The sequence below is a fragment of the Pristiophorus japonicus genome, chromosome 1 (assembly GCF_044704955.1).
Source record: "Pristiophorus japonicus isolate sPriJap1 chromosome 1, sPriJap1.hap1, whole genome shotgun sequence".
Classification (NCBI taxonomy): Eukaryota; Metazoa; Chordata; class Chondrichthyes; family Pristiophoridae; genus Pristiophorus; species Pristiophorus japonicus.
The window spans coordinates 366429069-366501157 of NC_091977.1; the positions used below are offsets into that span (position 1 = coordinate 366429069).

General features: G+C 44.7%; 1 long non-coding RNA gene across 1 annotated transcript; it reads left to right on the plus strand.

Moving 5' to 3' along the window:
• The first annotated feature begins 485 nt into the window (after positions 1–485).
• Positions 486–60094, plus strand: LOC139259500 (uncharacterized). Its single transcript, XR_011592580.1, has 3 exons — positions 486–602; positions 47320–47469; positions 59884–60094. It is a non-coding gene; the product is annotated as an uncharacterized lncRNA (long non-coding RNA).
• Positions 60095–72089: the final 11995 nt, after the last annotated feature.

Here is a 72089-nt window from a genome sequence, read left to right on the forward strand (position 1 = left end):
TCTTGAAGGGATATCCACAATCATTAATCATCACAAAATGGAACACAATGGAAAAAAAAATCATTAGTCACACACCTGTCATGAAGGAGTATAAGTTAATTTGGTTGTCACTTTTTCTGTAGAATTTGGCACATGCTTCCAATTTTATAATGCAGAAAGTTTAGAAAAGGGAACATTTCATAATCAAAGAATAATAAATGTAGATGTGCGGCTGAGTGAACTAACAAGAAAAGTCTTGAGTAAAATGAAACTTTCCTATGTTTACTGCTGGATAAACATTTGCTAGGATTTCTCTGTCAAGCTCAAACACATAACAAGATTAGAATAAATTAGTTCGGGGATGAAATTGGGTGCCTTTGTGGTCGCAAATGGTTTTGCGACCGGTAGCGACGATGACATCGACTCCCACCTTATTTGGCGGGAGTTTTGCAGCGGTGCGACAGCGTTGCACCCCGATCTCCTTCACTCAGAGATCATGACCTCATCACCTCGGAAGCGCCGCTGAACCAAAATTAACTTCCGCCCCCTTCAGCAGCACCGGGCAAAAACAGTCGGAGGTGTGGATTTGGAAGCTGCCGATGAGTAACGGTTAGGTGGCCAAGGTATATAAAAAAAAAAATTACCTTTCTCGTCGCCGTTTTTTCTGCAGGTTCCTGCCCGCGATCGTTCAGCCCGGCATTGTGCTTGAGTGCCAGGCTGATTGCGTGGGATCGCCGCTCCCTTGATGGTCCAGGTCGGTACCTTTTAAATTGCAGAGCCTGCAGCGATGGCCCTTCCCTTTAACGTGGTAGCACTGCACAGCCCAGTTTGCAGCGCTGCTGAAGTCTCCACCCTGCCTGCCGCCAATATGCGCTCCAAGAAGAAAGGGGAGGGCTTGATTTAGCGCTCCACTTCCTTCTTGGCATGCAAGTGGTAATTTTTTTGAAAGATTGACATTTTTAGGACCTGGCGCTAAATTTTCAAACTTTTAAAAATTAACGTCCCATAGTGAATTTCTCCCCCCATTTAGTTTGGATGAGTACATTTGCAGATATTTAGTTTTGTAATTGTTTGCAGATTTTGAAAGTTTACTTAATCTGCCAGTAAAAGAGATAAAACACTGAACATTTCTCCTGACCCCACAAAAGTCTGCTCAGCCACTGTGGGGCATCCCTGAGATGAAGGGGTTGACTTATGAAGAAAGGTTGAGTAGGTTGGGCCTATACTCATCGCAGTTTCGAAGAATGAGAGGAGATCTTATTGAAATATATAAGATAATGAGGAGGCTCGACAAAGTAGATACAGAGAGGATGTTTCCACTCACGGGGAATTCTAGAACTAGGGGGCCTATTTTCAGAATAAGGGGCCGCCCATTTAAAATGGAAATGAGTTGGAATTTCTTCTCTCAGAGTGTTGTAAATCTGTTGAATTCTCTGCCCCAGAGAGCTGTGGAATATATTTAAAGCGGAGATAGACAGACTTTTGAGTGATAAAGGAGTAAAGGGTTATGGGGAGCGGGCAGGGAAGTGGAGCTGAGCCCATGATCAGATCAGTCATGATTTTATTGAATAATGGAACAGGCTCATCAAATGGCCTATTCCTGCTCCTATTTCTTATGTTCTTATGTCCAGTAGCCCTCCCCTGGATTGCCTCTTCCTCCTTTATTTGTAGTTCTGGAGGAGCCGCCGGATTTCATGACCCTGACCCACCTCAATCGTCATGCTGTCTTGTCAGTATTAAACGCACACTCAGAATATTCCCGAATATATTATGATGAAGCTTGATTATGAAAATTGAATGGGCCTCTCGCTGGTGCCATCGGGTGAATGGTGTGATCGCGTTCCCCGCTGCCTGCCCAATCGGCACCTGAATTGAAAATTGCTCAATTAGTAAAAGGTTGGGAAGCAGGGAGAGAAGATCTTTATTCAGCTGTGGAACTGCCATTTGAAATGTTCTGCCTGTTGAAAGTATGGCAATAGCACATGAATGCTCTGATTTCTTTTAGTATTGAACCTAAAGAAAAAACGGAATAAAAAAATAGCTAGAGTAGAACTTTAGATAAATAATTACTGACAGGTTTTCTCTTTGAGATTAAAATTACCCCCACTGTCTTTTGGATGAAATGTTAAAGTGAGGCCCATTCTTCTCTTTCATGTGGACATAAAAGATCCCATGACACTATTCTAAAGATGAGCAGGGGAGTTTTCAACCAACATCATGAAAACAGATTATCTGGTTGTTAAGTATGGAAGAACTCCACAAGACTGAGTACTGTGAGCTAAAACTGATGTGAACTTAGTCTATTTAATACAACTCCAGAGTGCTGAAGCAGCATGGCAGACAACCTTTTATACTCCCTTGCACGAGGTGTGCAGGTGACCCTTGGGCCTCCAACAGTTGCACCCTCTGGTGATAAGTCTTACACAGTTACAATGTTTACATACATAACGCTATTCATTTCTCATTTTTAGGGCCTTACTGTGCATAAACTGGCTGCCTCGTTTGCTACATAATAACAGTGACTACACCTCAAAAGTTTTTTATTGGTTGTAAATCACTTTGAACATAACATAAGAACATAAGAATTAAGAGCAGGATTAGGCCATTCAGCCCCTCGAGCCTGTTCCGCCATTCAATGAGATCATGGCTGATCTTCTACCTCAACTCCACTTCGCTGCACTATTTCCATATCCCTTGATTCCCTTAATATCAAAAATCTATCAATCTCTGTCTTGGATCAGGATGAGGTTGTGAAAGGTGCTATATAAATGCAATTTCTTTCTTTCTCTTCAAGGAGCACTAATTTGACCAGTCCAAGTTAACGACAAAATATTTGGGGCAAATCAATGATAGCCCCTTTTGAAATTAGTAGTATTTCTGAAATCGAGATTGCCTAAATGTGGGACATAGATTAATCCACGAATAAAATAGACACCTATATTGGGCTCAATTTTGCCCAAACCCTTTTTCTGGCATATTGCCAGAGTTACGCCCGTTTTTCTAGGCCAGAAATACGCTGGAAATATTTTGCCAAAGTTTCCCCGATCTATAATTCAAATTTGGCGCCGCGCATGTCCCGTCACCTCGGGTGTGGAGCCTGCTGTCTGCGCCGAAAAAACGATATTGCGGCTTCTGCGCACGCACGACAAAAAAAGTGAGGTTTTTGACATTGTTGCAATGGACATGCATGCGCATGACAGCTCCAAGTTGGCAATCAGCCATTTTTAAAGAGCCATTTGTATGTATGAGAAGGAGTGCTGTGTGAGAGCATTGGAAAAATCGCAGCTGCAGCAATACAAGTTGCAACGTGGTGCAAGGACCAAAAATTTATTGCAGGATGAAGTGGAGGCACTAGTTACTGTGACTGAGAATAGAAGGCAGGAGCTGGATACCAGCAGAGGTCACATAAAAGTTCCACTCAAAGAAATGAAGAAAGGCTGGAATCAAATTGCAGAAGATTACGGTGCAATGGTGACCACCACGAGATCTGGAGGCCAGTGTAAAAATAACTGGCAGGACCTTGGTCAAGTAGTTAGTGTAAGGAATATTTTCATTTATTCAATGCTGTTGTTGTGTTATTATTATTGTTACTGTTGTAACTGTTTTCAAATTAAAAGTTTTTTTAAGTTATGTAAATTTACACATTTATTCGCAAGTGATCTTAAAGTTTTTAAGTGATCTTAAAGTTTGTAAGTGATCATAACTGAAAACTTTAAAGTTTGATACAAGAATAATTTTATTAAAGTTAAGTTTGTTAAACCTTTGAATAAAATATATTCTACATCAAAACCGAATCATTTACAGTATTTGTTCCATTATTAACACATCTTTTGGAACTCAAGAAGAATCTTTCCATCATTTGTTCCATTAACACAACACAAGAGTATGGAACAGGTCCAAACAGTAAACATGACCCATGTGGAATAGTTGTCGCTGAGCCTTCAAGTAGAAAAGCGTTCACGGATGAATTGCTGACGTAAGGCTCGAGCAATCATTAAAGGGGCACGACAGCCCACCCTCCTCCGCAGTTATGCTTCGGGTTCAGGTACTTGCATGGCTTCCTCATGCTCATCATCGTCCTCCTGCTCGTCATCTGCATCTTCGTCATCATTATCGTCAGCCACTCTCACCGCAGGTGGGTCTTCTCCTACCAGCTGCTGCTGCCTCATGATGGCTAAGTTATGCAGCACACAACAGTGAACTGACCGACAATCTCAGGGGAGTACAGCAAGTAGCCTCCGGAATGGTCCTGACATCAGAAACGCTGATGCAAGGTGCCAATGGTCCTCTCTATGATGCTGCACGTCACAATGTGTGACATGTTGCATTCCCGGTCAGCTTCCATCAGGGTTACGTGTCGGGACGTCATGAGGCAGTTGGTGAGGCTGTACCCTTTGTCTCCCAGTAGCCCGCTCTGCCCTTCTGGCTGCTGCTGAAACTTGGCAGATATAACACTCTCGCGTAGGATGAACACATCATGGATGCTCCCAGGGTATCTTGCATCAATTGACATGATGCGATGCATGTCGTCACACACAAGCTGCACATTAACAGAGTTGAAGCCTTTTCTGTTCCTGTACATCTCGGTTTCCTCCAAAGCTGCTCGCAAAGCGATGTGGGTTCAATCAATGCAGCCCTGTACCTTTGGGAAGCCAGCAATCCTGGAGAAGCCCATAGCCCTGTCACACATTCCCTGGGTGGTCATGGGGAACTTTATAAATTCATTCTTCCGCGCATACAGTGTAGCCATCACCTGGCGAATACAGCTACTTGCTGTACTTCCCTGTGATTGTCGGTCAGTTCACTGTTGTGTGCTGCATAACTTAGCCATCATGAGGCAGCAGCAGCTGATAGGAGACTTGTGTTGCATGTTGAGAGATGGCACACACATCCCCATTTGTAGCTTGAAATGATCCGGAGGCATAGAATGAAAATGAAGCTGTAACCTTCACTTCAACTGACGAAGCAGTCCTCCTGATGCTTCTAGGTTGCAGGTCTGCTTTCACTAACTCACAAATCTCACTTACAACTGCTTCGCAGAAACGCAGCCTTCTGACACAATCGGCATCACTCAGCTGCAGGTATGAACGCCTGCATCCATATACCCGACATGGATAAGGCCTCCTGCCCAGCACCCTATGGGCTTTGATGTTCTTCATGAAATGATATCGAATCAATTGTCTCCTACGTAGCACCATCATGCAGAAGGCTTGCACAAGGTATGGCATTGTCAGTATTGCTCCCATAGTTAAATTTTACCTTTGCAAGAAGCTCAAAATGGCAGGAAGGTAGGCAAGAAAGGTTTTTTGTTCTCTCTCACCAAGGTCTGTATGGATGGACCACACCCAGGTCTTGTGACTTCTCCTCCCCTCCCCCAATCCATTGTAGTCTTTTGACTTCCTCCCTCCCCCCCCGCCCCCCGCCACAGCCCCCACCTTCAAACTCATTGCAGTCTTCAGAAGCTTTCCGATTGGCACCTCACCGCCCCCCCCACCCACCCCCCAAGCTCATTGCAGAAGGTTTCCAATCGGTGGGCACTGCCCTCTCAAACCCCAACCCCCACCCCCGAGCTTGTTTTCCAGCCGAGCCCCGAGCCTCTGTGTCCGGGCACGAAGTCGATTCTGCTGGCTACAACCCTCCAGCATTGCTTGAAGACGTTTGGTGGTGGCGTGTAAGTAAGAAAAAAAATGAAAACTTCGGAAATGCAAAAAGATTCCATTTACTACATTGACAGGTAAAAAAAAGTTGAACTTTATTATGGATTTTTAGAGTGTTCTTGACTCCCTCCAAAATCTTCGATTAAAAACAATGGTGTCTTTCAGTGGCGATTTGTCAATGTGCACTGCTTTCTACTAATTCACCAGAAGGTTTTTTGGTGGTGGCCAGATATGCTGACCTCGGAGGAAAGTTTTTGGCCAAACTGCGAAAAATTATTACGTCTAAAGAAACTCACCTAGAAAAATCATAACTAACTCCATTACACCAGTGCAGATCGTGGGGGAAACTTTGAAAAAAAAAATATGCCAGAAAAAACGGCGCAAATGACCTGAGAAAATTGAGCCCTAAGTCAGTACATATGATGTTCATCCCATATTTTCAGTGCTGGCTAGGATCCAATTAGATTTTGTAACATAAATGCTTTCATTTTATAGTTACATGTCAAAACCTGGCATCCCTTTAAGCCTTTGTCATTTTCTACCATTTTCTTGATTTCTTTACTTTGTTTGCAAGGAGCTAAAAGTGGGTACATTAGAAAATAAAAATGTCCTGTCCACTGCATTATCAATTCCAATCTTTCACAATAAGTTCAGTGCATGAGAGGAAACCTTGTGCCAAATATCCAGCCAGGAATCCTATCATGTTTCAATGTTTGTTCATTATTTGGTAGTATTGAAAGCTGAGATAAACATATCAGCCGTTAACTGCACTGCTTCTGTTTTGCTGCTATTCTTGCTGTGACATATTCTTATTAGTAATGCTAAAAAATATGAAGGAAATTATCAACGGTGAGATCAGCACTGAGCCATCACTGATCTCACCGTCACAAGAAAATCTGGGCCATTAAGTTATTTTCATTCATTCGTCTGTGTCTTGCAAATGATGCCCTTGTATCTATTTTAAGTATTTGATTGAGGTTTTCTACTGTGTTATATCTTCACATTTAGACTGTGAAATTAATTTGGTTTATTATGCTGTGCTTTTATGAGCTAAACTTTTTTAAATAGCTTTTTGCTGTTTTCTGCTATTTTCCTACACATCCATGTCAGAATAAAAACAATTGTGTTTTTATAAACTATTGTTAATATATTTTCTGCAAACCCTTTATACATTTCTCTCCAATTTAATCCTTTAATTTCCACAGAATTACTTCTGTTACTACAGTAATCATTTTCAAGCTGAGTTGACAGAATTTAGATCTGGAATTTGAGTATTGGTATTCTTTTTTGTACTAATGGTCTTGTTCTCTGTTCGTGCCATTAAAACAAATACGGGGCATTAACCACAACCTAAATCTAAAATGTTACTGTTCTTTTCCTCTGCTTTTATAATTAAACTTCCTCCTCTAGATTTGGAAGAGTTCATCTGACCAGCACATACAAATGATCAGTAACCTCTAGGGATTGCTGCAAAGATTTATACCTCTTATCTTTGCTGGTTGCTAGGATGCATAGATTTGCTGCATGTTGGGTGATTCTGGAGAGGTGATACTGGTAGATTCCATTGGAAGGAAGTTTTGTATTCTTGATGTTTGCAACCTAAAGTGACTGCAAAAAGTTACATATCTTCTAATCAAGTTAGGGACGTCAGCACCATTTACATGAACACACTGTATGTCATACATTCTAAGGTGAAGAGCATAAATGTATTGAGATATTCAGGGACTCCTGGATTAGTAATATAGCCTCAATATTATATATTCAGAGGATTAGCATCTAATTGGTAATCTGAGAATTATTGTGGAATCATTGAATGGTTACAACACGGAAAAAGACCATTTGGCCCATTGAGCCTGTGCAGACTCTTAGCTAGTTTACTCCCCTGCCCTTTCTCCATAGCCCAACATTTTTTTTTCCTTCAGATATTTATCCAACTCCCTTTTGAAAGGTAAAATTGAGATTGCCTCCACCACCCTTTCAGGCAATGCATTCCAGATCTTAATCAGTCGCTGCGTAAAAATGTTTTTTCTTACGTCGCCTTTGGTTCTTTTGCCAATCACCTTAAATCTGTGTCCTCTGGTTCTCAACCCTTCTGCCAAAGGGAACAGTTGCACTCTATCTACTCAGTCCAGCCCCCTAATGATTTTGAACACCTCGATCAAATCTCTTCTCAATCTTCTCTGCTCCAAGGAGAACAACACCAGCTTCTCCAGTCTATCAATGTAAAGGAAGTCCCTCATTCCTGGAATCTTTTCTGCACATTCACTAAGGCCTTCACATCCTTCCTAAAGTGTGGTGCACAGAATTGGACACAATACTCCAGTTGGGGCCGAACCAGTATTTAACACTCATCATAATTTCCACACTTTTATACTCTATACCTCTATTTATGAAGCCCAGAATCCCGTAAGCCTTTTTAACTGCTTTCCCAACCCGCCCTGCCACCTTCAACGATTTGTGCACACATACCCCCCATGTCTCTCTGTCCGTGCACCCACTCAAGTCCAAGTCATTGATAGATATCAAGAAAAGTAGTGGTCCGAGAACCGACCACTGGGGAACACCACTGTATACCATCCTCCAATCTGAAAAACAACCATTCACCACTACTCTGTTTCCTTTCACTTAGCCAATTTAGTATCCATGCTGCCATGTCCCTTTTATTCCATGGGCTTCAACTTTCATGGCAAGCTTATCATGTGGCACTTTGTCAAATGCCTTTTGGAAATCCATGTACACTACATCAACTGCATTACCTTCATCAACTCTCTCTGTTACCTCATCAAAAGCTCAATCAAGTTGAATAAACATGATTTCCTTCAACAACTCCATGCTGGCCTTCCTTAATTAATCTACACCTATCCAATTGACAGTTAATTTTGTCGCTGATTACTGTTTCTAAAAGCTTCCCCAGTACTGAGTTTAAACTGACTGGCCCGGAGTTGCTGGGTTTATCTATACACACTTTTTTGAACAATGGTGCAACATTTGCAATTCTCCACTCCTCTGGCACCACACCCGTATCTATGGAGGATTGGAATATTATGGACAGTACCTCCACAATTTCTGCCCTCAATTCCTTCAGCATCTTAGGATGCATTCCATCTGCTCCTGGTGATTTATCTACTTTAAGTACAGCCAGCCTTTCAAATACCTCTTCTTTATCAATATTTATCCTATCAAGGGTCACCACTACCTCCTCCTTCTCTATGTCTATGGCAGCATCCTCTTGCTTGGTGAAGAAAGATGCAAAATAATTGTTTAATATCTCTGCTTCCATGCATAGGTCTTCTTTTTGGTCCCTAACTCGCCCCACCCCTCCACTTTTAGATGACTTTTGGATTACCTTTCATGTTGGCAGCCATTCTATTCTCATACCCTTTCTTTGCTCATCTTATTTACATTTTCACATCTCCTATGACCTTTCTATATATAGCCTGATTCTCAGATTTGCAACCTGACATCTGTCATATGCGCTTTTTTTCTGCTTCATCATATTCTCTATCTCTTTCATCATCCAGAGACCCCTGACTTTAGTTGCCCTGCCTGTGTCCCTAATGGGAATGTACTGTACCAGAACTATTTCCTATTTAAAGGCAGCCCATTGTTCCATTACAGTTTTGCCTGCCAATCTTTGATTCCAGTTTACCCAGGCCAGATCCGTTCTTATCCCACTGGAATTGGCCTTCACCCAGGTAAACATTTTTACTTGAGATTGTTCCTTTTCCATAGCTAATCTAAACCTTATGATACTGTGTTCACTGTTCCCTAAATGCTTAACTACTAAAACTTGCTCCACTTGACCAACCTCATTCCACAAAACCAGATCCAGCAATGCCTCCAACCTCGTTGGGCCAGAAACATACTGATCAAGAACGTTCTCCTGAACACACTTCAGAAATTCTTCCCATCATGAGCATGAGGTTGTTAAAATGTCAATAATTGGCTTTAGATAGGTTAATGGAGTTGAAATAATCTGAAATGTATTTGCATATTTTCTCATATATATGCAAAAGATCCAGGGGCTGAAGTTGATGGTCTTATCGCCCACTGTCGCCGACTGCCACCGAGATCCACCGACATTCCTCTCCGGGTTGTGCCCAATGCCAGTTTGCTCTTGGGCTGGAGCGGGTGGGAACTGTCAGCGGACGGCGAAGTGGCGCAATTGACCTCCCGCTCGCCGAGATGCCAGATTGGTGCAGGCGGGAGTCGGTGCCAGCAGGGGGAAGGACCGCCACAAGGAGGCTGGTCTAACCCCCAAGGTAGTTTAAAAAACTGAAAAAAAAGTTAGTGAACTTTAAAAAAAAAAATTTTCACAGCGACTTACCTTAATGGGTTCCCCTGAAGGTCTTCTCGGCAATTTTATTTTCCAATAATTTTTATTTGAACATCTTCGACCCTCCATGGGTCTGACTCCATCCTTGGTGGCACTTTGGTGGCAAGAGCCTTTGCTGCCGAGATTGCGAGCTTCCACCCGCTCCTACCCAGTTTGACGTCGTACGTCGTTTGTTTGCCGACAGCCCAACTTTCAAATTATTTTTCATCAATTTCCCGCCCAAAGTGCAGCGGCAATCGGCAGTCTTTTGGGTGGCATTTGGGTGAGACTTGGCCTTCACTGAGTTCGGCACCCCAGTATTTATTTAAACATGATGATATTTCTTAGAATTATAGAATTTTACAGCACAGAAGGGGGTCATTCGAACCTATTACTCTGCCAACTCCTGAGAGAATGATCATTTAATCCCACTGCCTTGTTCATTTCCCATACTTTTTGAAGTTTACATTTCCCTTTTAAAAGTGATAATGAATTTTGCTTCCACCACTCTTCGTACTAGGGCATTCCATTTCCTAACAAACCTCTGTGCAAGAAATTCTACCCTAACCTCTCGCTATGTTGTTTTGGTTATGTTTAATATATATGTATATGATTTAAGTTTAAACAAGGGATGTCCTGTGGAAAGAGGGAGCTGATCCATTGGGACATACTCCATTTAAACCAGGCTGAGACCAGTGACCTGGAGAATCGAATAAAAAGGGGGAAGGGGTCAGGTGAGGGGAAATTTAGAAATCTAAAGAGAAAAGTCAAGGCAATGGAGCAGTATAGCAATTTGGGTAAAAATAAGTAGTGTGACAGGAAGTAATGGAGAGTTTAGTGATAATAGTGTATCAGCGAATAAGTTGAAAGTGGGGAAAATCATAATAAATTAAAATTAAAAGCTTTTTATTTGAATGTGCAAAGCATTCATAACAAGAAAGACAAATTTGGGGCCTAAATAGAGATAAATCTCTGATCTAATTGCCATTACAGAGACATGGTTGCAGGGTGACCAAGGTTGGGAACTAAATATTCCAGTATACTTAATGTTTTGAAAAAACAGGCAGAATACAAAAGGAAGGGTTAGCCCTGATAATAAAGGATGACATAAGAACAGTAGTGAGAAAGTATCTTGGTTCAAAAGATCAGGAAGTAGAATCAGTATGGGCGGAGATAAAATATAACAAGGGGCAAAAGTCGCTGGAGTGAGTATTTTATAGGCTCCCAAACAGTAGCCATACCATTGGACAGAGTATTAATCAATACATAATAGGAGCTTGTAGTAAAGTTAATTACAATAATCATGGGGGCCTTTAATCTTCATATAGACTGGACAAATCAAATTGGCAAAGGAAGTCTGGAGGATGAATTCATGGAATGCATTCAAGACAGTTTCCTGGAGCAATACATCATGGAACCAATCAGGGAACAGACTATTTTATATCTTGTATTGTGTAATGAGACAGCATTAATTAGTAATCCCATAGTAAAGGATCCTCTGGGGCAGAGTGATTATAATATGACAGAATTTTACATTGAGTTGGAGAGTTAAATACTTAAATCTGAAATCAGTGTCTTAAACTTAAAAAGCCTATTACATAGGTATGAGGGGTGAGCTGGCTCAGGTAGATTGGGGAAATTAGATTAAAAAAATATGATGGTAGATAAGCAGTGGCAAATATTTAAAGAAATATTATAAAATTCTCAATGAATATACATTCAATAGGGAAATAAAAAACTCCAAGGGATAGGTGATCCATCCATGGCTAACGAAAGAAGTGGAAGATATTAATAGATTAAAAGAAAAGACCTGATAACCAGAGTGCGAGAGGAAATGACAGAATGTATAAACATAAGAGTGTATCAGAAAATGAGTCAAAGCAGGGAAAAATGGTAAAAAGACAAAATTATAAGTTTATCTGAATGCACGCAGCATTTGTAAAAAGATAGATGAATTGATGACACAAATAGATATGAATGAGTATGATCTGATAGCCATTACAGAGATGTGGTTGCAAGGTGACCAAGGCTAGGAACTGAATATTCAGGGTTGTTTGACAATTTGGAAGGAAAGATAGAAAGGAAAAGGCATTGGGGTAACTCTGTTAATAAAGGATGAAATCAGGCCAGTAGTGAGAAATTATATTGCCTCATATCAAGGTGTAGAATCAATTTGGGTGGAGATAATAAATAATAAGGGGAAGAAGTCACTGGTGTGTGTAGTCTATAAGCCCCCTCACAATAGCTATACTGTTGGACAGACTATAAATCAAGAAATAATGGAGGCTTGTAAAAAAGGTATGGGCGAAATAATGGGCAATTTTAAACTTCAAATTGGCCGAGATAGCCTTGAGTAAGAGTTCATAGAGTGTATCCAGGATGGTTTCCTTGAACAGTACCTTATGGAACCAACCAGGGAGCAGGCTATCTTAGACTTTGGAAAGAGTCCCAACTTTCTCACCCTCGAATTTCAAATTCAGTTGGAGGGTGAGAAAGTTGGGACTCAAACCAGTGTCTTGATCTTAAATAAAGGTGTTTACAAAGGTATGAAAGCAAAGTTGACTAAAGTGGACTGGGAAAATAGATTCAAGTATAAGATGGTTAATGAGCAGTGGCTGACATTTAAGGAGATATTTTATAACTCTTAAGAAAAATATATTCCCGTGAGAAGGAAAATCTTTAAGAGAAGGGAAGAAGGGAAAACCATTCATAGATAACTAAGGAAGTAAAGGATGGTATTAAATTAAAAACAATGGCATACAATGTAGCCAAGATTCATGGGAGGCCAGATGATTGGGAAATGTTTAAAAACCAGCAAAGGAAGGCTAAAAAAAGAATTAAGAGAGAGAAGATGGATTATGAGAATAAACTAGGAAGAAATATAAAAACAGATAGTAAGAGCTTCGCCAGGTATATAAAAAGGAAGAGGTTAGCTAAAGTAAACTTTTGTCCCCTAGAGTTTGAGACTGGTGGATTAATAATGGACAACAGGGGAATGACAGAGATTTGAACAAATATTTTGTATTGGTCTTCATGGTAGTAGACACTAAAAACATTCCAATAATAGATAATCAAGGGGCTATAGGGATGGGGAAACTTAATACAATCACTGTCACTAAAGAAAAAATACTTGGTAAAATAATGGAACTAAAAGTGGACAAGTCCCCTGGACCTGATGGCCTGCATCCTAGGGTCTTAAAGGAAGTGGCTGCAGAGATAGTGGATGCATTGGTTGCAATCTACCAACATTCCCTGGAGTCTGGAGAAGTCCCAGCAGATTGGAAAACTGCTAATGTAATGCCCCTATTTAAAAAATGAGGCAGACAGAAAGCAGGAAATTATAGACCAATTAGCCTAACGTCTGTCGTTATGCTGGAGTTCATTATTAAGGAAGCAGTAGCAGGACATTTGGAAAAGCATAATGTAGTCAAGCAGAGTCAAAATGGTTTTATGAAATGGAAATCATGTTTGTCAAATTTGCTGGAGTTCTTTGCGGATGTAACAAGAAGGGTGGATAAGGGGCAACCAGTGGATGTGGTGTATTTGAATTTCCAGAAAGCATTCGATAGGTGCCACATAAAAGGTTACTGCACAAGATAAGAGCTGCGGGTAACATATTAGCATGGATAGAAGATTGGCTAACTAACATAAAACAGACAGTCAGTATAAATGGTTCATTTTCCGGCTGGCAAACGGTAACTAGTGGAGTGCCACAGAGATTGGTGCTGCACCCTCAACTATTTATTATTTATATGAATGATTTGGATGAAGGGACCAAATGTAATGTAGCCAACTTTGCTGATGATGCAAAGGTGGGTTGGAAAGCAAGTTGTGCGGAGGACACAAAGAATCTGCAAAGGGATATAGACAGGCTAAGTGAGTGGGCAAACATTTGGTAGATGGAGTATAATGTGGGAAAGTGTCACTTTGGCAGGAAAAATAAAAAAACTAATTATTATCTAAATGGATAGAGTTTACAAAATGCTGCAGCAGAGAGCAACCTGGGGGTTCTTGTGCATGAAACACAAAAATATAAAATGCAGGTACAGCAAGTAATCAGGATGGCAAATGGAATATTAGCCTTTATTGCAAAGGGGATGGAGTATAAAAGCAGGGACGTACTGCTAAAACTTTCCAGGGTATTGGCGAGACCACACCTAGAGTACTGCGTATAGTTTTGATCTCCTTATTTAAGGAGGGATATACTTGCATTGGAGACAGTTCAGAGAAGGTTCACGTTTAATTCCTGAGATGAAGGAGTTGACTTATGATGAAAAGTTGAGCAGATTGGGCCTATTCTCATTGGAGTTTAGAGGAATCAGAGGTGATCTTATTGAAACATTTAAGATACTGAGGGGGCTTGAGAAGGTAAATGCAGAGAGGATGGTTCCACTCATGGGGGAATCTTGAATTAGGAGGCATAGTTTAAGATTAAGGGGTGGCCCCTTTAGAACTGAGTTGAGGAGGATTTTATTCGCTCAGGTTATAAATCTGTGGAATTCTCTGCCCCCAGAGCTGTGGAGGCTGGGTCATTGAATATATTTAAGGTGCAGACTAACAGAATTTTGAATGATAAGGGAGAGAAGCATTATGGGGACCAGGAAGGGAAGTGGAGCTGAGCCCAAGGTCTCATTAAATGGCAGAGCAGGATCGAGGAGCCAAATGGCCTACTCCTGCTCCTATTTCTTATCTTCTTATGTTCTTCTAATGTTGTGAAAAATAGTAGTGAGCCTAAACATTGGGAGAGCTTTAGAAACCAGCAAAGGATGACCAAAAAATTAATAAAAAGTGAGAAAATAGAATACGAGAATTAACTAGCAATAAACAAACAGCTTGTAAGAGCTTCGAGAAGTATGTAAAAAGAATGAAAGTAGCAAAAGTAAGTTTTGGTCCCTTAGAAGCTGAGACAGGTGAAATTATAATGAGGAATAAGGAAATGGCAGATATTTTAAACAGTAGAAAAGCATACCAAAAATAGTGGAGAACTATAGGATCCGTTCCTGCCCCGCAACAGTAAAAATTGGACTATTAAATATAAAAACCCAGAATTGCATTACAGCCCACAAAAAGAGCTGGGCAGGAAAGGGTTAATTCATACACTGCAGCCAAACCATAAAACATCATGAGGGACAAAGATACAGGACATCGGCCATCGATCTAAATCACCAGACAATGAGAGCCAAAGAGATATTCGTTATCAGAACACCAGAAGAGAGACATTCACACCGTCAATGGTTTTCTGTCTGAAAAGATACAAGAACATTCATATATTAATTTCCCCTAAGGGGTAAAAAGCGTACCTTGGACTGTGGCTTTAGAAAGGCTGATATCAGGGTAGGCCTAGACAATGGACTGGATCCTGAACCAGTTGGATATGAATGCTACTGGAAACCAACAATTAAGTCATCTTGGGAAGGTTACTTTTTAAAGGATCTCACCCGACAGACAGGCGGTGTCCAAAGTAATCATGGACAATGACTAAGGTAACTTAAGACAGCTTAAGAACAACAAGGCTTCGGGAGTGAATGGAATCCCTGCTGAGGCACTGAAGTATGGTGGAGACGAACTATTGGCACGAATACATGACCTCATCGCTCTCATCTGGAGGGAGGAGAGCATGCCGGGAGATCTCAGAGGTGCAGTCTTCATGACCATCTTTACAAAAGGGGACAAGTCCGACTGCGGCAACTACAGGGGAATCTCCCTGCTATCAACCACTGGGAAAGTCGTCGCTAGAGTCCTCCTGAACCGTCTTCTCCCTGTGGCTGAGGAGCTCCTCCCGGAGGCGCAGTGCATATTCCGTCCCCTACGGGGCACAACGGACATGATTTTTGCAGCGCAACAGCTGCAGGAAAAATTCAGGGAGCAGCACCAACCCTTATACATGGCCTTCTTCGACCTTACAAAGGCCTTTGACACTGTCAACCGCGAGCGTCTATGGAGCGTCCTCCTCCATTTCGGATGCACCCAAACGTTCGGCACCATCCTCCGCCTGCTCCACGATGACATGCAGGCTGTGATCCTTACCAACGGATACATTACAGACCCAATCTACGTCCGAACCGGGGTCAAACAGGGCTGCGTCATTGCCCCAAAACTCTTCTCAATCTTCATCGCTGCCATGCTCCACCTCACAGTAAATAAGCTCCCTGCTGGAGTGGTACTAAACTACAGAACCAGTGGGAACCTGATCAACCTTCGCTGTCTCCAGGCCAGGTCCAAAACCACCCCAACCTCTGTCGTTGAGATACAGTACGCGGACAACGTCTGCGTCTGCGCACATACAGAGGCTGAACTCCAGGATATAGTCGACATATTTACTGCATGGGCCTTATGCTAATCATCCGTAAGACAAAGGTCCTCCACCAGCCTGTCCTCACCACACAGCACTGTCCCCCAGACATCAAGATCCACGGCGTGACCCCGGACAACATGGACCATGCCCCATACCTCGGGAGCCTCTTATCAACAAGAGCAGACATTGACGACGAGATTCAACACCGCCTCCCATGTGCAAGTGCAGCCTTTGGCCGCCTGAGGAAAAGAGTGTTTGAAGACAAGGCCCTCAAAACTGCCACCAATCTCTACCATGGTCTACAGGGCTGTAGTAATACCCGTCCTTCTGTATGGCTCAGAGACAAGGACCATGTACAGTAGACACCTCAAGTCGCTGAAGAAATACCATTGATTTCTCCGCAAGATCCTACAAATTCCCTGGGAGGACAGACACACCAACATTAGCATCCTTGACCAGGCCAACATCCCCAGCATTGAAGCACTGACCACACTTAATCAACTCCACTGGGCAGGCTACATTGTTCACATGCCAGACGTGAGACTCCCAAAGCAAGCTCTCTACTCGGAACTGCTTCACGGCAAATGAGCCAAATGTGAGCAGAGGAAACATTACAGGGACACCCTCAAAGCCTCCCTGAAAAAGTGAAACATCCCCACTGACATCTGAGAGTCCCTGGCCAAAGACCGCCCTAAGTGGAGGAAGTGCATCCGGTAGGACGCTGAGCACCTCGAGTCTCATCGACGAGAGCATGCATAAATCAAGCAGAGGCAGCGGAAAGAGCGTGCGAAAAACCTGTCCCATCCACCCTTACTCTCAACGACTGTCTGTCCCACCTGTGACAAGGATTGTGGTTCTCATATTGGACTGTTCAGCCACCTAAGGACTCATTTTTAGAGTGGAAGCAAGTCTTCCTCGATTCCGAGGGACTGTCTCTGGTGAAGATGACATTTGATGCGCCCAACGTGTTAAATCTGTTCCAAGATTGCAAGTTGTTTTTTGGTATAAAGAAGACCCATTTTCGAAGGCAAAACACAGCAGTACAGGAACAGTACAGGAACAGCAACAGAAGTCAGCTAGTTTTTGGGACACAAGCTGCAACCCAAGGAAAGGGCCGACAGTCAAACTCAGAAACAAGCACAGGTGATTGTATGATGGTTCCAGCCGAATCATAAAAGGGTTTTGTGTTTGGGTCTGGATAACTTGGGGCTTAATTTTGGCCAGGAGTTGCTCTGTTTTTTTTGGAGTAACTTGATTTTTCTGGTCTATCTTAAAAATCCCCATTTTGCACATTCAATTTGCACTAGTGTAAGTGAGTTAGTTACGATATTTTAGTTTTTTTTTATCAAAAGGGGGCGTTACCAGCCACCTACATCAGTTCTGCAGATTTAGGCAACTTTGGCCAGCTAATAGTTATGCCAAATCTACTTAGGCCAGCGTATGTGGCCACTTCAGAAAACACTTACGCAGAGTTAAGAAATCAGCGCAGGTAGGTACATCGGAGGCCATTCGGACTAGGCTACGGACAGGCAGGAGAACTGATAGTTCTCCTGCCTGGATGATTTCTATCAATTCTGCTGCCCGCCCGCCCCTAGCCCTGGCCGAGTGAGTTTCAAAAGATAAAATTTAATTTGGCCACTAATAAAGAAACCTAATGACTAAAGAATGTGAATAGGATCAAACAGCTGTACAGGACATCATATGACAAACTTCGCAAAGTTAATTTACTATACAACAGAAGCATTCATGGTAGCTGAAACGACAAAAATAAAATAAGTGCAGAGGACCTGCACCTAAAGCACCAAGCCTTACAAACCACCAAACCTTGCAAACAAAAAAGTTCTAAGAATTAAATAACAAATAAAAAGTTGAAGTAAGTCCTACCTTTTTCTTAAAACTCGGTCCAGGAAGGCAGCGGGCCGACCTGTGCTGGAGATCACTCGGCCTGGGCTAGGGGCAACACGACAATGCGCATCGGGAGTCCACTCGGCCAGGGCTAGGGGAGGGAGCGATCGGCATCGGGATTCAACGCGATATCTGTATTCCACAGAGAGAGAGGTTGGGCTGCAAATGAACGGGGCGGTGGGGGGGAGGAGGAGGAGAGTGGGTGAACGCGGCATCTCTGGAGCGAGAGCGAGGCAGGGACGAATGCCAAATTTCGGCGCTACTCGCGACCCGACTCCAATGTGCATGTGCAGACGTCCCGGCACTGTTTCAGTGCAGGACGCTGGCTCCACCCCCGACTCGACTGGCCACGCTGTGCGACGACCGGGGAGAGGCCAAAGTGGGGAGGAATTTTTTCGGTGCACTTTTGAACGGAGAAAAATGGCACATCTCCAGTAAGTGCGTCGAAAAAAGAGGTGGGCCAAAATTGAGCCCTTTATGCGTAACAACCAAATTGCGAACGAGTTTAATTTTGTCAAGTTGTGCAAACGACCTTTTCGTATGGATTTGTATTATGAGTTTGTTAGTCCCACATAGATCGAAGTGATTTATACAGGGAGGTAGTTGTATGTGTATGTTCAATAAAATGAACAAATCTTGGTTGAGCAAAAACCCTGTGCCGTGTGTAATTTTGTTCTTATAGATCCTGACGCCAAGTCCTGACGGGGGACTAGGTATTTAGAAACACTTACAGAACCAAAGGGCTAATCAGAGTAAGGAACTTAAATTAATTATTATCAGTAGAAAAAAAGTACTTGTGAAACTAAAGAGACTAAAAGCCGATAAATCCTCTGGACTTCATGGCAGGGTTTTAAAAGATGTGGCTGCAGAGAGAGTGGATGAATTTGGTTGTGATCTTCCAGAATTCCCAAGATTCGAGAAAGGTCTCAGTGGATTGGAAGGTATCAAATGTAAACCCACTATTCAAGAAAGTAGGGAGAGGGAATACAGGGAACTACAGGCCAGTCGACGGGAAAATGCTGGAATCCATTATCAAGGAAGTGGTAACAGGTCACCTAGAAAATTATAATGGGGCAGAAATTCCACTAACAGCCTTTCCGTGGGCAATCGGGTAAAATAAAGGAAAAAAATGCGCACCAACCATTCTCTCCTGCGCCCTCCTGAGCTTCCGATTCTGTGAAGATAATTCCCGGGCAGCGTATGACGTCACGCAGTCCGGGAACGCAGCACATGCGAAACCGGTGGCTTCCTTCGGAGTCTGTCCCCACCCACAGGAGCTGTCAAAGGATCATATTTACATAGGCCATGCCCCCGATTTTTTTTGACCACTGCTGCAGCTGCTTTACAGATCACTACAAGGTTTTTGTCTACTGTAAGCCCTTGATTTTAGTACAAAACCTCAGGGTTAGTGACAGTCTCTGGGTAATGCAGGGGAAGGAGAACTCAATTGGGACTTAAAGTTAAAAACTGTGTTATCTATTTTCAGGGAGCGCCGATTGTTCCAAATGCGTTTTAAATGGCAGAAATGCTCACAGAATCGTAATAAAAGTGGAAATAATTATCTGGATATTTGCAACTAAAATGCCCCTTTGCAGCATGATAAATTACATACAGCCTGACACACAATCACTTTCCGACTCATTCTGTTGTCGGCGGCAGCGTCGGAGGTGCGTGGTGAGGCCTATAAAAGGCACAGCAGGGAGTCCGGGGCCCAGCATCGGCGGCAGTCGGGAGCAGCATCGAGGAGGTGCGTGGTGAGGCCTATAAAAGGCACAGCAGGGAGTCCGGGGCCCAGCGTCGGCGGCAGTCGGGAGCAGCATCGAGGAGGTGCGTGGAGAGGCCTATAAAAGGCACAGCAGGGAGTCGGGAGCAGCATCGAGAAGGTGCGTGGAGAGGCCTATAAAAGGCACAGCAGGGAGTCCGGGGCCCAGCGTCGGCGGCAGTCGGGAGCAGCATCGAGGAGGTGCGTGGAGAGGCCTATAAAAGGCACAGCAGGGAGTCGGGGGCCCAGCGTCGGCGGCAGTCGGGAGCAGCATCGAGGAGGTGCGTGGAGAGGCCTATAAAAGGCACAGCAGGGAGTCCAGGGCCCAGCGTCGGCGGCAGTCGGGAGCAGCGTTGAGGAGGTGCGTGGAGAGGCCTATAAAAGGCACAGCAGGGAGTCGGGGGCCCAGCGTCGGCGGCAGTCGGGAGCAGCATCGAGGAGGTGCGTGGAGAGGCCTATAAAAGGCACAGCAGGGAGTCCAGGGCCCAGCGTCGGCGGCAGTCGGGAGCAGCATCGAGGAGGTGCGTGGAGAGGCCTATAAAAGGCACAGCAGGGAGTCCAGGGCCCAGCGTCGGCGGCAGTCGGGAGCAGCGTCGAGGAGGTGCGTGGAGAGGCCTATAAAAGGCGGGACTTGTGCAGCTACAGGGAGAAGGCAAAAAAGAAGTAGAAAGAAATTAAAAGGTGACGTCACAGCCAAGAAGGTAAGTGATTGGCTGGTGATTGGTGAGTAGTTTTTCTTTTTTCTCTTCTATATCAGTGAGTAACTTTTAACATTGTTGTTGCCAATTTAAGTGTATATAAGGGTTAAGTCATGGCAGGAGAGCTCGGTCGGGTGTTATGCTCCTCCTGTACCATGTGGGAACTCAGGGACACTTCCGGTGTCCCTGACGATTACGTGTGCGGGAAGTGTATCCGCCTCCAGCTCCTGACAGACCGCGTTGCGGAGTTGGAGCTGAGGGTGGATTCACTCTGGAGCATCCACGATGCTGAGAATGACGTGAGTATCACGTGTAGCGAGTTGGTCGTACCGCAGGGAAAGGGTCCACAGCCAGATAGGGAATGGAAGACCAACAGGAAGAGCAGTGCAAGGAAGGTAGTGCAGGAGTCCCCTGTGGTCAACCCCCTGCAAAACAGATACACTGCTTTGGGTACTGTTGAGGGGGATGACTCATCAGGGGAGGGCAGCAGCAGCCAAGTTCATGGCACCGTGGCTGGCTCTGCTGCACAGGAGGACAGGAAAAAGAGTGGGAGAGCAATAGTGATTAGGGATTCAATGGTGAGGGGAAGAGATAGGCGTTTCTGCGGCCGCAACAGAGACTCCAGGATGGTATGTTGCCTCCCTGGTGCAAGGGTCAAGGATGTCTCGGAGCGGGTGCAGGACATTCTAAAAAGGGAGGGAGAACAGCCAGTTGTCGTGGTGCACATTGGTACCAACGACATAGGTAAAAAAAAGGGATGAGGTCCTACGAAACGAATTTAAGGAGCTAGGAGCTAAATTAAAAAGTAGGACCTCAAAAGTAGTAATCTCGGGATTGCTACCAGTGCCACGTGATAGTCAGAGTAGGAATCGCAGGATAGTGCAGTGTTGCAACAGGGAGGGATTCAAATTCCTGGGGCATTGGAACCGGTTCTGGGGGAGGTGGGACCAGTACAAACCGGACGGTCTGCACCTGGGCAGGACCGGAACCAATGTCCTAGGGGGAGTGTTTGCTAGTGCTGTTGGGGAGGATTTAAACTGATATGGCAGGGGGATGGGAACCAATGCAGGGAGCCAGAGGGAAACAAAAAGGAGGCGAAAGCAAAAGACAGAAAGGAGATGAGGAAAAGTGGAGGGCAGAGAAACCCAAGGCAAAGAACAAAAAGGGCCACTGTACAGCAAAATTCTAAAAGGACAAAGGGTGTTAAAAGAACAAGCCTGAAGGCTTTGTGTCTTAATGCAAGGAGTATCCGCAATAAAGTGGATGAATTAACTGTGCAAATAGATGTTAACAAATATGATGTGATTGGGATTACGGAGACGTGGCTCCAGGATGATCAGGGCTGGGAACTCAACATCCAGGGGTATATTCAACATTCAGGAAAGATAGAATAAAAGGAAAAGGAGGTGGGGTAGCATTGCTGGTTAAGGAGCAAATTAAGGCAATAGTTCGGAAGGACATTAGCTTGGATGATGTGGAATCTATATGGGTAGAGCTGCAGAATACCAAAGGACAAAAAACGTTAGTGGGAGTTGTGTACAGACCTCCAAACAGTAGTAGTGATGTTGGGGAGGGCATCAAACATGAAATTAGGGGTGCGTGCAATAAAGGTGCAGCAGTTATAATGGGTGACTTTAATATGCACATAGATTGGGTTAACCAAACTGGAAGCAATACGGTAGAGGAGGATTTCCTGGAGTGCATAAGGGATGGTTTTTTAGACCAATATGTCGAGGAACCAACTAGGGGGGAGGCCATCTTAGACTGGGTGTTGTGTAATGAGAGAGGATTAATTAGCAATCTCATTGTGCGAGGCTCCTTGGGGAAGAGTGACCATAATATGGTGGAATTCTGCATTAGGATGGAGAATGAAACAGTTAATTCAGAGACCATGGTCCAGAACTTAAAGAAGGGTAACTTTGAAGGTATGAGGCGTGAATTGGCTAGGATAGATTGGCGAATGATACTGAAGGGGTTGACTGTGGATGGGCAATGGCAGACATTTAGATACCGCATGGATGAACTACAACAATTGTACATTCCTGTCTGTCGTAAAAATAAAAAAGGGAAGGTGGCTCAACCGTGGCTATCAAGGGAAATCAGGGATAGCATTAAAGCCAAGGAAGTGGCATACAAATTGGCCAGAAATAGCAGAGAACCCGGGGACTGGGAGAAATTTAGAACTCAGCAGAGGAGGACAAAGGGTTTGATTAGGGCAGGGAAAATGGAGTACGAGAAGAAGCTTGCAGGGAACATTAAGACGGATTGCAAAAGTTTCTATAGATATGTAAAGAGAAAAAGGTTAGTAAAGACGAACGTATGTCCCCTGCAGTCAGAATCAGGGGAAGTCATAACGGGGAACAAAGAAATGGCGGACCAATTGAACAAGTACTTTGGTTCGGTATTCACTGAGGAGGACACAAGCAACCTTCCGGATATAAAAGGGGTCGGAGGGTCTAGTAAGGAGGAGGAACTGAGGGAAATCCTTATTAGTCGGGAAATTGTGTTGGGGAAATTGATGGGATTGAAGGCCGATAAATCCCCAGGGCCTGATGGACTGCATCCCAGAGTACTTAAGGAGGTGGCCTTGGAAATAGTGGATGCATTGACAGTCATTTTCCAAAATTCCATTGACTCTGGATCAGTTCCTATGGAGTGGAGGGTAGCCAATGTAACCCCACTTTTTAAAAAAGGAGGGAGAGAGAAAACAGAGAATTACAGACCGGTCAGCCTGACATCGGTCGTGGGTAAAATAATGGAATCAATTATTAAGGATGTCATAGCAGTGCATTTGGAAAGAGGTAATATGATAGATCCAAGTCAGCATGGATTTGTGAAAGGGAAATCATGCTTGACAAATCTTCTGGAATTTTTTGAGTACTTTCAGAAGGCTTTCGACAAGGTCCCACACAAGAGATTAATGTGCAAGTTTAAAGCACATGGGATTGGGGGTCGTGTGCTGACATGGATTGAGAACTGGTTGTCAGACAGGAAGCAAAGAGTAGGAGTAAATGGGGACTTTTCAGAATGGCAGGCAGTGACTAGTGGGGTACCGCAAGGTTCTGTGCTGGGGCCCCAGCTGTTTACACTGTACATTAATGATTTAGACGAGGGGATTAAATGTAGTATCTCCAAATTTGCGGATGAAACTAAGTTGGGTGGCAGTGTGAGCTGCAAGGAGGATTCTATGAGGCTGCAGAGCGACTTGGATAGGTTAGGTGAGTGGGCAAATGCATGGCAGATGAAGTATAATGTGGATAAATGTGAGGTTATCCACTTTGGTGGTAAAAACAGAGAGACAGACTATTATCTGAATGGTGACAGATTAGGAAAAGGGCAGGTGCAAAGAGACCTGGGTGTCATGGTACATCAGTCATTGAAGGTTGGCATGCAGGTACAGCAGGCGGTTAAGAAAGCAAATGGCATGTTGGCCTTCATAGCGAGGGGATTTGAGTACAAGGGCAGGGAGGTGTTGCTACAATTGTACAGGGCCTTGGTGAGGCCACACCTGGAGTATTGTGTACAGTTTTGGTCTCCTAACCTGAGGAAGGACATTCTTGCTATTGAGGGAGTGCAGCGAAGGTTCACCAGACTGATTCCCGGGATGGCGGGACTGACCTATCAACAAAGACTGGATCAACTGGGCTTGTATTCACTGGAGTTCAGAAGAATGAGAGGGGACCTCATAGAAACGTTTAAAATTCTGACGGGGTTAGACAGGTTAGATGCAGGAAGAATGTTCCCAATGTTGGGGAAGTCCAGAACCAGGGGACACAGTCTAAGGATAAGGGGGAAGCCATTTAGGACCGAGATGAGGAGGAATTTCTTCACCCAGAGAGTGGTGAACCTGTGGAATTCTCTACCACAGAAAGTTGTTGAGGCCAATTCACTAAATATATTCAAAAAGGAGTTAGATGAAGTCCTTACTACTAGGGGAATCAAGGGGTATGGTGAGAATGCAAGAATGGGGTACTGAAGTTGCATGTTCAGCCATGAACTCATTGAATGGCAGTGCAGGCTAGAAGGGCCGAATGGCCTACTCCTGCACCTATTTTCTATGTTTCTATGTTTCTATGCGCAGCGAGTTTGAATGAATGAATGGGACTATGGTTGTACACTCAAGAACATTATAGTCACGTCAGAACAGTTTAAGTCAATTTATTGAAAGTATCTGTCCGATCTTAGTCAGTCATTCATATCGTGGTTAGAAATGTCATTGGCACCCAGTGCGTTGCTGGTAACAAAATATTTAATTGCTGAAAAGAAAACGACCTGTTTCGTTGAAAAGGCACTGTTTATAGATTCAAAGCAGCTATAAAGGACAATCTCAAACAATCCTTCGAATAAATGTTAACATCTACAATGCTGATGTCAGGCTTTAAAAAGTAAACTTCCTGTAATGTACCCTAATTACCTGGTTCCTCCAGCAGCTGTGCACACAGAATGCAGGCTGTAGCCTTCTTTATCTGTCACAGAACTTTCATCCTTAGATCCTGGGCAGAAGATTTCTAAAATGTGGAATTTTGCGAGAGAACTCATAGTTCTCCAGCGCATGTGAAGAATCTGTCAAGCTCCAGTTTGACAGATCAGAAAAGCCGGTTTTCAGCGCATGCGCATTGTGCGCTGAAAACCGGCTTTTCTGATACCTTCCTGGGTCCGTAGATGCTTCATACGGGCCCGGGACGTCGGAATTTCTACGCCAGCATGATTAGTCGGAGTCAACATGGTTTTATGAAAGGGGAAATGGTGTTTAACAAATTTATTAGAGTTGTTTTGAGCATGTAACTAGCAAGGTAGATAAAGGGAAACCAATGGATATAGTATATTTGGATTTCCAAACGATATTCGATAAGGTGCCGCATAAAAAGTTGCTATGCAAGATAAGGGGCGATGGGGTTGGGATAATATACTGGCATGGATAGAGGATTGGTTCATGGACAGAAAACAGATAGTAGGGATAAATGAGTCATTTACCAGTTGGCAGGCTGTAACTAGTGGGATGCCGCACGGATCAATGCTTGGGTCCCAGCTAATTACAATCTATATTAATGACTTAGATGAAGGGACCAAGTATAAGTAAATGCTGAGGAGGACACAAATAGCCTGAAAAGCAATACAGATAAGTTAAGTGAGTGGGCAGTAAGTTGGCATGTGGAGCGTAATGTTGGGAAATGTGAGTTTATTCAATTTGGTAGGAAGAGTAGAAGAACAGAATATTTTTTAAATGAGGAGAAACTATTAAATGTTGGTTTTCAGAGAGATTTAGTTATCCTCTTTCAGGAAACACAGAAAATCAGCATGCAGGTACAGTAAGCAATTAGGAAGGTAAATGGCATGTTGGCCTTTATTGCAAGAGAACAAGAGTAAAGAAGTCTTCCTACAATTGTACAGGGCTTTGGTGAGACCACATCTGGAGTATTGTGCACATACTTGGCTTAGAGGTGGTACAACAAAGGTTCACTAAATTCACCTTTGGGATGAGAGGGTTGTCCTATGAGGAGAGATTGAGTAGATTGGAATTTTGAAGAATGAGAGATGATCTCATTGAAGCATATAAGATACTGAGGGGATTGACAGGGTAGATTGTTTAGCCTGGCCATGCCAAAAAGAGGATGTTTCAATTAAGGACCCGAACTGCATCCTGAAGGATGGAAGATGCCTTTATTTAGAATTTTTTGAATGTGGGGTGGCCGTTGCACACCAGTCACCACATGGGCTTGACAAAGCTAGGTCTTGGTCCAGTGGCAAGGATTACCCAAGGCGACTGGAGACCAGCTCTGCTGCACGTACCTAGTGCGCACATGTATCGCAGTGTGAGCTGGTCCGTGCTGCTCGTGGTCCCCTGGCCCCAAACTCGTGCCTCTCCTAGCCTCGATCACATCCCTCTACAGTCTCTCGCCGTTCCTTCGCTCCGACCTCGCTGCTCCTGCTGTATCTGCCCATGCTCCAATCACTGACCTGAACCTTGATGATGTCACTCTTCGCTGCCGTTGCCCTCCTGCACCAGCTTGCGCTGTACCCTATAGTATAGTGGTATGCCTCCATGCTGCTCCACAGCCACTGCTCACCACTCCTTTTATGGACCCGACCTGCCGCTGGTATTCTCAGAGGTCGGGGCTTCCAAGCTGCCCATGGCCGCCACTCGCCGTTCCTTTTATGGCCTATTAAAACTAGGGGCATAGTCTCAGGATAAGAGGATCAGCCATTTGAGACTGAGATGAGGAGGAATTTCTTCACTCAGAGTTATGAATCTTTTATTTATTCCATGGATGTGCCGTTCTTGATGGATCCTAAAAATACCTTCAAATAAATTGAACAACAATTTATGAGCGCTGATCATAAGGTGATATTTTGGAGGTATGCTTGTCATTTTTGATTTTCATATATGGCAGATGTCAATCATGTGGCACAGGCAACAATAAAATTAGCAACTGCGTTCACAGAAGGAAATCTAGAATTTGTCTGTGAAGCAAAATAAAATATTAAACATTCTCAGAAAAATAGGTTTTAAGATAATAAATATGTTTGACAAGATACAACTAAACTTATAAATATTACAGATTGCCAAAATAAATGCCACTGATATATTTGAAACATAGAAACATAGAAAATAGGTGTAGGAGTAAGCCATTCGGCCCTTCGATCCTGCACCACCATTCAATAAGATCATGGCTGATCATTCACCTCAGTACACCTTTCCTGCTTTCTCTCCAAACCCCTTGATCCCTTTAATTGTAAGAGCCATATCTAACTCCCACTTGCATATAACCAATGAACTGGCATCAACAACTCTCTGCGTCAGGGAATTCCACAGGTAAACAACTCTCTGAGTGAAGGAGTTTCTCCTCATCTCAGTCGTTTACCTTACCATTAGACTGTATCCGCTGGTTCTGGACTTCCCCAACATCGGGAACATTCTTCCTGCATCTAATCTGTCCAGTGAAGGCCTTGAGAGGGTGCAGAAAAGATTTACAAGACTTATTCCAGTGATGAGTTGATAGACTGGAGAAGCTGTGGTTGTTCTCCTTAGAACAAGTAAGGTTGAGAGGAGATTTGATCGAGGTGTTTAAAATCATAAAGGTTCTGGACAGAGTAGATAGAAAGAAACTGTTCCCATTGGCAGAAGTTGAGAACCAGAGGACACAGATTTAATGTGATTAGCAAAAGAACCAAAGGCGACACGAGGAAAAACTTTTTACATGAGTGGTTAGGATCTGGAATGCAATGCCTGAAAGGGTGGTGGAGTTAGACTCAATCCTGGCTTTCAAAAGGGAATTGGATAAGTATCTGAAAAAAAAATTGCTGGGCTGCAGGGAAAGGGTGAGGGAGTGGGACTAGCTGAAATACTCTTGCAGAGAGCCAGCATGGGCTTGATGGGCCGAATGACCTCCTGCAGTGATATAACCATTCTATGATTCTATGAGTTCACTTTAATAAATCACGATTTCCTGAGAACGCCACATAGATTATTTCGACCTGACTTTTGGCCTCCTGCTGATCTTACCACAGGGAAGAACGCGTTGCACGGGAGTTTCTGTGCTGTGCTCATTTAATTCTGCAGGCAGCACCAGAAATACCACTGCTGCCTGTGCTCTTTTTTGCAGGTGGCTGTTAACCATGGTCCGTGGTGACACTGCCTGCTTTCAGGCTTAATCAAATGTTTAGGCCCATAACTACGAAGCCCACGCCTTTCCAAAACTTGAATACTGCTCCTCTCTCTGAGGAGGCGATTCTAATACATCTCCCACACTCCTAGATATGGTATAAGGAAAAGCATTTGGCCTAGAAATTCATTAGCCCCCGAAAATTGGCGTAAGGATTGAGATGCACAATCAACCCATGCCCGTTCAGAGGAATGCAGGCAGCACACGAACTTTGTGCTGTCCGCTCATTTCCATGATTGTGGCGTTCAGCACAGCACTTATTCTTAAAGACAGTTTGCATTTCTCAAAAGAGAGGTGCATTCTGCCTGCAGTGAATGGAGGAGAAAAGTAAAATGATGTCACAACAGGGGAGTTGTTCTCCGATGCAGCACTGGTGGCCTTGGTGCAAGAGGTCAACTCGAAGAGAGAGGTACTGATTCCACAGGGTTCCAGGAAGCCTTCCAGGCAGCAGTATAAAGTCCAATGTGATAAAATAGCCGCTGTGGTGAATGCCAGCAGTTTAGCCATGAGAAGGTGTGCACAGTGCAGAAAGAAGTTTAATGACATCACACGCATGATCAAGGTCAGTGAAATAATCTTCAAATGCCATATCACACCATCTGTACCATTAGCCTCACACATTACTCAATACATTACACTCCCATCACTCACTTACCAACAATCTCTTCCAAACATGGCTCATATTTCATATTCATTTCTTCACCTCACCCGCGCCACTGCTCTGCAAGTCTCACACCCACATCTCATAGCTTGCCCACACTGGCAGCTGTTCAACCATAACAGGCATATCACCCAAACACATTGCAGCATGTTCACTGACAAACTCCCCTTTCGCTCGCAGGAAAATGTGGCTCACAAACAGTGCCAGCAATACCTACCAATGTGGTATAAGCATGCCTGCATTATCTGACCGCCATGCAGGAGACAGTGCTGACCATTTTTGGCATCGGTGAGCTCAAGGCCAGCAGCAGGCTAAAAGTATACAAGATGCTGGTATCCTCATACATAATCCTCCTTCTCACATCCCACTTCCCCCTCATTTCACAATTTTTCTGATTTACAATCTGTACATTGGTGAAAGCATGCACCATTTGCATTCTCTCCCTTCCATCACACAACCCTACCCTTGTGCCTTTCTCATTTCAGACACCCAATAAAACCAACCTTCCCAGTCAGTGGTGCAAGAAGACGAGGGAGAGGAGAGTGATGATAAACAAGAAACACCGTCATTCGATCTGAAACTTGCAGCCATCAGCTCATATACTGCATAAACTTTAGAGGTTAGCTTAGAGGCGGGATCTCCATGTAATGAGTCACTCAGCATGAGTGTCCTGCAGCCAGTGCACAGGAAAGGGGAATGCAGGTGCCAGCTCCCTTGAGGCCGAGGTGGCATGGAGTTCTGCTGCACAGGTCTCAGATGAGGACTCCGATGGGACAGCAAACAGAAGAAGGCTGATGGGTATACATAATGCAATGCTTGGTGCATTGGCAGATCTGCCAGAAAACCTCAATGCAATGTCAAGGAGCATGGAGGAGTCCGGTACTAACCTTACACAGGGCTTTGCTCACAGCTTGGGGCACATGATTTCCAGCATGGAAGTGATGACCAACTCCATTCGCGCACTTGTGAACCCAACCATGATGCAGAGTCTGATGAGTGATGTTGCAACTTCCAGTGTAGCATAAGCAGAAGCCACACAACATCACAGTGCTGCAGTGGAAGCTCAGACTGCTGCCTTCGGGGCTGCATTTACCAGTGTGGAAAGGTTCTTGCAAGGTCTCACAGAAGTCCAGCAATCTGTCCTCCAATAGATTACGAGCAATGGTGAGGTGCCGTCCCGGGGGGCGTAGGGGGAGGGGGGGGGTAGTGACTCCATGGAGCACAAACCTGCTGACCTCTCTCAGGATGAAAGCACTCATCCTCCCACCAGTGCCACTCCGCCAGTGCCTATGCTGTTGCCTGTCAGCCAGCTAGCCAAAACTACTGCTGCCCATGCCAAGGTGTTACAATCTACACCCGGGCCTTCTAGACCTAGAGCTGCTAGACCAAGATTATTTGCAGTCTCCCCCATTTAAAGTGCTGCAGCCATTGGGATAGCATTGCACTGCCACTGCAGCCTTCGGTCACCTGAGGAAGAGAGTGATTGAAGACCAGGATCTCAAAGCCAGCAGTAGTGATACCCGCTCTCCTATATGCTTCAGAGACATGGGCTATGTACAGCAGGCACCTCAAAGCACTGGAAGTGTACCATCAATGCTGCCTCCGCAAGATCCTGCAAATCCATTGGCAAGATAGGTGCACCAACGTCAGTGTTCTTGCTCAGGCCAACATCGCCAGCATAAAAGCATTGACCATGCTCGATCAGCTCCGATGGACGGGCCACATCATCCCAATGCCAGATATAAGGACAGTCAAAGGCACAATGAAGACTGGCACTAAGCGACGGCACATGTGTGATTAGTTGACTTTGTTATGTAATATTGGATGGATTGATGTATAAAGTTGGATTGGAATGTTTGTTTTGTGGAGGCTTTTATTGTATCATTGTGGTCATGGGTACTCTGTGATGGTCAGTAACAGAGGAAAGATAAGCTGTGGGGCTAATGTTAATGGGGAATTGGGGTTGCATTTATTGGTACCGCAGTAAGATGAGTCAATCATGGACAGCACAAGCAGAAAGAGACTGTCTGAGTTGCCTCATCCCTCCCGCTTCCTCGTCTTCTGTTTTCCCCTGTTCCACATCCTCCTCCTCTTCTTCCTCCTCCTCCTTTGCTTCCTCTTCCTCCTTCTATTCTTCCTCCTCCTCCTCTCCCTCTTCCTCCTCCTCTTCCTTAGCTGGTCGCCATACTTCTGGCGGCAATGGCTGTGCCCTCATGAAGGCGATAATCAGCTGACATTGTTGCAAATTGCTTGCCTTTCTCCATTTTTCGGTACAAATATGTTCATTTTGATCCAAACTTTCCTCTCAAGCTCTTCCTACCTTCTAAATATGCCTCTTTCCTGTCTCCTTCCCATAACAAAATCAAGTTTACCTCACCTACTCTATGCATTTTTTCCAAAACCTGAAAATGTGGAACATTTTAACTCCCTCTGTATTCCCTTCACATAACTTCACTGTTACTTCTTAATTTTTCTTATCTACTTGTAGCAACCTTTTTGGTGTCTTACATCAACTACCTCCACCTCGACTCTGAAAAAATCTAGATGATATTTTAACTGTACCATCACATTTAAAAATGGAATGTGTGGGGAGGGAAATTGGATGCCCGTGGAAACATGCCAGAATTAGACCTATTATTCCTTTCTGAGGGGCCCAAGAAAAATCAACAACAATATGTCCATCATGTAATTTCTGCCCTTCACATTTCAAGTGATGATAAATTAAGACATTTTTCATTAAGACACAGGCCTAGAAATTGCTCCACACCGTGCCCATTTTTAGGTCGCCGGTTAGACTACTATGGCTCCAATATGGCGGGCAGGAAGTGTGCTCCTATTTTTGGCCGGAAGTACACTACCCACCATATTGCGTAAGAACAAACAAGAGGTATCCTTTACCCCTTTCTGTAAGATTCAATACCACATCTAGCCTGAGATTCTTCAGACAAGTATTCCGGCCTCTGCATCGGCTCGGATGAGTCGCTTGTCTGCCAAAGGCATTTAAATCATGACGCCTCCCTCTGACCCCATGAACTTTAATAGTGTCAATGATGGTGGTCATAGGTGTGTGCATTTTGGCAATTATGCCAAAACTCACCCCATCTAAAATTTCCATAGCCCGTGATTTAAAAAATGCGCTGAGCAATCATTCTGAAATGGGGGAAGAAAGCCAGACATTCTATTTTGTGTTCAGGCATGTGCCCTAAAGAGCAATTACAGGCTAATTGACCTCAGTTCTCATAGTTCTCTCACTCACTCACCTATGAATCTTTTCCCACAGGTCTTTACAACGTTTTCAACATTCTAAGCAATTGGTCAGGACATCTGCTTGGAGGTTGGGATACAAGACTCACTAAAGAATGGTGCGAGCATTCAGAATAGATATCACGACTGCGTGATAAATATTCTCCTGTAGGTCGATGGTGAACTCCATTTCAGATAGGGGGGCCGAAATTGCCCCATGCTAGGTTTGGGGCACATAATTCAAATAAAGTGAAAATGTATCGCCCGGAGCTAAGGGAAGGAAGGTGACCTGGATTTCGGCTCTTTAACTTGAAAAAACTGCCCGAGCGCTATCGGAGGCACTCTGCGGGTCGGGAGAGGGGTAGGAGCATGGTGGAAGCGGTGTGCTGATCTGTTACAACGCCCCTCACCTTCTCTTAAAGGGGAAGGCTGCTGTGAACTCTGCAGCTACTTTTGTGGCGCCCACTGGGCCCCCAGGGAGGGTTTCAGCTGGGCCAGTGGCCCGGCACCCAAGAGGGGCTGCCAGGCTGCCTATTGGCGGCTCGGCCAAACCAGCGCCTGCTATTAAAATAAGACAGTGGCTGCATCACTAGGCCCTCCACTTTAAGGGCGGCTGCAAAGCAGAGCCTCAGCCACCACCCCTTTGCGACCCGCAAAGCTGTTGGTGGCACCGCCCGGCGCTGATTGCGTCCTGTGGGGAGATTTCCCCCTCGGGACGCAAAGGGGTCAAGGCAAGGTGATAAGGGGTCAGCGTGCATAGCATCCCGGGGGTAATTCCGGCTGCGTCACTCCCAATGCCTGCCTCCGGGTGCAAACCACTTATCGCCCTGTTAGTGAGGGTCGGAGGCACTAATTGCCCTTTTCAAAAGGGGCAATTTTGGCCCCAAGTAGTCATGGAAAGATATTGGTAGCAGACTTCTCCACAGCCATTGATAAACATTGCAAAGTGCTTGGTATATTTTCTAATGACAGCAAAAAACAAATGCAGGTGCTGAGATTGCATCCTTTGAAGATTAAGTAAGGTGTAAAACCAAAACACTGCAGTTGAATAAGAAAGCGAGTTGGTCCTTCTGCTCTTCTACTGCCACCACCTGCTTAATAATGTCTTGCCATTATGTCGTGCAACCTTCTCAAACTGACTGTCTCAATCCCATAAGATGCATATACCTTTGCTGATGTTTACTACAAGGTACTTCATGCCAGGTGCTGTCAGATACTAGTCATCGGGGATAGGTTTGGATGCCTCTTTGGGTTACTTATCGAAACAAAAGAGGAACATCTATGAGAAGGCTGGTGTAAAGTCCTGTCCCCTCAGTTCAGATTCACACGAGGCATGTAGTGAAGTCAAAGTCACTCTGGACCTGCACCTTTATTTCACAGCTCTGGAATGCTGCACTTGCCTGAGACCTGTCCTTATATACCTGTCTCTTGCAAGTGCACACCTGGTGGTAAGGTATGCTGGTGGTTACAGGTCATATCTTATTACAGTCATGTATAGCATGTTAGGATACAGTTATATATAATAATGTAAGATACATGACATCACCCTCCCCCAAGGTCTTATTGTCTTTATAGGTTCAGTCTCTCAGGTGGCCTACGCTCTCGCGTGCAGCGTCTGAGTTGTGGTTCAGTTGTTTGCCTTGGTGTCTGTTTTTCTTTGGGTGTGGTTGCTGGTATCTCGCCTGGGCTGTCTGTTTCGATAGGTGTGATTGTTGTTGACTCGCCTGGGCTATCTGTTGGGATTGCCCTTTCCTCAGGTTGTTCCCTCTGTCTGTCCACCAGGTGTGGTGCGAGTTTCACATTGTAGTCTGCCTCTGGTTCCGCAGTGTTGTTGGTAAATCTGCTTTTGACTTGGTCTACATGCCTCCGGCAGGTTTTGCCATTGTCCATTTGTACTACCAGTAGCCTGGTTCCTTCCTTGCCCATTACTGTCCCTGCAAGCCATTTTGGACCCCTGCCATTGTTTAGTACAAACACTTTGTACCCTAGTTCATTCCATCCCCCCCTCGAATTTCTGTCATGGTACTCAGTCAGCTTACGGCGCTTTGCCTCAACGATTTCATGCATGTCTGGGAGGATTAATGAGAGCCTTGTTTTTAAAGTCCTTTTCATCAACAGCTGCACGGAGGGGATCCCAGTCAGTGAGTGCGGACGAGATCTGTATGCCAGCATACAGATCTCGTCCGACAGGCGACCCTGCAGCATGGGACCTTGGATTTTAAGCATACCTTGTTTAATGATTTGCACTGCTCTCTCCGCCTGGCCATTGGGAGGCCAACTTGAACGGTGCCGTCTTGACGTGATTTATGCCGTGGTCAATTATAAAATCTTGGAATTCTGCGCTGGTGAAGCACGGACCATTGTCACTGACCAATATATCAGAGATTCCGTGTGTTGCAAACATGGTTGCGAGGCTCTCCACAGTGGTGGAGGTTGTGCTCAAGTTTAAAATGGTGCATTCGATCCACTTTGAAAATGTATCTACAACTACGAGGAACATTTTGCCCATGAATGGGCCCGCATAGTCTATGTGCACTCGCGACCACGGTTTGGTAGGCCAGGGGCTCAGTGGAGCCTCCCTGGGGGCATTGCTGAGATGGGCATAAATGGTGCACCTTCGGACGCAGAGCTCCAAGTCCGCTTCAATACCAGGCCACCAGATGTGGGATCTGGCTATGGCCTTCATGAGAACGAGCCCCGGGTGCTCGCGGTGGAGCTCCTGGACAAATGCCTCTCTGCCTCGCAGAGGCATGACTAATCGGTTGCCCCACATCAGGCAGTCTGCTTGTAGTGATAGCTCATGCATGCGCCTGTGAAAGGGTTTTAATTCTCGGGGCAGGCATCGCGAGCCTCTGCCCAGTCACTGGTTAGGACACATCTTTTTACTAAGGATAACGTGGGGTCGCTGGCCGTCCAGGCTCTGATTTGGCGAGCCGTCATGGGCGAACCTGTGGACTCAAAGGCATTGATTGCCATGACTATCTCACAGTCCTGTTCGTCAGACCCTTCCGTGGTCGCCAGGGGTAGCCTGCTGAGCGCGTCGGCACAGTTGTCTGTGCCTGGTCTGTGCCTTATGTTATAGTCGTAGGATGCCAGCATGAGTGCCCACCGTTGAATTCGCGCCAAGGCATTGGCATTTTTTGCCTTGCTCTCAGATAAGAGCGATGTGAGGGGCTTGTGGTCACTTTCTAATGCGAACTTGGCCCCGAAAAGGTATTGGTGCTTCTTTTTGACACCGTACACGCACGCGAGCGACTCCTTCTCTACCATTCCATACCCGCGCTCCGCCTGCGAAAGTGACCTGGAGGCATATGATATGGGTTGTAATTTGCCCGCACTATTGACATGTTGCAAAACGCACTCGAACCCATACGCTGACGCATCGCATGTGAGAACTAGCTTTTTACCTGGGTCAAAGAAAGTCAAAACACTGTTGGAACACAGAAGGTTGCGTGTCTTATTGAAGGCGCGTTCCTGGGCGTCCCCCCAAAACCAATCGCAACCCTTTCTGAGTAGCACATGGAGAGGCTCCAGCAATGTGCTTAAGTTCTGCATAAAGTTCCCAAAGTAATTGAGTAGCCCGAGAAAGGCGCGCCATTCTGAGACATTCCGGGGCCTGGGTGCCAGGCGAATAGCTTCTGTTTTGGACTCTGTTGGGCGGTTTCCATCAGCTACAATCCTTCTGCCCAAAAATTCAACCTCGGGAGCGAGAAACAGGCACTTGGATTTCTTGACTCATAGGCCTACGCGATCCAACCGCTTTAGTACTTCCTCCAAATTACGGAGGTGGGAGTCGGTGTCCCTACCTGTGATAAGTATGTCGTCTTGAAATACAACCGTCCCCGGGATGACTTGAGCAGACTCTCCATGTTGCGATGGAATATGGCAGCTGCCGAACTGATGCTGAATGGGCATCGATTGTACATGAAAAGGCCTCAATGTGTGTTGATGGTGGTAAGTAGCTTGGATTCCTCGGTCAATTCTTGCGTCATATACGCAGATGTAAGGTTTAATTTTGAGAAAAGTTTACCTTCAGCCAATGTGGTAAATAAGTCCTCCGCTCTGGGCAGCGGGTACTGGTCCTGTAGGGAGACTCTGTTTATGGTAGATTTGTAGTCCCCACAGATTCGTCCGGATCCATCAGGCTTCATGACTGGGACAATGGGACTTGCCCAGTCGCTAAATTCCACCTGTGATATAATGCCTTCCCGCAGAAGCCTGTCTAGGTCGTGTTCCATCTTTTCCCTCATCACAAAGGGTACAGCTCTGGCCTTGTGATGGACCGGTCTAGCATCCTGTGTGATATAGATTTTGACTTTGGCCCCTTTGAAAGTGCCCACACCTGGCTGAAAGAGATGTTCAAATCGCTTTATAACTGTTGAGCAGGAGGTCTGTTCCTCTAATGATATGGCATGGACATCATCCCATTTCCAGTTTAGTTTTGCCAGCCAGCTTCTCCCCAGCAGTGCTGGGGGGTCTCCGGGGACAATCCACAGGGGAAGTCGGTTCACTGTCCCTTTGTTTGTGACAGAGAGCATGGCGCTGCTGAGGACTGATACGATTCCTTTGGTATAGGTCCTTAGTGTGGTGTCGACCCTTGTGAGTTTTGGTCTGTCTCTTTTATGCGGCCACAGTTGTTCAAATTGTTGAGCGCCCATGAGAGATTGACTCGCTCCCGTATCCAGCTCCATGTTGACAGATATCCCGTTGAGTAGGACCCTCATCATTATAGGAGGCATCCTGTTGTAGGAGCAGCAGCCATTTATCATGTTGACCCGCTGTACACCGGTGTCCCGGGTACTGTCCCCACCATCTTTTGGTCCACTTTCCGATCCATCTGATTCATATACCAGCCGAGCTGCCATTTTTTTGCACATGCGTGCCAAATGCCCTGTATATTCACAATTTCTGCAAACAGCCTGCTGAAATCGACATCCCCTTGACACCTCCAGCACAGACCTGTTCCATTGTTCAAAGAGTTCCCAAAGAATGAGCTGCGTCTGGCTGATCTCTCTTGAGCTTCTCTCAGTTTGTAGTTGATTGCTCGCATTGTGAGTTGATGAGGTGTGAACGGCCATTCCTGTGGCCCTTGATGGCTTCTGCCTGCTGTCGAGAGCCTGTTCTCCCAGTTTTGTCTGTGTGGGGGTAGCAGCTTGTTTAGTGCTGTGAACTTCTTCTTCCGATATTTCGTTAGTTGTCATACCTGCATTGTAAATCAACCTCGTTTCTTCTTCCCCAACCAAGAATGTCTGTGCAACCAGTGCTGCTGCCTCTAAGATCAGGTTCTTGGTCTCTATGAGCTTTCGGAATATGCCTGCATGGCCTATTCCTTCATTGAAAAAGTCTCTCAGCATTTCTCTCCTCAGTTCATCAGAGAACTCACATAAACTAGCCAACCTCCGAAGTTCCGCCACGAAATCGGGTATACTCTGGCCCACACAGCGTCTGTAGTTGTAGAACCTGTGTCTGGCCATATGTAGGCTGCTCGCTGGCTTCAGGTGGTCTCTTACCAGTGTGCTCAATTCTTCAAACGACTTGCTTGCTGGTTTCTCGGGTGCCAATAGATCCTTCATTAAAGCGTATGTTTTTGAGCCACAGCTGGTCAAGAGATGGGCTCTTCTCTTGTCTGCCTTATCGTCGCCTAACCAGTCTTTGGTTACAAAGCTTTGCTGGAGCCTTTCTATAAAATCCTTCCAATTGTCTCCAGCATTGTACTTTACATCTGATCCGTTGTTCGCCATTCTGTGGATTTTGTAATCCCGTAACTCGTCGCCACTGTAAAGTCCTGTCCCCTCAGTACAGATTCACACGAGGCATGTAGTGAAGTCAAGGTCACTCTGGACCTGCACCTTTATTTCACAGCTCTGGAATGCTGCACTTACTTGAGACCTGTCCTTATATACCTGTCTCTTGCAAGTGCACCCCTGGTGGTAAGGTAAGCTGGTGGTTACAGGTCACATCTTATTACAGTCATGTATAGCATGTTAGGATACAGTTATATATAATAATGTAAGATACATGACAGCTGGCTATAAGGTATTCAATCAAATTGTGTGTGTCATGGTGGTGTGATTGAATGGATGCAAATGATGTATGTGAGTAAATGAGCGGAGAAAAAAATAAATATAAAAGGAAAGCACTAGCATTCAGCTTCAGAGGTGTCCAGTTCAACTTTGATGTATTCCCTCAATGTTCTTTCATCTGAAGATGTCCAACAAGTCCTGTTCAAGGGAAAGTAAAGCTTTTAAATTTGGCGGTTTGTTCTCATCTATAAAATGCCACTTCATCATCAAAGCAGAAAAGTAGTGTTGACATATTCAAGGTTTGAGAAGCACATAGCGTGAAATCTAAAATCTTAAAATTGAAAAGGGAGCAATGGAGCCATCTTCTCTTCTTAGGCCATCCCTCGAATCGAGGATGACTTACTTCCACGCCAAAAAGGGATGAGTTCAATGAGTTCACAGGTGTTACAATGAAGGACCTAATATTCCAGATCCAGAATTGCATCTTGAAGGGTGGAAGATGCCTGTGCGTGGATTTTTATAACATGTGGTGACCATTGCACACCAGCCACCACACGGGTTTGACAGAGCTTGATCTTGGTCCAGTGGCAAGGGTTAAGCAAGACGACTGGAGACCAGCTCTGCTGCACAGACCTAGGGCGCACACATATCGCAGTGTGGGCTGGCCCGTGCTGCCCCTGGGCCCTCGCCTCTTCTGGGCCCCGAACTCACACCTCTCCTGGGCCCAGATCACATCGCTCTGCAATCTCTCACCACTGCTTCGCCCTGACCTCGCCGCTCCTGCTGTGCCTGCCCACACTCCAATCACCGACCTGGGTTATGGTGACATCCAATCCTGTCGCCCTCTTCACAGCCGTCACCCTCCTGCACCACCTTGTGCTGCTCCCTGGAGTGGTACACCGTCACACTGTCCAGGGGCCATTCGCCGCTCGCCTTTTATGGCCCCAACCTGCCACTGGTGTTTCCTCTTAGGTCGGGGCCGCTACGCTTTATTTGCTCTTGGATGCAGTGGTGGTTTTCTTTGGCAGAAGCATAGCCTGGATATTAGGCAGCACCCCACCCTGAGCAATGGTCACCCCTTCCAACAGCTTGTTGAGCTCCTCATCATTGCAGATGGCCAGCGACATGTGTCTGGGAATGATGCGGGTCTTCTTGTTGTCGCGGGCCGCGTTGCCAGCCAGCTCCAAGATGTCAGTGGTCAGAAAATCGAGCACAGCAGCCATGTAGGCCGGGGCTCCATACACATCAGTTTCGATAGATGGTGTGCCGAGTTAGCTGATCTCAGCCACAATGATAGTTGAATGCTTTACATTTAATCTCAGTTTCTTGGGTTAGGAAGGGGAAAATCAACCATGGTTCACATTCCTGATCCTCATCCAGTGAGCCCTAAGGATGAATAGTTTTTCTCTGCTCACTTTCAAGGTTTACACTTGAGTAATAGTTATTTTGGTGCAGTACATGCTTCAGTTCCAGCACCTGTGGAACTTTCAGTTCCAGGACCTGTGGAACCATCAGCCAGAAAAAAGTGAACACCTTTCGGAAGGAGGAGAGAATATTGGTGGAGAAAATTATTCTTGCAAAAGGTTTGCACTTGTCAATGCAAGTGAAAGGATATACTTGCTTTGGAGGCTGTTCAGAGAAGGTTCACAAAGTTGATTCCAGAGATGAGGGGGTTGACTTATGAGGAAAGGTTGAGTAAGTTGGGCCTCTACTCATTGGAGTTCAGAAGAATGAGAGGTGATCTTATCGAAACATATAAGATTATGAGGGGGCTTGAAAAGGTGGATGCAGAGATAGGGAGACTAGAACTAGAGGGCATAATCTTAGAATAAGGGGCTGACCATTTAAAACAGAGATTAGGAGAAATTTCTTCTCTCAGAGGGTTGTGGATCTGTGGAGTTCGCTGCCTCAGAGAGCTGTGGAAGCTGGGACATTGAATAAGTTTAAGACAGAAATAAACAGTTTCTTAAACAAGGTGATCTCCTGGATTCGTTTTGATTGCCTGGAAGGGCCGATGAGGAATTTTCCCAGGATCTTTTTACTCAATTGGCCTGCGTTTTCATCTGGGTTTTGCCTCTCCCAGGAGATCACATGGCTCCGGTTGGGGTGGAGTGTAGAAGGTTTTGGTGCAAGGAGTGTCGCAGTTATGTGGGGCAGACTGGTTGGGCTGGATACTCTTTACCTTTCCGCCTTTGTTCATAGGTTTATATGTAATCTTCAGGGCTGTTGACTGAGGGCCATGTGGCTCTTTGTCGGCTGGCGCGGACACGATGGGCCGAAATGGCCTCCTTCCGCGCTATAGATTTCTATGTTTCTATGTTTCTACAGTTTTCATCTGTACAGACTTTTCTATCATTCAGCACAAAGATAAATCATCTGTAAATCTTATACACAACCACTGAACTCTGAGCTAGTAGTTATTCTGTATATTTAGCACAATTCAATCCATTATTCGATAAATGGAAAAGGAAACCAACACTTTACAGTTTTGATTTCAAGCTGGACAATAAATGTGTTCCATATATTTTCAGAATAGTTACTCTGTAGATTAAAAAATATATAAATGCAGAATATTTGATACCTAGAGACAATACTTTGCTGCTGGGCTTTTTGGCAAGCATGTGTATCAACATAAGAACAGAAGAAATAAGAGCAGGAGTAGATCATTTGGCCCCTCGAGCCTGCTCCGCCATTTAATAAGATCATGGCTGATCTGATCATGGACTCAGCTCCACTTCCCTGCCTGCCCCCCATAATCCTTCACTCCCTTATCGCTCAAAAATCTGTCTATCTCCACCTTAAATATATTCAACGATCCAGCCTCCACAGTTCTCTGGGGCAGATAATTCCATAGATTTACGACCCTCTGAGAGAAGAAATTCCTCCTCATCTCAGTTCTAAATGGGCGACCTCTTATTCTGAAACTATGCCCCCTAGTTCTAGATTCCCCCACGAGGGGAATCATCCTTTCTGCATCCACCTTGTCGAGCCTTCTCAGTATCTGATATGTTTCAATACGATCACCTCTCATTCTTCTAACGTCCAATGAGTATAGGTCCAACCTACTCAACCTTTCTTCATATGTCAACCCCTTCATCTCAGGAATCAATCTATTCAACCTTCTCTGAACTTCCTCCAATGCAAGTATATCTCTCCTTAAATAATGAGACCAAAACTGTACTCAGTACTCTAGATGTGGCCTCACCAATAACCTGTACAGCTATAACAGGACTTCTCTGCTTTTATACTCCATCCCCTTTGCAATAAAGGCCAATATTCTATTTTCCTTCCTGATTATTTGCTGTACCTGTAAACTAACATTTTTCTTTCATGCACAAAGGATCCCATGGTCCCTCTGTACTGCAGCATTTTGTAAACTCTATTCTTTTAAATAATAATTTGATTTTTATTTTTCCTGCCAAAGTGGATAACCTCATACTTTCCCACATTATACTCCATCTGCCAAATGTTTGCCCACTCACTTAGTCTGTCTATATCCCTCTGCAGATTTTTTGTGTTCTCCTCAGAACTTGCTTTCCCACCCATCTTTGTATCATCAGCAAATTTGGCTACATTACACTCGGTCCCTTCATCCAATTCATAAATATAGATTGTAAATAGTTGAGGCCCCAGCACTGATTTCTGTATCACCCCACTAGTTACCATTTACCAACGAACTCTCTGTTTTCTTTTAGTTAACCAATCTGCTATCTGTGCTACTATATTACCCCAACCCCCTGAGTTTTTATCTTGTGCAGTAACCTTTTATGTGGCACCTTATCACATGCCTTCTGAAAATTGAAATACATCACATCCACTGATTCCCACTTATCCACCCTGTGCGTTACGTCCTCAAAGAACTTCAGAAAATTTGTTAAACATGATTTCCCTTTCATAAAACCATGCTGATTGCTTGACTGTATTATGCTTTTCCAAATGTCCTGCTACTGCTTCCTTAATATTCAAAAAAGGAGGCAGACAGAAAACAGGAAATTATAGACCAATTAGCCGAACATCTGTCGTTGGCAAAATGCATTTTGCCAACGACAGATGTTCAGCTAATTGGTCTATAATTTCCTGTTTTCTGTCTGCCTCCTTTTTTGAATTGGGGCATTACATTTGCGGTTTTCCAATCCACTGGGACCTCTCCAGAATCCAGGGAATTTTGAAAGATTACAACTAATGCATCCACTATCTCTGTAGTCACTTCTTTTAAGACCCTAGGATGCAGGCCATCAGGTCCAGGGGGCTTGTCCATCTTTAGTCCTATTATTTTACTGAGTACTTTTACTTTAATGATAGTGATTGTTTTAAGTTCCTCCCTCCCTATAGTCCCTTGATTATCTATTATTGGGATGTTTTTAGTGTCTTCTAACATGAAGACCGATACAAAATATTTGTTCAAAGTCTCTGCCATTTCCCTGTTCCCCATTATTAATTTCCCAGTCTCATCCTCTGAGGGTCCAACATTTACTTTAGCTACTTTCTTTCTTTTTATATACCTGTAGAAACTCTTACTAACTGTTTTTATATTTCTTGCTAGTTTACTCTCATAATCTATCTTCCCTCTCTTTATTATTTTTTTAGTCATCCTTCACTGGTTTTTTAAAAATTCCCATTCCTCTGGCTTCCCACTAATCTTGGCAACTTTGTGTGCAATTGTTTTCAATTTGGTACCATCATTTACATTGTTAGTTAGCCACAGATAGTTCTCCCTTCTCTTGAAGTCTTTCCTTCTCACTGGAAAATATTTTTGTTGAGAGTTATGAAATAGCTCCTTAATGTCTGCCATTGCTTATCAACTGTCTTACACTTTAATCTATTTTCCCAGTTCACTTTAGCCAACTCTACTTTCACACCTTTGTAAATGCCTTTATTTAAGATCGGGACATTAGTTTGAGACCCAACTTTCTCACCCTCCAAATCAATTTGAAATTCAACCATACTATGATCACTCTTTCCTAGAGGATCCTTTACTATGAGATCATTTATTAATCCTGTCTCATTACACAGTACCAAATCTAATATAGTCTATCCTTCCATATGTCTCATTCAATAGTAATATTGTACAATGTGGAGGATATTACTTTAATTCTGCTAATTTATTCAAACACATACTACAAGGCAAAGCCAGAGTAGTCTCAGCATTGAATACATTGCCCAAATAGGACAAATGTCTGCCCTGTCATATTTCTGTTGTCGGCCCTTTTAGTGGAGTCTGAGAGTAGAAATAAATCGGCATCCTCTATATGGTTAGCCCATGTGCTTTATATCACCAGATATACTTGTTCCAACCATAACCTGGGTCTCAATAAAGGCCTGGGGGGAGAAATTGGGCTACTTTGCACCTCCCGTTTGCGCCCGTGGCGCAATTATGTTTTCACCCAGGCACAGATAGAACAGTGCCTCCTGCTGAATTGGATTGGGGATTTGCGGCAGTGCAAACATGTAGCATCCCACTCAGCTGCACTCTGCGATGCTGAAGTCATCTCCGTGCACAGCACTTGTTACAGCCCTGGAAGATAAATTGGTCCTTGCCCTCTGTTTTACTGCCTTTTGCTGACAGGAGGAAGTCGGCTGGAGGAGCGCTATTTAAAGGCACCAGAATCGGGTAAAGTTTTAGTTGGCCAATAATGGTTGCTGCTTACTTCCACATAGGCAGACAGGCATTTTGACAGATTTCACCGATTTCCAGTTGAAGGAGTGTTCTGGCTGTTAAAAATTTATGATTTTCATAGAGGGCAGATTTGAAAGTCCAACATTCATGAGGCTAGATTTTCCATTATTTGGCATCCATGGCGCCTACTTAACATCCATTTGAACACTGAACTGAGGAGTAATGCTCATTTAGCCACAAAATGGAAAGTGACGGCCATTTTTCGGACACTTATCGCTGAGCGTTAATTTCGCCATGTACGTAATGCCGGGAAAAAATAATACCGCCCGCCCACTTTTTTGAGCAGAATCTTCAGAATGGGCGAAACCAGCACCCATAATATCGCCCAGCGTTACATTCCGCACATAATTAATGAGATTCAATAATACTGACCGCCCACTTTTTTTTGTTGTAAAGATCACATTTGCCGAAACTACCACCAGTATATCGCCCTGCTTCAATTTCAGCACCTCGCACACAGCTCGCCCACAATATCACTCGAACAAAACACCGCTCTGAAAAATTTGAAATGTTCTGAACTAATCACAGCGGTGTGGACGCCATTTTGCAAATCGCAAGTCGCTTAATTGAAAAGGCTGCTTCAACTTCGGGGGTGTTTGGATTGACGTTGGAGTTCTTCTAAGGTAAAGTGACCATTTCAACAGACATCTTTCCATACTGTGGACGATTGGGTTTTACTGCCAGTTTCTTTTAGTATGGAAATTTATTGCTTGTGAACAATCGGCATTATACTTTTATTGGAATGGGGTCAGCCATTTCTCAGCCTGCATCGATTAATACGCAGATACTGCAGAGTGCAAATGGCACAATGTCTAATGCACAGCATTATGTGCCCAATCTAAGATGTGCCAGACTGAGGAGGAGGTCCAAACCATACACACCCCACACTTACAGGGAGAAGCGGTCTTACCTCGACTTATCCTTCAGAGACTGCGCTTCCACAAAGTGGTTGTCAGTGAAATATGCCATCTCATCGGGGCAGATTTTCAGCCTGCCATTACCTTCAGGACATCACTGTCCGTCGAGGTCAAGGTCACTGTGACACTGTTTTTCTATGCGTCCGGTTCCTTTTGAACCCCCTCTCTCTCAGCATGCCACACATTGCTGCATTAGACAGATCACTGAAGCCCTGTACGCAAGTAGGATGGACTTTATCAGCTTCCCTATGAGCATCGAGGCTCAGACTGACAGGGCTGGAGCAATTCTACCGCATTGCTAAGTTCCCCAAGGTGAAGTGAACAATACAGTGCACTCACATCACCATGCGGGCACCTTCTCAAGACCCAGAGGTTTTTCACAATGAAAAGGATTTCACTCCCTGAAGGTCCAACTAGTTGTCGACCACAACCAGATAATTATGGCCGTGAATGCCAAATGTCCAGGCAGCTTCGATGAGGCTCACATCCTGCGTGAGAGCGCTGACTCTGACATGTTTACCAGTCAGCCACAAGGACAATGCTGGATGCTTGGTGACCAACGATATGGCCTAGCCACCTGGCTGATGACTCCCCCTGCATGACACCCACACCGAGGCCGAGAAGCGATACAACCAGAGCCACAGAGCCACGCGTAATGTGGTCCAGAAAACAATTAGTGTGCTTAAGCAGTGCTTTAGATGTCTGGAGGACTCAGGAGGGGAGCTACAATACAACCCTGAGCAAGTAGCTCAATTCGTGATCGTGTGATCCATGCTGCACAACCTGGCTATCAGGAGGGGACAAGAATTGTCAGAAGGAACTGATGATCCACCTCAGGAGAGAGAGGAAGAGGAGAACGAAGGGCTGGACATTGACCTCGGCCAGACAATCAGGCTGACTATGTAACCATGCCCACGCCCCCTCCACAGCATAGGAAAGGGCCCGTGGTGGCTACATAGCTGCAAGACTCTTACGTCAGGAGCTCATAAATGAGCCATTTGCCTGAAAGAACGTTGCTGTTATTGACAAAGCTGACACACTGCTGTGTGTGTGTGCAGCTCAGACATCAATGGTGGGCATCACCTTGGTCCAGTTAAAGTTTAAGTTGATTCAAGTTAAGTGTCATTATACCCTTTCATGTTAAGGAATCACCAGTATGTAACGGTTCAGCTATCTGAGACAATGCGCAACAAGGTTATGTTGAATACAAAACATTTAATACGACCATTGATCTGAAATCATAAGTATCAGGGGAAAAAACACCCCACCCACACCCCACATTTTCAACCAATGACATCAATCAAATAGTCAACATGTCCAGCAACACAGAACACAAATGCAAATCAACAGGATGGCCCCCTGCCCCCATACCTTACAACAAATTGCATACACTGAGATGGAGATATAACACAGCCATCACCTGTGGACATGCACCTCACTTTCCTTCCCCCTACCCCTTCTTCTCCCCACCTCTACCCCTTCCCCTCCTCGCTCCATGCTGCCTGGCCGAGGAGCTCCTCAGGCGGTGTCTCATTGGGGTGGATGAAGGCAGAGGCAGTGGTTGCACGGGTACGTGAGAGGTGGGAACATTATCAGATGCAGAAGCAGGATCTTGCTCCTGCCTCTCATCTGCCATTGGCACTGTGGGTGTGGAACCTTGGGTTGGAGTGCCGCGCTCTGGGACCACTGGAAGGCCTGTGCCATAAGTGTTCCTGGCTATCGCCTCAGGGCTTCCGCCATCTGCGGAACGTACTCCGTCATTGTGCCGGAAATGCTGACCAGCTGTCGGGATATGCTCACAATGCATTTAGGATCTGGTCACCTATGTCCACAGTTCTCCTGGACAACTGTACCATCTCTCCTCTCTCTTCTGGCACTCGTGGACCAGACCTACCGTGTCCACGAAACAAACGTGGTGTCGGCGCTGTCCTGGGGACAAATGGGGTGCCCTTTGGCGAGGTGTATGGGCCCGGTACCTCCAGAGTGGAGGTGGGAATGACCGGAGGAGCCCTAGATGGCGTTGGGATGGAATGCCTTTTGGAGCCTGGTGATGCAGACTCCTCAAAATCTGCGCTCTCATCTGTAGAGAACAGACCCAGCTGATTGACGGGCGAGAATCGGACCTCCTCAGCAGCAGCTGTTGGATCGTCCGCTGAGTCCGAACCCGCGCCCCCACCTTCCAGCCTCTGTGGTCTTGCCTTGGGACGCGCTGCTTGCTGAGCTGCAAAACACAAATGAGGTTATTAGAGGAGAAGGGGGTGCTAGGGTTACAAGGTGAGTCCAGTGCTACACACAGCATATGCACGACAAAAGCACCACTGCTATCAACATCATCACAGACATCACATTTCATGACCATCAACACATTCTGCATTGCAATGATTCTCATGAGGCCATCATTATTTATAGGACAATTTTAGAAATCATCTATCATGCATTATTGTTTGGATATGAGTGGGTGTATCATCTATTAACTTTACATCACGCAATGGTGTATACTTTACTCACGTGGCATCACTTCAGGGTCTGCAGATGTGTCCGTGGCTGTCCGGGGGTGCCTCCCCATGAGACCGAGCACCGCTCTTCCATGTCATCGATGTCGTCTGGGACTGGTGGCCCCCCAACCGTTCGCCTCTGTTTGGACCTATTCATCGAGAGCTTCTTCTGTAAAAGGTAACAGGGCGACATGGCATGAGATCATTGCATGATATCATTGCTCGTTACTGTCACAGAGACTGATACAAGACATAACCGACATATGTAATCATGATTATTATGATAATTATCATTCTTCACCTAAAGACGTGCACCGTGACCGCAGGCTTTGAGTACAATATTCACGGTAAATTGAAAGACCTCACATCTGATGATAGTCACATGACTCTTACAAATCAAATTATATAATTACATAAGTACATGTAAATAAATGTAATACTTATTCTTGCAGATCCGACAAGGTCGTTCCATCGCTTGCAGCATTGGTTGCCCTCACGCACCTCTTTGCTCGCCGACGAGACCACCTTTGCTATCTCAGCCCATATCTTCTGGTAGGCCTTTGGGATGGGCTTCCCATGCCCTCCCTGTGTCAAATCACCCCAGCATGACTGGATCTCCTGCATGAGGGAGCCATTAGCCTCGTCCGAGAACCTCCTCGCTCTTTTGTGTCCTCCAATGTGTTTCTTTCCCAGCTCAATGCTCTCGCCAGCATCAGTCTCCACAGCGTGCTGAGTCGCCTCCTCCTCTCCGTCCATTATAGGCACCAAATTCGGGAAAATATCTGGCTGGTGACAGCTAAGTTTTTTTGGCCCAATTTGCTCTAAAGCTCTAAACTCTCCCTCCTTCCTCCCAAACAGCCATACTACACCCACACATGCCTTCACTCCCTCTCAGCTCCCCCTCTCTCTGTCTCCTCCTATTCACATGTAATGATGACCCTTGACCCCCTGATTCGCGGGAATTGAGAGTTGCCATGCCGTAACTAAGAACAGCGACACTTTACGGCAGAAGGTCAGAGGGATTTAACACTAACGCCCATTTCATATCATTCGCGGTAACGCCCAATTTTTAAAATGGAGACTACGGACTTTGAAAATGGGTGACAAGCCGGTGATCTGAAAACTCATTTTTACCTCCCACATTGGAAAAATGCCCATTTTTCGCATTTTAAAGTGTAAAATCAAGCCCATATTGTTTCATGGGGGCTGTGTTGGCACTGGACCTCGCACTCCGACATCACCGTTGGAGGCAACTTAGGCAGAGAGAAAGGCAGCAAAATGTGGCCAGAGGGAGGAGAGCCAACAGGGCTGTCAACAGGAGGCCTCACCCTCCCAGGGTATTCTGGCAGCAGTTCTCCGACATCAATTTCACTGAGGAACAGTGTGAACAAAGGCTGCACTACAAAAAGGATGCGGTCACAGAATTCTGCCACCTCCTGCAGCCACACCAACAGCCTCAGATCAGGTGGGGACAGCTTTCTCAGTGGCAGTTAGGGTCACCATCTTGCTCAATTTCAATGCCAGTGAATCCTTCCAGTGTGCAACAGAAGACATCTTCGATATCTCCCAATTTGCCGTCCATTGCTCCATCCACAAGGTCACAGATGATCTCTACATAAGGAGAAGGGATTACATTTCCATTCCCATGACCATAGAGAAGAGTCTGGAGCATGCATGTGGCTTCGTCAGGATAGCAGGCTTCCCTATGGTGCAGGGTGCCATTGACATCGCATAACAATCCTGAGGCATTCTGTAGCCACAAAGGCTATCACTCGCTGAACGTGCAGTTGGTGTGTGACCCCACACACCGAATCCTCACCGTCAATGCCCACTATCCTGGCAGCAGCCCCAAACGGGTGGTGACTGAATTTCTCCCCCGCTGATATATGGGAATTCTGAGGAGCACAACTGTCCACAAACTTATGACAATGACCATATTTGGTGGTCAATGGTTTTATCACTAAAAGGCCAAAATAGCCAAAGTAGACTCGATGAGATAGAGTTACCACTTTGGATGCAATCGTGATCCAGGTGCAAATTGCGCTAAAATGCTTCTAGTTTTCAGAAGTGTTTTACTCAAACTCATTTGCATATTACCAAACATAAAAACTGGGAAATTGGAGCCATCAATGCTGGCCGATTTAAGGTTGATTTGGTAGAAAAATTAGCAGCCAGCTCACTTCCGCCAGCTTCCATTTTGGGCAGGTGGGCAGCGCTGCGTGCGCTCACTTCCCATATTTAAAGGATCCAGATTGTGACATCAATTGGCGTGCAATGCCTAAATTGAAACACGCCCCTCTCCTATCCCCCATTTACTGGTGTCCCTCCCCTATCCCCCATTTACTGGTGCCCTGTATAGCTGTAGCAAGACTTGCCTGCTTTTAAACTCCAACCCCTTTGCAATAAAGGCCAAGATACCTTTGGCCTTCCTGATCACTTGCTGCACCGACATACAATCCTTTTATGTTTCATGCACAAGTATCCCCAGGTCCCGCTGCACTGCAGTACTTTGCAATCTTTCTCCATTTAAATAATAACTTGGTCTTTGATTTTTTTCTGCCGAAGTGCATGACCTCACACTTTCCAACATTATACTCCATCTGCCAAATTTTTGCCCACTCACTTAGCCTTTCTATGTCCTTTTGCAGATTTGTTGTGTCTTCCTCACACATTGCTGTTTGAAGTGTAGTCACTGTTGCAATGCAGGAAATGTGGCAGCCAATTTGCAAATAGCTCCCAAACAGCAATTAAATAAATGACCAGATTATTTGTTTTCTGGCCATCCTAGACTGGGTGATGTGTAATGAGAAAGGACTAATTAGCAATCTTGTTGTTACGAGGCCCCTTGGGAAGAGTGACCATAATATGGTAGAATTCTTTATTTAGATGGAGAGTGACACAGTTAATTCAGAGACTAAGGTCCTGAACTTAAGGAAAGGTAACTTTGATGGTATGAGACGTGAATTGGCTAGAATAGACCAGCGAATGATAATTAAAGGGTTGACAGTGGATAGGCAATGGCAAACATTTAAAGATCACGTGAACTTCAACAATTGTGTTGTGTATGGAGAAAGAGTCAGACTGAACACTGTGAGCTCAAAGTAAAGTGTAACCTTAGTCTTTTATTGCAGGTCTCCAGAGTGCCTCTTTAACCTGTGAAGCCTTCTTAAATATCTGTGTTTGCAAGGGATTATGGGTCCCTTGGGACTCTGGGGAATGAGTCATCTGATAGCTGTACAGCATAAATACATGTCCACATATATAACAACATTCCCCTCCAAAGTTAATAGTGTAACTATTTACAATGTGAGTCGATCTGGGGCCCTTCTTGCCCTGGTTGATCGTCTCGGTGTGAAAGCTGGTGTTGTTGAATCATTTGTTGGGCCCTCGCTGGGCTGCTGTGCAGCTGGCCTTGCTGGGCTGCCTGGTGTGTTGGGCCCTGCAGGCTGTTGTGGATGATTGGTTCTGCTTCATGGTCAACCGTGGTGTCGGTTGCCACTGGTGTGTCTGTTGGGGGATCAAAAAAGGTAGGGTCCAAGATGGGTTGCTCAGAGTAGTCCGTGAATCTGAGTTTGATTTGGTCCAAGTGTTTCCGGTGAATGAGTCCATTTGAAAGTTTGACTCGAAACACTCTGCTCTCCTCTTTGGACATGAGAGTGCAGGGAAGCCACTTGGGACCTTGTCCATAATTTAATACAAATACAGGATCATTGACTTCAACCTCGCGCGACACATTTGCCCTATCGTGGTATGCACGTTGATGAAGCCGCCTGCTCTCTATCTGTTCATGTAGATCAGGGTGAACTAACGAGAGCCTTGTCTTAAGTGCTATTTTCATGAGCAGCTCAGCAGGTGGGATCCCAGTGAGTGAGTGTGGTCTCGCTCGGTAGCTAAGCAGGACTCGGGATAGGTGATTCTGCAGTGAGCCTTGCTTGATGGTTTGCACTGCTCTCTCTGCCTGACCATTGGACACTGGTTTAAACGGGGAAGATGTGACATATTGATCTCAGCACTGGTAAAACATGGCCTGTTGTTGCTCACCAGGACATCAGGTAGGCTATGTGTGGCAAACATGGCCTGCAGGCTTTCAGTAGGAGCAGTGGACGTGCTAGCCGACATTATCTCACATTCAATCCACTTGGAGTACACGTCTACAAAGAGTAGGAGTAAATGGGTACTTTTCAGAATGGCAGGCAGTGACTAGTGGGGTACCGCAAGGTTCTGTGCTGGGGCCCCAGCTGTTTACATTGTACATTAATGATTTAGACGAGGGGATTAAATGCAGTATCTCCAAATTTGCGGATGACACTAAGTTGGGTGGCAGTGTGAGCTGCGAGGAGGATGCTATTAGGCTGCAGAGTGACTTGGATAGGTGAGGTGAGTGGGCAAATGCATGGCAGATGAAGTATAATGTGGATAAATGTGAGGTTATCCACTTTGGTGGTAAAAACAGAGAGACAGACTTTTATCTGAATGGTGACAGATTAGGAAAAGGGAAGGTGCAACGAGACCTGGGTGTCATGGTACATCAGTCATTGAAGGTTGGCATGCAGGTAAAGCAGGCGGTTAAGAAAGCAAATGGCATGTTGGCCTTCATAGCGAGGGGATTTGAGTACAGGGGCAGGGAGGTGTTGCTACAGTTGTACAGGGCCTTGGTGAGGCCACACCTGGAGTATTGTGTACAGTTTTGGTCTCCTAACTTGAGGAAGGACATTCTTGCTAGGGAGTGCAGCGAAGATTCACCAGACTGATTCCCGGGATGGTGGGACTGACCTATCAAGAAAGACTGGATCAACTGGGCTTGTATTCACTGGAGTTCAGAAGAATGAGAGGGGACCTCATAGAAACGTTTAAAATTCTGACAGGTTTAGAGAGGTTAGATGCAGGAAGAATGTTCCCAATGTTGGGGAAGTCCAGAACCAGGGGTCACAGTCTGAGGATAAGGGGTAAGCCATTTAGGACTGAGATGAGGAGAAACTTCTTCACCCAGAGAGTGGTGAACCTGTGGAATTCTCTACCACAGAAAGTAGTTGAGGCCAATTCACTAAATATATTCAAAAGGGAGTTAGATATAGTCCTTACTACTCGGGGGATCAAGGGGTATGGCGAGAAAGCAGGAAGGGGCTACTGAAGTTTCATGTTCAGCCATGAACTCATTGAATGGCGGTGCAGGCTAGAAGGGCTGAATGGCCTGCTTCTGCACCTATTTTCTATGTTTCTTTGTTTCTACAACCACAAGGAACATTTTACCCAAGAACAGGCCTGCATAGTCGACGTGTACACTAGACCACGGTTTGGAGGGCCAAGACCATAAACTTAGCGGCGCCTCCCTGGGTAAATTGCTTAACTGTGAGCATGTATTACATCTGTGAACGCAGGACTCTAAGTCCGCATCGATACCGGGCCACCACACGTGGGATGTGGCTATCGCTTTCATCATTACGGTCCCTGGGTGGGTACTGTGGAGGTCATTAATGAAGGTGTCTCTGCCCTTCTTGTAGACTACTACTCAATTGCCCCACAGAAGGCAGTCTGCCTGTATAGACATTTCATCTTTGCGCTGCTGGAATGGCTTTATCTCTTCCTGCATTTCCACTGGGACACTGGATGAACTCCCATGAAGCACATTGCTTTTGACTAGAGATAATAACGGGTCCTGGCTTCTCCAGGTTTTGATCTGCCGGGCAGTGACGGGTGATTGCTCACTCTCAAATACATCCATAACCATTGCTAGATCTGCGGGCGGTGCCATTTCCACCCCTGTGGTGAGCAATGGCAGCCTACTGAGAGAATCGTTTGTTCTCTGCCTGGCCTGTGGCGGATGGCATCGTTGTATATGGTAACGTGAGCACCCATCTCTGGATGTGGGCCAATGCGTTGGTATTTATCCCTTTACTCTCGGAAAACAGGGATAGAAGTGGCTTATGGTCAGTTTCCAATTCGAATTTTAGCCCAAGCAGGTATTGATGCATTTTCTTTACCCCATAGACACATGCTAATGCTTCTTTTTCAATCATGCTGTAGGCTCTCTCGGCCTTAGACAGACTCCTGGATGCATAAGCAACCGGTTGCAGTTTCCTGAAATCATTAGCTTGTTGCAATACACATCCGACGCCATATGACAACGCATCATATGTTAGTACCAAACGCTTACATGGATCATACAACATAAGCAATTTGAGCATGACAATTTTCTCGCTTTTACAAAGGCATTTCCTTGGCTTTTGCCCCAAACCCATTCGCCCCCTTTTCGTAGTAAGACATGTAGTGGTTCCAGCAGGGTGCTGAGACCCGGTAAGAAGTTACCAAAGTAGGTCAAGAGTCCCAGAAACGACCGCAGCTCCACCATGTTTTGTGGCCTCGGTGCATTCTCGATTGTCTCCATCTTCGCGTTGGTGGGCCTGATGCCGAGCACCGCAATCCTCCCTCCAAGGAACCCCACTTCAGGCACCAGGAAAATGCACTTTGAGCGTTTTAACCTGAGCCCCACGCGGTTGAGTCGATTAAGAACCTTCTCCAGTTTCTGCAGGTGCTCGACTGTGTTCGGAGCTGTGACCAAGATGTCGTCCTGGAAGACCATGGTTTGCGGGACCGACTTCAGTAAACTTTCCATGTATCTCTAGAATATCGCCGCCACTGATCGAATTCCAAATGGGCATCTGTTATAAACAAAAAGACCTTTGTGCGTGTTGATGCAGGTGAGGGCCTTCCATGGTTCCTCCAGTTCCTGCGTCATATAGGCTGAAGTCAGATCCAGCTTCATGAACGTCTTTCCTCCCGCCAGCATTGCAAAGAGGTCGTCGGCTTTTGGTAGTGGGTAGTAATCCTGCAGGGAGAAATGATTAATAGTTACTTTGTAATCGCCACAGATTCTGACGGTGCTGTCTCCCTTGAGGACTGGGACAATAGGACTGGCCCACTCGATGAACTCGATCGGTGGAATGATGCCCTCTTGCTGCAGCCGGTCTGGCTCGATCTCGACCCTTTCTCTCATAATGTACGGTACTGCTCTCACCTTGTGATGGATGGGTCACGCCCCCGGAATTAGGTGGATCTGTACTTTTGCTCTTTGGAATTTCCCGATGCCTGGTTCGAACAGCGAAATAAATTTGTTTAAGACCTGGGCATGCGAAGTGACGTCAGCGGGTGTTAGTGCTCGGATGTCGTCCCAGTTCCAGAGTACCTTTCCCAACCAGCTCCTGCTGAGCAGCGTGGGACCATCGCCCGGTACTACCCAGAGTGGTAGCTAATGCACCGCTCCATTGTAGGAGACCTTTATGGTAGCACTGCCGATTCGAAAACAGCATCACTTTGTTCACAGTACTTGCAGCAGCACTTGTGTACTGAGAGATTTGCTTCATATTGTCACTGGTGGCAATGAACGCCTGGGCTATCACTATGGCCTTACTTAAGGATGCTGTTTTAGAATTGTAATGTACAGGGCAGGTCACACATACCTGCAGCTACACGCCCGCAGATGTCTCAGAGTCCACCATCAAAGTTGATGAATGCAAGGCCACTAACATCTTGTTGGCGCTGCGGGGGTGATCATTGTTTCCATTCATGCCGATTCAAAGGATACATTTGCAAAGGCTGTGGAACAATGGGACACATCCAATGAGTGTGCAGGTGAGCTGCTAAGCCTGGTAAACCTGCAAACCACCACATTGCAGAGGAGGACAGATCCATGGAGGATCACTACGAACCAGAGCCTCAGATAGAGGAGGCAGAGCTATATGGGGTGCACACATTCACCACGAATTGTCCCTCTACAGTCAAAAGCTTGCGAAATATGGTTTTGTGACCAATGCCAAGTACGAAAAAGTCTCTGAGCATCTGCTCCAAATATCCTTCAAATTCGCAATGTCCTTCAAGGCGTCTCAGCTCGGCGACATAACTCGCCACTTCCTGCCTTCAGATCTTTTGTAGGTGTAAAAATCGGTACCTCGCCATCAGAACGCTTTCCTTCAGGTTCAAATGATCTCGGACCAGTGTGCACAATTCGTTGTTCGATTTCTCTGTGGATTTCACTGGAGTGACCAGATTCTTCTTGAGGCCATACGTTGGTGCCCCACAGATGGTGAGGAGGATCGCTTTACATTTGGCAGTGTTCTCTTCACCATCTAGCTCGTTGGCCACGAAGTATTGGTTGAGTTGCTTCACAAAAGATTCCCAATCATCTCCCTCTGAAAATTTCTCCAGGATGCCCACTGTTCTCTGCATCTTTGGGTTCACTATCTGTATCTCATCGCCAGTTGTTGTATATGGAGAAAGAGTCAGACTGAACACTGTGAGCTCAAAGCAAAGTGTGACCTTAGTCTGTTATTGCAGGTCTGCAGAGTGCCTGTCCAAGCTGTGAAGCCTTCTTAAAAACCTATGCTCCCAAGGAATTATAGGATCCCTTGGAACTCCGAGGAATGAGTCCTCTGATGGCTGTACAGAGTAAATACAAGTCTACATATCTAACAAATTGCACATCCCTGTCTGGAGTAAAAATAAAATGGGAAAGGTGGCTCAACCATGGCAAACAAGGGAAATTATGGATCGCGTTAATTCCAAGGAAGAGGCATATAAATTGGCCAGAAATATCAGAAAACCTGAGGACTGGGAGAAATTTAGAATTCAGCAGAGGAGGACAAAGGGTTTAATTAGGAGGGGGGAAATAGAGTATGAGAGAAAGCTTGCTGGGAACATAAAAGCTAACTGCAAAAGCTTCTGTAGATATGTGAAGAGAAAAAGATTTTTGAAGACAAACGTAGGTCCCTTGCAGTCAGAATAAGGTTGATTTATAATGGGGAACAAATAAATGGCAGACCAATTGAACAAATACTTTGGTTCTGTCTTCACGAATTAAGATACAAATAACCTTTCCGAAACACTAGGGGACCAAGGGTCTAGCGAGAAGGAGTAACTGAAGGAAATCCTTATTAGTCAGGAAATTGTGTTAGGGAAATTGTTGGGATTGAAGGCCAATAAATCCCCAGCGATTGACAGTCTGCATCCCAGGAAGTGGCCCCAGAAATAGCGGATGCATTGGTGATCACTTTCTAACAGTCGATCGAATCTGGATCAGTTCCTATGGACTGGAAGATAGCTAATGTAACACCACTTTTATAAAATGGGAGGGAGAAAAAATACAGGAAATTATAGCCCAATTAGCCTGACATCATTGTGGGGAAAATGTTGGAAGCAATTATAAAGATGAAATAGCAGCGCATTTGGAAAACAGTGACAGGATCGGTCCAAGTTAGCATGGAGTTATAAAAGGGAAATCATGCTTGACAAATCTTCTAGAATTTTCTGAGGATGTAACCAGTAGAGTGGACAAGGGAGAAGCAGTGGATGTGGTGTATTTGGACTTTCAAAAGGCTTTTGACACGGTCCCACACAAGAGATTGGTGTGCAAAATTAAAACACATGTTATTGGGAATAATGTATTGACGTGGATAGAGAACTGCTTGGCAGACAGGAAGCAGAGAGTAGCGATAAACGGGTCCTTACAATATACATTAATGATTTAGATGAAGGAATTGAGTGTAATATCTCCAAGTTTGCAGATGACACTAAGCTGAGTAATGGTGTGAGCTGTGCGGAGAATGCTCAGAGGCTGCAGGATGACTTGGACAGGTTAGGTGAGTGGGCAAATGCATGGCAGATGCAGTATAATGTGGATAAATGTGAGGTTATCCACTTTGGTGGCAAAAACAGGAAGGCAGAATATTATCTGATTAGGAAAAGGGGAGGTGCAACGAGACCTGGGTGTCATGGTACATCAGTCATTGAAAGATCGCATGCAGGTACAGCAGGCGGTGAAGAAGGCAAATGGCATGTTGGCCTTCATAGCTAGGGGATTTGAGTTGGAGCAGGGAGGTCTTGTTGCAGTTGTACTGGACCTTGGTGATGCCTCACCTAGAATGTTGTGTTCAGTTTTTGTCTCCTAATCTGAGGAAGGACGTTCTTGCTATTGAGGGAGTACAGCGATGGTTCACCAGAGTGATTCCCGGGATAGCAGGACTGACCTATGAGGAGAGACTGGGCCTGTATTCACGGGAGTTTAGAAGAATGAGAGTGGATCTCATAGAAACCTATAAAATTCTGATGGGACTGGACAGATTAAATGCAGGAAGAATGTTCCCAATGCTGGGGAAGTCCAGAACCAGCGGTCACAGACAAAGGATAAGGAGTCAGCCATTTAGGACCGAGATGAGGAGAAGCTTCTTCACTCAGAGAGATGTTAACCTGTGGAATTCTCTACCCCAGAGAGTTGTTGATGCCAGTTCGTTAGATATATTCAAGAGGGAGTTAGATGTGGCCCTGACGGCTAAAGGGATCAAGGGGTATGGAGAAAAAGCAGGAAAGGGGTACTGAGATGAATGATCAGCCATGATCTTATTGAATGGTGGTGCAGGCTCGAAGGGCCGAATGGCCTACTCCTGCACCTATTTTCTGTGTTTCTATGTTTCTATGTTTTAATGATATTGATTGAGGGAGTAAATATTGTCCAGGATACTGGGAGAACTCGGTTCCAGCTCTATTGAGGTGCAACCTGTCAACCTTCAACTGCTCCCTCCTGCCCCAGAATTGGTCCCAATGCCCTAGGAATCTGAAACTCTCCATCCTGCATCATTTCTCCATCCATGTGTTTTCCTGTTTATCCTGCACTTCCTATACTCACTAGCATGTGGCACTGGGAGTAAATCCAGAGATTATTAACTTTGAGGTCTTGCTTTTTCACTTCCTCCTTAGCTCCTGAAACTCAGACTTCACAATCTCAAACCTTTTCCTTCATGTGCCAACGTTTCCCCCCTCAAAATGTTCTGCACGCTTTTAGTGATACTTTTTATCCTGGCACCAGGGAGGCAACACACCATATAGGACTCACGTTGGGATACAGTCTATCCCCCTGAACATGGAACATGGGCTTCAGGAAATTCTCAGCCTCCCATAGGCACTGCAGTGACTCCAGCCACTCCTCAGAAACCCTAAGCTCAAGCTCAAGCAACTGGAGGCATTTCCTGCACACGTGGTTAACCAGGACACATAAAGCATCCTGGAGTTCTCACATGGCACAGGAATTGAAGGCAACAGTTCTCAGCTATCCCATCATTTTGCTTAAAAAATAAGGTCGAATTAATTACTCTGATTGTTTTTATATGTTTGCTGTTGCTTCTTGGTTTAAAGCACAAAGCACCTCCTCCAGCTCTGCATCAAATTCCCCGTCTCACCAAATTCCTGTTGCCACTCTGTTTACAGGCTGTTTCGTTTAGCAGGTACTCCCAGCTATGTGTAGCAGATATCCCTCTAATATATACCTAACTCGGTATATATTTAGTGCTGTGTGATTTTTTATGTCCACCTGAGAGTGTAGACAGGGCCTCGATTTAATGTCTATTTGAAAGATGGCACCTCCAACTGACCAGCATGTCCTCATTACTGTGTCATCCTTCATAATATGCTCAAGGCTCTGGAATAGAACTTAAACCCATAACCTTCTGACTCCGAGGCATGTGTGCGACCACTATAGCTGACACCTTATGCAATTAAATTTAAAATATGCAATAATGGCATAGAATGAGCAGAATAGACTTAATGCAGGGCAACTTAGAATGAGATTGGGAAGTGACAGTAATGCTTTCAATGTCTAGACAGCAAGTTATAAAAGCAAACACGATGGTGTGATATATAGCCAGGTCTGTAGAGTACATTTCAGCAGAGTTTATTTGGTACTGCTTGCAATGCGCTGGTAAGACCACATTTGGAGTATAATTCTGGGCGTCATGCTGCAGAAAAAAATCACAAGCGTTAAAACAGATACAGAAAAAACAACAAATATGATCCCAATTGTAAAAGGGATGCGCTGTGGGCAATTTAGAGAAATTTAGGATTTGTAGTTTAGAGGAAAACAGTTCATAAAATATGAAATAAAATATAAAATATTTATTGACATTGTTAAATTTAATCCAGAATACTACTTCAAAATGAGTGAAAAGTTTAGAACAGATACTTCAAAGAGCTTCTTACTCAAAGGGTGATAAATGTTTGAAATAATGTGCCAATGCAGACGTTTGAGACAAATACATTAGGGAAAATCAAATGGAGTTGAATGATGTGAAAGAAGAGTCAGTACTTAGGGAATGAACATTGATGGACTGAACGGTCCTTACTCATTCATGACTGTACTCATGTTCTTATGTCATGAACTCTATTCCCCATCTTGACACTCCCTCACTGGCTTTGTCTCATCAGCAAGTTCTTCCAGCCAATTTCAACATTATCTTTTTTGCTTTTTATATTGCTACAGCAATGAGATTATGGCTCACATTTTCTTTTATTTAGAAATAATTATCAAAGTTCACCCACTTTTGTTTATGTCACCTTAGGTTCACCCGGATCTCCGTCCATTGGATTTATGCCTCACAAATAATTGTGCCCAGCAGAAACTGTCCAATTAGCATGTGCTACTTATTTACACATTTCTCAAGCAATTATTGATCTGCTTACTCATTAGAAGTTGCAAATAGGCTGTAAAAGAGTTGTGCAGTAAAAAAATTAGAATACACAGCTCATAGCATCTCTCTCTACTTTTTGGTAGGATATATGATCAAGGTGAACCTTTTTGGACCTGAGGACAACCCACTAATCAACTGCCTGAGGAAATCACTGATGGTTCAGAAATCCAAAGGATATGGGAGGATGTTAGAAAGAAGCATCGTAACTTGTAGATAGCAACCAATGTGATGTTGAAAAGGAACTGCACATGCAGCAGCCTTTACTAAGCACGTATTTAATCTGATAAATAAAGATAAGCATTACTCTTGGAAGCCATACTTAACATTGTATTGAATTACATCGAAATTACAACACAGAAATGGGCTGTTTGGTCAAAGTCTATGTTGCTGTTTATCCTGTACACAAACAGTAGTCCTAATCATATGTTCCTTCCCTGCTTCTATATTGATTCATTCCCTTTTCCTACAACCATCTTTTTAACCTGTTTTTAACTGTTGACATGACCTCAGCTTCAGTTAGCTCCATTACGGCATCCCACATCCTTACAAAACCCTATGTAAATGGATTCTCCTGCTCTCTGTCCTAAATCTCGAACATTTGTATCTATGTCCCCTATATCCCTCAATCGCTAGAAGTAGTCTGCCTGGTAAATTCCTCAGACCTGCCCATACTCTGCAGCCGTCACTTTGCCTGCAGTGCGGCGAAAACCTGTTTACACGCATAAGCGGAGTTTCGCACTTGTGGCAAAATAACGCCAATGGAGTGGGAGCAGTTCCAAGGAATTTCATGGCCTGTGTTTATATCTTTTTGTCCCATCCCATTAGAATTTCAAACACTCAAATCATTTCATAATTTCAATTATTCTGCTAAAAATTCCCAGTTTTTCAAATCTTCCTCATACCAGCTGGCATTCTAGTGAATCTGTGCAGTACCCTTTCTGTGGCCTTAACATCCTTCTTATATTTTGGAGCCCAAAACTGCACATAATACTCCAACTGCGGTCTTAACAAGGTTTAATATAAATTCAACATTACACTTCAAATATTATATTCCCAAGCTCTTGTCATAAAGCCTAGTATTCTATTAGCTTTTTATGGTCTTATCCACTTGAGATGCTGCTCTTAATGTCTTGCGAGTCTGATCACGAAGTCACTCTGCTCTTCACCATTCCGAGTATAATTATTACTTTTTTTAACCAAATCGTACCATATACTGACATTGAATTCTATCTGTCACTTTATTATCCATTCCACCATCTTATCCCCTTGCGGCTTCTTTTCTTCCTCAGAATTATTTACTATGCCTTCTATTTTAATCTTGTTTCCAAAATTGGATATTGCTATCTCTAGCCCTATATCCAAATTATTGATATACATATAAACAGAAGTAGTCCCAGCAGAGAACACTGTACGATACCACTACAATAACTTTGAGGAATTATCCTTCACTACTACTCTGTTTCCTCCCTTCTAACCTGCCCATACTCTGCAGCCGTCACTTTGCTGTGGTGGCAGTGCGGCGAAAACCCACTTAACACGTAAACGGAGTTTCTGCTGCATTTGTTGTAATCCACTTTGCTATACTCCTTGTAATTCGATAGGGGAAAAAATTGGCCTCCTTTGTGCCTCCTGTTAGTGCCTCCAGGGACGATAACTAGGCACTACCGGCTCTGCAATCGGGTGCGGAGAGAGTACCGACTTCCGCGAACTTGCCTTGTAGATTAGCGGCGGTGGTAAACCCTAATGCCTGCTCCTGATCTCCTGCTATCAAGAAATCGTGACGTCATCCAATGCGCAGCGCACTGGTAATGCCCCGGATGCAAACTTAGGTTCCGCCCCCTGCAGCATTGCCGGGCGTCAACACCAGCAGCAGTAGGAGGCATTGTAAGGTAGGCTGGTCGCTTAGGGAGCGCTAGTTAAAGGGATTGCCGGTGAGGTGTGGGAAAAAATGTTATACAGCCCTCAGGCCTTTTTTTAAACATTTTATTCTGCCCCAATTGATCAGCCCTGAATTCTGTTAGACTGCTTGGGGCTGATCATCGTGGATCACAGCTACCATTGGAGAGCAGGGTATTCGATTTATTGCAGAGCCTTCAGCAATGGCCCTTCCCTTTAAAAGATGGCAGGAGCCTCCGATCCTGGCAGCGCTGCACAGGACATTTTGCAGCGCTCTGCTGTTGCCGCCCCTCTTGCCTGGTTTAGCGCTCCAAGGGAAGTGGTAATGCTTGAACTTGAATTAGTGCTACACTTCCCTCTTGGAGTGCTAAACCGGTAGCTTGTCTGCTGGAATTGGGTAGTGCCCGGCAATACATTTGCGATCCCGCAAAAGTTATCTTTCCAAGCGGGCTGCTACGCAATTTCTAGCCCAAAATCCTTAATCTTCCCCTGTGGCGCTTTGTCGAAGGTTTTCTGAAAGGCAGGTTTATTATATCCACTGCATTCTTCCCATCCACCCTTTCTATTACCTCCTCAAAGAACTCTATTAGATTTGTCAAGCACACTATTCCTTTCCAAAATTATTTTTTGTTGCTTCTAATTATTTTAATTCCTCTAGATATTTAGTAATTTCATTTTTAATTAAAGCTTCCAAAATGTTCCTGCATACAAATGTTAAACTGACTGGTGTTTAATTATCTGGGTCAGTTCTGTCTCCTTTTTTGAAAATAGATATTACACTGGCACCCATTCATGGCATTGCAGGCAGCACATTAAATTTGCACTGCCTGCTGTTTTAAACCCATATTGTTCATTGGTTGCCTGCATCAGCAGGTGGACCAATATCGCTAATGGCCAGCGCTAGTTAAAGGCAGGCTGCACCTCTTAAAGAGGAGCTGCACTGTGACTGCAAAAAGTGCTGGGAGCTTTTTGAAAAGTGAATCTGGGCTGGGATACTTTGAGGAATGGCTGAACATATAAGAGAGAGAGCTCCAAGGTTTTCTGGGAATGCATTGGAAATCTTGCTGCAAAAGGTGGAAAGGAGGAGAGAAGTCATGTACTTGCAGGCTCTCCAGACATATGCTCAGGAGGTAGTGGGAAGAAGTAAAAGTGAAGATCACTGCCAGGAGTTTAGCTCCAAGAACATGGATGCAGTGCAGGAAGAAGTTTAATGATGTGACATGAGCTGTCAAGGTGAGTGAGTTTGTCTTCAAATGGCATATCCTACCAACTGCACCACTAGCCTCATCCACTGATTAATTCCCTAAAAAAAACATCACACAATGTCTATCAATCAGTACTCAATGCTTCAATTCATAAGCTTTACATTACCCTCACACAATGAACATTGTTTTAAGCCTCACACCCACAACTCATAGCTCGCACAGAGACTGACAGCTATTCAACCATGACAGCCACATCACCAAAACATATTGCAGGACACGCACTGACACACTTTCCTCTTTTTTGCAGGATAAGGTAGCGCATAACAGGAGACAGCAGCAAAAAACTGGAGAAGGACAAGCAAGCCTGCACATTTTAATCCTCATGGAGAAGACTGTGCTGACCATCATGGGAAGGGGCATCACTGAGGTACAGATGGGGCTGAAGGGATTGAGGATGAGGGTATCTGCATATATAATCCTCCTCCTTTCAACACACAATCTATTCTAACTTAGAAGCTGCAGACTGTGTAAGCACATCATTCTTACATTCTCCTCTCCCCTCTACACAACCCAACCCTTGGCCCTTTTTCATTTCAATTATCCAAGAACTACAACCTTCAAAGGAGGAAGAGGAAAAAGACAGTGAAGATAAAATGATACCATCACTCAATCTCACACTCACTGCCACCAGCTCAGACACTGACACTGCCTGTATCTTAGAGGCTAGGATAGAGGAGGGATCTGCATGTGGTGAGACTCCGAGCACAAATGTGCTGAAGTCAGGCCGGGAGAAAGGATATGCAGGTGCCAGCTCACAATATTGCGAGATTGCATACCAGTTCTGCTGCAGAGGAGTCAAATAAGGGCTTTGATGGGCCAGGGTACAGTAGAAGGCAGATGGGTGTAAATAATCAAATGCTTGCTGCACTGGAAAGCCTGGCAGAAAGCTTGTGCACAATGTCAAGGAGCATAGAAGAGTCCAGTACCAACTTGGCATAGGGCTTTGCGCAGAACTTGGAGCCAATCCTTTTCAACATGCAACGGGTGGTCACCTCCATCAGCACACTCATGAAACCCACCGTGATCCAACATCTGATGGCTGGTGGCACATTACAGCAAAATTCTAAAGGGACAACAAGTGTTATAAAGACAAGCCTGAAGGCTCTGTGCCTCAATGTGAGGAGTATTCGTAATCAGGTGGATGAATTAACTGCGCAGGCAGCTATTGACGATTATGATATAATTGGGATTACAGAGACATGGCTTCAGGGTGACCAAGGCTGGGAACTCACCATCCAGGGGTATTCAACATTCAGGAAGGATAGACAGAAAGGAAAAGGAGGTGGGGTAGCATTGCTGGTTAAAGAGGAAATTAATGCAACAGTAAGAAAGTACATTAGCTTGGATGATGTGGAATCTGTATGGGTAGAGTTGCGGAACACCAAAGGGCAGAAAATGCTGGTGGGAGTTGTGTACAGACCACCAAACAGTAGTAATGAGGTTGGGGATGGCAGCAAACAAGAAATTAGGGATGCCTTCAACAAAGGTACAGCATTTATCATGGGTGACTTTAATCTATATATAGATTGGGCTAAACAAGCTGGCAGCAATGCGGCGGAGGAGGATTTCCTGGAGTGTATTAGGGATGGCTTTATGGACCAATATTTCGAGGAACCAACTCGAGAGCTGGCCATTCTAGACTGGGTGTTGTGTAATGAGAAAGGACTAATTAGCAATCTTGTTGTGCGAGGCCCCCTGGGGAAGAGTGACCATAATATGGTAGAATTCTTTATTAAGATGGAGAGTGACAGTGTTAATTCAGAGACTAGGGTCCTGAACTTAAGGAAAGGTAACTTCGATGGTAAGAGATGCGAATTGGCTAGGATAGACTGGCAGATGATACTTAAAGGCTATGGCAGACATTTATAGATCACATGGATGAACTTCAACAATTGTACATCCCTGTCTGGAGTAAAAATAAAACGGGGAAGGTAGCTCAACCGTGGCTAATGAGAGAATTTAGGGATAATGTTAAATCCAAAGAAGGCGCATATAAATTGGCCAGAAAAAGCAGCAAATCTGAGGACTGGGTGAAATTTAGAATTCAGCAGAGGAGGTCAAAAGTTCTAATTAGAAGGGAGAAAAGAGAGTATGAGAGGAAGCTTGCAGGGAACATAAAAACTGACTGCAAAAGCTTCTATAGATAGGTGAAGAGAAAAAGATTAGGGAAGACCAACATCGGTCCTTTGCAGTCAGAATCAGGTGAAATTATAATAATGAACAACTAAATAGCAGACCAATTGAACAAATATTTTGAATCTGTTTCCACGAAGGAAGACACAAATAACCTTCAGGAAATACTAGGGGTTCGAGGGTCTAGCGAAAAGGAGGAACTGAAGGAAATCCTTATTAGTCAGGAAATTGTGATCGGGAAATTGATGGGATTGAAGGCCGATGAATCCCCAGGGCCTGAGAGGCTGCATCCCAGAGTACTTAAGGAGGTGGCCCTAGAAATCGTGGATGCATTGGTCATCATTTTCCAACATTCCATTGACTCTGGATCAGTTCCTATGGACTGAAAGGTAGCGAATGTAACAGCAATTTTTGAAAAAGGAGGGAGAGAGAAAACAGAGAATTATGGACCGGTTAGCCTGACATCAATGGTGGGGAAAATATTGGAATCAATTATTAAAGATGAAATAGCAGCGCATTTAGAAAGCAGTGACAGGATCGGTGCAAGTCAACATGCATTTATGAAAGGGAAATCATACTTGACAAATCTTGAATTTTTTGAGGAGGTAACCAGTAGAGTGGACAAGGAAGAATCAGTGGATGGTGTATTTAGACTTTCAAAAAGCTTTTGACAAGGTCCCACACAAGAGATTATTGTACAAAATTAAAGCACATTGTATTGGGGGTAATGTATTGACGTGGATAGAAAAATGGTTGACAGACAGGAAGTAGAGAGTCGGACTTAAAGGGTCCTTTTCAGAATGGCAGGCAGTGACCAGTAGGGTGCCGCAGGGTTCAGTGCTGGGACCTCAGCTATTTACAATATACATCAATGATTTAGGTGAAGGAATGGAATGTAATATCTCCAAGTTTGCAGATGACACTAAGCTGGGTGGCAGTGTGAGCTGTGAGGAGGATGATAAGAGGCTGCAGGGTAAATTGGATAGGTTAGGTGAATGGGCAAATGCATGGCAGATGCAGTATAATGTGGATAAATGTGAGGTTATCAACTTTGGTGGCAAAAACAGGAAGACAGAATATTATCTGGATGGTAACAGATTAGGAAAAGGGGAGGTGCAATGAGACCTGGGTGTCATGGTACATCAGTCATTGAAGGTTGACATGCAGGTACAGCAGGTGGAGAAGAAGACAAATGGCATGTTGGCCTTCATAGCTAGAGGATTTGTGTATAGGAACAGGGACGTCTTACTGCAGTTGTACAGAGCATTGGTAAGGCCACACCTTGAACATTGTGTTCAGTTTTGGTATCCTAATCTGAGGAAGGACGTTCTTGCTATTGAGGGAGTACAGCGAAGGTTCACCAGACTGGTTCCCGGGATGGCAGGACTGACATAGGAGGAGAGACTGGATCAACTGGACTTGTATCCACTGGAGTTTAGAAGAATGAGAGGGGATCTCATAGAAACATATAAAATTCTGACAGGATTGGACAGGTTAGAGGCAGGAAGAATGTTCCCATTGCTGGGGAGTTCCAGAACCAGGGGTCACTGTCTAAGAATAAGTTGTAAGCCATTTAGGAGCGAGATGAGGAGAAACTTCTTCACTCAGAGAGGGTTAACCTGTGGAATTATGTACCGCAGAAATTTGTTGAGGCTAGTTTGTTAGATATATTCAAAAGGGAGTTAGATATGGCCCTTAAGGTCAAAGGGATCAAGGGGTATGGAGAGAAAGCAGGAAAGGTGTACTGAGGTTAATGATCAGCCATGATCTTATTCAATGGCAGTGCAGACTCGAAGGGCCGAATGACCTGCTCCTGCACCTAATTTCTATGTTTCTATGGTGTGGCAGCTTCCATTGTAGCACAGAAGCTTCCATCAAATTTCAGAGTGCTGTAGCGGAATCTCAGACTGCTGCCTTGCAAACTCTAACTCCTGCCATCATGGCATTGAATACCACTGTTCAAAGGGGCTCCCAGGGTAACATAGCAGTCCATCAAAGCACATGAAAGACAGGCACTAAGGGAATGTACATGAGTGATTACTTTAATTTTGTACACATTATGTAATTATTGGATTGAAAAAATTGGATTAGAATGAGCATTTTCTGGTGGTTTTTATTTTTGTGTTATTGGAAAAAGGACAATGTAAAGGTCAATGATAAAGGACAGGTAAAGAGCATGTGACTGTTGGTGAACGGGAAGGTGGTTGAGGTTACTGATATCGCTAATGAATAATGTGATCATGTAGAATCAGGCAGAAAGATGCCGACTATGTTGTAGCCCCCATTTCTCCTTGTCTTCTTCCACTTGCTATTGTACTTCCTCCTTCTTCACTTTCTCCTCCTACTCTTTATCCTCATGCTCCTGTTCCTAAGCTTCTCACTTCATAGTTGGTGGCAGGGGCTGTTATCTCATAATGACCATGTTGTGCAGCATGCAGCATACTACCAGAAACTTGATTCTTGCTCAGCCCAGAGCGGTCCATGTAGCAGAACCGTAGCTTGAAGATGCCAATGGTTTGCTCTTTAATGTTCCTTGTGGCAATATGGCTCTTATTGTAAGCCTGCTGTGTACTTGTCCATGGGTTCCTGACAAGAGTCATGAGCTATGCCATGAGTGGATAGCCTTGTTGACGGTAGCCAGCCTTTGACTTGTGGTGGGTCAAATACAGCTGGCACAGAGCATTGCCGCAGAATGAAGGAATCATGACTGCTACCAGTAAAACGAGCATCCACCTGCATGAAACGCTGCCTAAGGACGTACACCAGCTGCACATTGAGTGAGTGGAATCCCATTTGGTTCCAAAAAATGGCCAAGTTCACAGGAGTGCCAGCAAAGCAATGTGTGTGCAGTCAATAATGCCCTGCACCACGGGGAAGCCTATAATCCGAGCAAACTCCCCTGTTGCTCCGCCTGTTTGACTCTGACAAGGGGGAATGAGATTAAACTTCCTTTCTATGTATAGAGAGCCTCAGTGACCTCCCTTATACAACAGTGCACTGCCAACTGCAAGATGTTGCTTATATCTCCAGCAGCAGCCTGGAAGGAGTCAGACGCATATAAGTTAAGAACCACGGTCACCTTGTTCGGAACAGACAATGCTGTCTTTGCTGTTTTGAGGGTGCAGTTGTGGCTGCAGCAGTTGACAGATTTCAGTCTCAACCTCTTTCATGAAGTGAAGACGTCTCATGCATTGGTGCTCACTGAAGTTAAGGCAGAAGAATTACTCCCTAAAGATCCTTGGTGGATATGGGCTCCTGCTGAGAGCCCGTCTCCCCCTCTTCTTCCTCCCTCTCCTAGCAGCTTGTCTTACTCTGCATGTCCTCTCTTCATTCTTCCGGTCATGCTCAATTCCCAGAGGAAGACTTACCAGGTCACCCATGTCTGGAAGCAACTTGTTTCAGCACAAAATTTTAAATGAACAGAAAGTGCTTCACTGTAGTTTGCTCAAACTTTAGCCAAGTATTGGAAAACTCCAAAAACATGTACAATTGCACCGGCAGCCAGAAGAAATAATCCAGCAACTAACCTGTAAGTAGTTTATGATCCCTTTAATAGCACTGATGGATGGGTACTTCATTCCATTTAATGTCATGGTGAGCGGCGCAAGCTTAAGACAAGGCATTGGCTGAAGAGTGGCATTCGAAAATGGTAGTGCAGGCATCAAATTAGTGTTGCATACTGATTGACTTCATAATCTGTCTGCTCTGCATGCTGCACACTTCGGGGGCGAAATTGCTCCGTGCTGGGTTTGGGGGCAGAATTTGATTTATCCAATTTTTTTATCACATGGCAGTAGAAGTACACATGAGCCCCAGAATTGGGCTCTTTACCTCAAAAAAATGATGCTGGCACTCTTGAGTGCTCCCAGGGCACTCCCAGGGTGGGAGGTAAGTGGGAGTGCTGCATTGTGAGTCAGCGTGACACAGATGTGCAGCGTTGCGCTGATGCATCATAACATCCTTCCCCCTCTCTTAAAGGGAAGGGATAGTGTAAAGCCTAGGGCCGGCTCCATGGTGCCCACTGGGCCACCAGGGAAGGCTTCGGCCAGGCCACCGACCGGCACCTAAGAGGGGGTGCTGGGCTGTCTGTTGGTGGCCCGGCCAAACTAATGGTCGCCATGGTCGGGCCGACTCCAGAGTCAGCAATTCCAGCCGCGTCACTTCTGCCGCCTGCCCCCGGGCGCAAACCTCTTAATGCCCCATTAGCTCTGGTCTGAGGCATTAACAGGCCTTGCACAAATGGGCAATTTCAGCCCCTTTCTGTTGGAAGTGTGTGCACGCATCTCAGGCGCGATTTTTGATCCTTATGTGGCTGTGTAGCGTCTAAAAAATGGGCGGGTTTGGAGGGTTAAGATAGTGAAATTGCTAACAATGGGATTCCTGAACAGGATCCGCCTCTGTCATATCTTAGAGAGCACACACATCACACAGCCTGTAAAATGGCTGCAAGTTCCAGTGATCCCTGACCTACTGGTCAGGTGACCTGCTCTTTATTAACAGCATTAGCTGCAGTAACACAGGCGTCCACAGTGTGGGGCTACAGACATTACACTTCTCCCTCATTAATGAAGAGTTATTATAAAAAACAATCATCATACATAACTTGCATGGTTATACATAACAAAGGATATGGACTTATTTTGCCATATTTACAAATCAAGCATAACCACGTGTATTCTGTTTTGAAGAGGATACCTTCGCTCTCGAACAGAACCTCCCAAACATGATGTCGAATTTAAACTCATCCGAGGCTGATCCTGAGGGAAGTTTTCCTCCAATGGATGCTCTTGATTTTCATTTGAACTCTCTCTAACTTCAGACTGATTGTTTTCCTGACTCAGACTCAGACTTAAATTCTGACTTTCTCTTGGATTTGTTTCCAGTACATTGGATGTAGGATATATTACTAGTGTATCAAAACTATCTGATGAGTCAGAAATAATGGAATCACTCCCACCTTCAACTACTTCCATGTCTGTGTTAAAATATGATCAATGTGAACAAACCTAACTTGTCCATTATCAAACATCTTGACCAAATATGTGCGAGGACCACATATCTTCACCATTCTTCCTGGTAACCACTTTACCCATTTATGGTGATGGTTCTTCACTCTCTTCTGATTTAATTTCACACTTTACCATTTTACTCTACCTCTACCATGATTCTCTTTCTATCTTAATTGTGTCACTTCTATGGACTGTGCCAATTTTGGTTTTAACATCGAGAATCTGGTTTGTGGCTTTTGTTTGAGAAACAACTCTGTTAGTGTTCTACCAGTAGTTGTGTGAGGAGTATTACGATACGTTATTAGAAAATAAACTAATTTGTGGTCCAATGACAACTGTCATTTCTTTGGATTTGGATCCAACATTTGTTTGATGAGGGCAAATTTTACAATTTGTACAGTGCGCTTTGCTGCACCATTCGAAGCAGGGTGGTATGGTGGGACCTTGGTATGTTTCACACCATTTTTGCTCATGAACTGTGCAAATTCTTTGGAATGAAATTGTGGTCCATTATCCGAAACAATTTCTTCTGGGAGGCCAAATGAAGAAAATAATCTTCGCAAAATATCTAATGTTTTATTTTTTTTTTCCACATTGGAAACACCTCGATCCACTTTGAATGGCTATCAACCACAATGAGCAATTGTTGTCCTTCTAGCTTAGCAAAATCGATATGTAGCCTTTGCCACATCCTGGGAGGCCATTTCCATGGTTGTAATGGTACTGATGGTGGTTGCTTGCTTACCGATTGACATGTTGTATACTAACTGATGATGTATTCGATATCTTTATCAAGACCTGGCCACCATAAATAACTGCGTGCAAAACTCTTGGTCAAGCATATTCCCAGATGCTGGTCATGGAGGTTTCCGAATAAGTTGGACCTGAATTTATTTGGTATTACCACTCTTGCACCCCATATGATACAATCTTTATCGACTAATAATTCCTTCGTATGAATGAAGAATAGATGAATATCCTTGTCTGTTAGCTGGTTTGGCCATCCGTTTGCAATTTAATCATACACCTTTGACATAACTGGATCACATTTGGTTGTCCTCCCAATCTCTTCAGCTATGACTGGCAGTTCATCGATATATGAAAAATAGAACACCTCTTCCCTATCAGGTGTAACTTGTGATGGGGAAGGCAATCTAGACATAGAATCAGCATTACTGTGATCAGCTGATCGTCTGTATTCAATATCATATGCCTATGCTGACAAAATTAAAGCCCATCTCTGCATTCAGACTGCAAGTAATGTTAGAATTGGAGACTTTGAATGGAGGAATGCTGTCAGGGGCTTATGACCCATAATGAGAGTAAACTTACGACCACAGACGTATTTCTGGAGCATCTTGGCCCCAAAAATTAATGGCGAAGCTTCCCTATCAATTTGCACATAATTACGCTCACTGGCATTGAGAGTGCGTGAAGCAAAAGCAATTGGTCTCTCCTCCCCACTAAGTAATACATGAGAGATTACTGCCCCAACTCCATACGGAGAGGCATCACATGCTAACTTGATCTCCTGAGATAGATCATAGTGAACTAATATGGTGCTCTCTACCAAGTTGCTTTTACACTCCTTGAATGCTGTATAGCATTCTTTCGACCACTTCCAATGGACCTGCTTTTCAATAGGTCATTCAGTGGATGTAATACTGTACCAAATTTGGTAGGAACTTCCCATAATAGATCAAAAGACCCAAAAATGATCGAAGTTCAGTGACATTCTTGGGAGTGCATGCATTTCTGATTGCATTCAGTTATTCCTTGGTTGGATGTAAACTATCTTTGTCTACTCTGTACCCGAAGTACTCCACTGAGTTTTGAAATAACTTGCGAGCAGCCATTCATACTCTGTGCTTCTCTAGCTGTTTGAGGACTTCATTTAATATGTTATTATGAATTTGCCTATTTGTGCTGAAATTAGTATGTCATCTAAATAACATACTACCCATTCATTTCCTTTCAAAATCTAGT